Source organism: Sprattus sprattus, assembly GCF_963457725.1.
Source record: "Sprattus sprattus genome assembly, chromosome: 14".
NCBI classification, from domain to species: Eukaryota; Metazoa; Chordata; class Actinopteri; order Clupeiformes; family Clupeidae; genus Sprattus; species Sprattus sprattus.
Window position 1 is genome coordinate 14,652,810 of NC_137912.1, and position 72,089 is coordinate 14,724,898.

At 42.3% G+C, this 72,089-nt stretch overlaps 4 protein-coding genes and 1 long non-coding RNA gene across 5 annotated transcripts; 4 read left to right on the top strand and 1 right to left on the bottom strand.

Annotated features, from left to right (window-relative positions):
• Positions 1–17: 17 nt before the first annotated feature.
• On the top strand, positions 18–7,075 carry fam180a (family with sequence similarity 180 member A; the record flags this gene model as incomplete). The annotated part of the gene is made up of 3 exons (XM_080851693.1): positions 18–120; positions 5,246–5,343; positions 6,749–7,075. 3 exons carry the CDS (start codon positions 18–20, stop codon positions 7,073–7,075), a joined length of 528 nt encoding a protein of 175 aa, XP_080707819.1.
• A 5,301-nt stretch (positions 7,076–12,376) lies between these two features.
• Positions 12,377–15,499, top strand: LOC308375070 (toll-like receptor 12; the record flags this gene model as incomplete). The annotated part of the gene is made up of 1 exon (XM_080851112.1): positions 12,377–15,499. One exon carries the CDS (start codon positions 12,377–12,379, stop codon positions 15,497–15,499), a length of 3,123 nt encoding a protein of 1,040 aa, XP_080707238.1.
• A 5,334-nt stretch (positions 15,500–20,833) lies between these two features.
• Positions 20,834–23,893, top strand: LOC308375462 (uncharacterized protein; the record flags this gene model as incomplete). Its single annotated transcript, XM_080851619.1, has 1 exon — positions 20,834–23,893. The coding sequence occupies one exon, from the start codon at positions 20,834–20,836 to the stop codon at positions 23,891–23,893; it is 3,060 nt and encodes a 1,019-aa protein (XP_080707745.1).
• Positions 23,894–36,692: 12,799 nt separating this feature from the next.
• On the bottom strand, positions 36,693–39,405 carry rergla (RERG/RAS-like a; the record flags this gene model as incomplete). The annotated part of the gene is made up of 5 exons (XM_080851796.1): positions 36,693–36,978; positions 37,614–37,762; positions 38,534–38,607; positions 39,186–39,242; positions 39,354–39,405. The coding sequence occupies 5 exons, from the start codon at positions 39,403–39,405 to the stop codon at positions 36,693–36,695; spliced, it is 618 nt and encodes a 205-aa protein (XP_080707922.1).
• A 14,932-nt stretch (positions 39,406–54,337) lies between these two features.
• Positions 54,338–55,911, top strand: LOC308375459. The gene is made up of 2 exons (XR_013968895.1): positions 54,338–55,138; positions 55,301–55,911. It is a non-coding gene; the product is annotated as an uncharacterized lncRNA (long non-coding RNA).
• The last annotated feature ends 16,178 nt before the right edge of the window (positions 55,912–72,089 follow it).

The following is a 72,089-nucleotide window of genomic DNA, read 5'->3' on the forward strand; positions in this document are numbered from 1 at the left end:
GAGAGAGAGAGGGAGGAATGGAGGGGACCAGGCTGGTCAGTGTGGTGTTTGTCAGGTTTCTGGTCATCACTGTCTTTTACTGCAATCTCTACTTGACTGCTGCTTCGCACTGGAGCAAAGGTAAGACACCTGCCGGGCATGATGGTCTGCTAGAAGAGACGCACCTGAACACAACCATAGGGTGTCAAACACCAGAAGTTATTCACAGTTATGATGTTCACGAATTATTCAGGTTGCAAATCATGATATGTGTCAATTGACAAAACAGTATCGGTTGCAAATGTGTTCTATTAACAAAGAAACAGGTTTGTATACTGTTTTGGAGGGTTCGGGAATGTGTAGTAGCTAAGGTTTGGTACGGAACCCTTAACTTCTCCAGTAAAATCAATTCTCAGCAGACTTAGTGTTGTTGGAATCAGAGTTCTATGAAATGTAATTCTTTGCTATTGATCCGATGACAAAAGAATTCCCCTGAACTGTCTGTTTTACTAATTAGTTGTTATCTTGTCTGCATTTGCCTTTGTAAGTTGTGGAGGGCACTTTTTTGTGCTATTGGTAAAACATCTGTGGCTCAGAGATACTATGCCATATTGGTGTCTCAGAGAGCAGCCAAACAGCTTGCTGTATCCATAAAAGGCTTCCCAGTGAACCTGTGTAAAGTGGTTCGACTTTAGTGTGACTTTAGCATAGGTTAAAACTGTGGCTTTGGTGTAAATATTACCATCTTGACGAACATTGAGATCCGTGGAAGAAAAACATTTTCAAGTGGATCCAAATGGTGCCGAATCCCATAATAATTTACGATAACACGGGACATTTCACCCCTTGGGACATTAGGGTAAGTCCTGTTTGGGCCAAAAACGGCAAGAACCCATTCCTTTAGCAGATGGAATGTCATTTGATCCTGCTTAAAGCTGAATAATGTTTTAAGGCCTTTCTGTATAAAAGGACACCAGGGGCCTCAATTTGTATAAAGTTGGCAAGCAATGATTTCCCCTCAAAAAGAAAAACAAAACAGCAGCCATCTCCTAACCCACATAAACATTGGTGGGCCATAGCCTCGTGCTTTAAGGTGTGTAAAGCTACTTTGGCTAAAGTCTCAAGCAGCTTGCCTCTGGAGGGCTTCCAACACAACATGATATACTTACTTCAGTGATAAGTATACTTTGACGCATACCAGTTGGTGAAGTATGACTCTGCTGCGGTGATGAATAGAGGGAGCTGCTGCCTGTTTTGGGTGTGACGCCTGTAAAAATGTGATGGATGGGCATGTCGTCTGTTAATTAAGCCTCAGCCGTCACTCTCAGAGCGGGCGTCTCGAGTGAGCTCCAAAACAGCCTAACATCAAACACCTGCCCCTGCAATCTGCCATGCACAAGGCTGCAAATGAGCATCGTTAAGTTGTTTTGGATACATGAACTCATGGGCCCGAGAAAACTGCTTGCAGTCTCTCAGGAATGTGATAGGACATGTGGCATATTTCCCAATCCAGGGCTATTTTAGGTGTTTCCCTAGACCACGCATTCAGATGTTCGCTGCACAGATGGTGCTGCATGTGTTTGATGTGGGCTTTGTTTTAGACTAAGATATTAAACACCTCAGTGGCTGCATGACTTATAGAGAAAAGTTTGAGATGCTATCTTCTTCTTTTTTTGTGTGTATATCATTTACATTGTGTTCAAGTCTGCCCAGTGTACTCACAACACACTAGATAGTGCAAGCAAGTAGCAATGGCCATGGACTGGTGGGGTTTAAAGGCAAAGGGATTAAGGGGTTTGTGTGTGTGTGTGTGTGTGTGTGTGTGTGTGTGTGTGTGTGTGTGTGTGTGTGTGTGTGTGTGTGTGTGTGTGTGTGTGTGTGTGTGTGTGTGTGTGTCTGTGTCTGTGTATGTCTGTGTGTGTATGTGTGTGTGTGGTGTAACTTGCATGCATAATGCAGTTTCTTTAAGCCTTCTCTTAACTAAAAAACAGATCTTTAGTAGGTATATTGTCTATAGTATAGTATAGCAGGAAGCATGATCGTTAATAAGGTTAGCCTAAATATTTGTTTGTTAATGAGCTATAAAAATAAACTTGCTGGAGATTAACACTATTGCAGGCTAATATTTCAAAATAGAATAGGGCCTCCTTACATTTGCATATTTTTAAATGTTTCATACTGTAAGTTTGTCCTTGATACAGCACAGGTTTTTTTTTTTTACCCACAATTGTGTGAATGTTAGCCACTATAAATGGCATAGCCTTCCCTTCATCATGCCCAGTGTTTGCATATATTGTCTTATAGAGTGTGGTATGCTGAAAATGTATTAGCAATTAACCTGCTGGCAATGTGCCTCCAAAATATGAACTGCTGTCAGGAGGGAGGGGCTGTGCAACCCCCTCCTCTCACATGCATCAGACACAGAAGTTGTAGCCTACATTATAGTGATGTTATGTTCGCGAACAATCCGATTTTGTTCAATGGCACTTTGGTACGAATGAAGGGAACCTAGAGGTACTTGTGAGCTGTACTTATTATCATTTGCCCAAATTTCATTTTTTGCCCTAAATCCACTCAACTCCCCTTTACGGGAACAGTGAGAACCTGCCAGCCACAAGAGATATACATTGTCGAGTTTGCTTCCTTAAAGTAACATTATGTAACAACATAACATAACAGCTTCAATATAATTTTGGTGGTAAACCAGTAACCAAGCAAGAGGCCGATAAAGAGTCAGTGTCTGACTTGATTTTACTTGAAGTTAGAACTAAAAGTTAGAAAAGGATGCAAGTCAGATGCAGAGCTGGCTTTCTTTCTGTTGGACTAGTCAGTAATAACTTATTAGCTGTCTTTCTATGTTGCTTGCTATGTCATGTTGAAGCACCACTGAAAATATAATTCATTAAATATCAGTCATTAATCCACAGGGGAGCTGGTACCACCCGTTTTGTAAGTGCAATGGCGTGGTAGAAATGACAGATTATAGAGCGAAGACTATGCTACTGTTGGTCTTCGTAGTGTACAGATTGCAGGGCGAGAAAGTTACAAACATTAATTTCAACAGGATAGAAAGGGAGCACAGCACTGATCAGGAGGGACGTGTCGAAGATGGAGCTGTGTCAATAACTCAAGACCTAGGAGCAGAAGCAGTGCTAAAAAAATGGGTGGAATAAAGAAAATTTAAAAAAACTGAACCAGTGCAATTCAAATAAAGAAGATAGTGTCTGATCAATCACACTAAAAAATCACACTCTGAGGTGAGTCAAAGGAACAATTATTACAAAAACAAGTCACACATGAACAGTCTCTGATGTTTGGCATCAGCAACATCTATTTATCTATTAGTACATACATATTTATTTTCAGAACAAACAGATTAAAGTCATTAATGGCCAGGAATGTTGTTTTTGTTGGACTGTTCCATAATGGCTTCAAAATCAGGAGGATTTAATCCAGGCTTCATTCTAATTGATGACATATGTTGTGTTTATTAATTTTAACTACATTAACCACGTTAATCTCAAATACAAACGCAAAGACTATGTGAGGGACTGTAGGGATTGTAATCTGTCTGTGGAACTTTGTTAGTTTGCAAGAAAGATTCTAACAAGGGTACAGCCAGATAAAATAACAGTGACACTTGATCATTTTTTGACCATTTTGAGAGAGTATTACTGTACATCTCTGCTCTTCTCCATTTTGTTTAGCAGGAGCCAACTAAAGTCACGCTGTGTTCTTTAAATGAACTTTGCTGGCAGACACTGGTCCACACTCTGTTTAAATGATGAAGTGTTTGTTTGTTCCTTCTTCAAGCACGCATTCTTGGCATGTCCGGTTGTTTGAGGTTGACCGTGTTTGTGAATTGATTTTTGTGTGAGTGTGTGTGAATCAGAGGTGCTAGATAATTTGGTGGAATGTACAGAAGACATCATGGAGCCCTTGTATAATTTCGATACTGGAGTTGAGGAAACCTAGCCTGACGATGTCATACTCATGTTTCAACCGAACCAGGGGAAAAAAATGCCTCTTTGCTCAATTGGATATACCTACAACCGATCAGAGCAACGTAGTATAACCATCGGGGCCAGCTGATACATTATACTTTTACCGGATCCCGTAGGAAGGACGGCAAAGACATCTTTTCGATCGACAAATGCCTTGATCGCGTTTCTCTGTTCCTCTTTCAAAATGAATGCGCTGTCAAATAAAACTGACTTTAATCCCAAGCCATGTTTGTTGAAAACCAATTCAACCTAAGCGTTGGTGACGTAGTTGATTACGTTGCGGTTTATCATCTGTCCATCATCATATAAACCCCGCCCTGACCATTTGATTGGTGCGGCCGAATCTTAACTTCTGATCATTTCTCCCCAACGGAGCATTGCCAGACCGAACTTCAAGACCTCAATGTTGTGGGCGGGGCTAATTTCTGTCTGGTATCCAGGCTAGAGGAAACCCTGCTTGCAATTCAATATTTTTCTGTCATTGACATTTCTGATTACACCTGTTTTCCATAAGATTCCAGTGATCAGTCTGCAAAGTTCCCCCATCTATCCAACACAGAATTTTATTATTCGAGGGTCCACCTGCACAGGCATAGTTTAAAGGAGCCGCAGTTGACGTGGTTTAAATCATCTCATACCTCACAATTACTGTTCCCAGATGTGGCATATGTGTTCTTCTGTGTAGTGCTTCAGGTAAAGGACTATGGCCTTAGCATGCTTCACTGGCCACATGGTCAGGATGTGACGGGGAACTCATCACAGATGGCCAACCTGCAGCGCACATGCCTGGACACATTGGAATGTTGCCGCCCCAACCCCCCCCCCCCCACACACACACACACACACACACCCTGAAAACCTTTGAAAGTGTGGCCATAATGTCTGGGGGGGGGGGGGGGGGGGGGGCTCTCTTTCATCAGCTCTGCCCAAGGGGGGTCTTTCTGTATAACTACATCCTGTCACTCTCTCAAAAAAACGAAAGAAGCACAATTGTATGTTATGATACTTATGCAGATAGTGGTGGTTTCCTATTCTGCACTCAGGCAAGACACCAAACTTGGGGACTGGTTCAATGTGAACTCCTTGACCAATTACAGGTGATTTCACTGGTGTTGCATCGGGTCATCCAGCTAGCCAGCCGCATGAATCATCCATACTCCTGGCACCCTGTGGCAGGCGATAATTTAGAGTTAGGAGGGTAAATGATGAAGGTGCATTACATGTTCTTTACTGCATCTCTCTTCTCCCTCCCTATTTTTCAGCCCTCTACCCATCTGCATACAGAGTGAAGAGGGGAACGCCGGCTTTCATCAATCCCACCTTCCAAAAGTCTGTGAAAGACATCAACTTGCTCTACGAGGTGAGCCAAGCTTTAGGAGCAAAGAAGTAAAACATGAAAATAAATTAAATAAAAAAAAATTTGTTCTCACAGAATAAAAGCAACATGAACAAATGAAACATTATATGTTTGTTGTATGGAATTGTAAGGATACACAGGTTTATGTTGCCATCAGTACTTAAATATACATATTTATTGTGCTTCATTCTTGCTTATTAGTTAATTCAGATTGGCCTCTCTCACTCCCTCTTTCTCTCACTCCCTCTCTCTCTCACTCCCTATCTCTCTCGCTCCCTCTCTCTCTCACTCCCTCTCTCTGTTGTTTGTAATGCTCCATTAATGAAACAGTTACACAGGCACATCAAAACATTCTACATTTAGAAGTTCAGTGTTTAAAATGTCACAGGATGCTGCCACAGAGAGTAGCTTTGTGGTTCTTAAGAACTTTGAAGACCCAACATGCCAGGAAAACTACCCTTTTTAGCTTTTGCAAACTTTTGCCAACCTCCCTTCGCTTCTAAAGCGCTAAATCCCTAGCAGGCCCCGCTTTAAGTCCGTTGCCACAAGAATGCTCTGTAGTTGATGATGACGTTTTATGATTTCAACATCTATTGTGTTTCATGTGATTGAGGGGTGAGAACATAGAGTTACTTGGTGATCAAACAGACATAGTAGAACAACAAATGAAGCGTGTTAAAAAAGAGTTCTCCAAACCTTCTTCATTATTGCCAGTCAATCATCTGTTTTTAGCTAAAGTGTTTTGCAGAAGATGAAGCAGTTAAACATCTTGCTTTACAAAACAGTGTCACATATTTAAGGACAAGCCTTTATAGTTCGAAATTAGGAATTTTGGTGAGCAAACCAAAACAGCTGTCCAGTTAAAAAAGATTGGAAAGACATGCCAAGAATTGGAAAAGACATTCTTAAAACGATAAAAATAAAGCTGTTATTATAAAATCTTAACTACCTCTACCTGAAACATCAATGCAGATAACATTGTTGTGATTCTTAAGTTGTGTTCCTATGTCTGGGTTTACAAAATATTATCATTACATCATTTCATGATGTAGTGTTTCAGGTAATAGAATAAATGTATGTCATACATAAAGTATGTCTATTATTATAATACATTTTTTTAAGAAATGTCTACTAAGTGAATGTCAGTGGAATCTCTTCGTAGATCACTTAGGCATTCAATGAGTCTTTGAAAAAGACTCCCTAACTGCCATTTACTCTTCCTACATGCCACCACTGCACTTGCGTCAGGTGGTATCCCAGCAGAGCAATCTCATATCACTTCTGTAGCTTCTTCATGACCTACTGTTGCTACGATTACAATCTAAATTACTTGAATGATGACTTGGATGAATTCATCTTTTAAATTGAATATGATTTCTCAGCAACGATCTTTGACACCCCTCTTTAGATCCTGTTGTCCGGTCTTCATCTTGAGGAGGAGGATCATTTCAGTGAGGTGGATGAAGAGCTAGCTTCTCTGCGCCGTGTCCAGACGCTCGAGGTCATCTGCAAGGACGTGCTTCCCAGGAAGCTGTCAGATATCCGGCGCCTTATCGCTGAGCTGACTTGTCGCGGCGGATCTCTCCGCCGTGAGGACTTTGAACGCACTGTGCTGACCATGGTCTACATGGCGCAAAAGCTAACGCACACGCCACCAGGTTACCAGAGGCAACTGTGGGCGGAGGCACTGCTGGAACTACAGCAAGCTGTCAGACAGGACCTCACACTCATGTGAGGAGGTCTCTGGACAGGAGCTGTGTGGGCAGCAGGAAGCGGTCTGGACAACATGCGAGGGAAGTCCAGTCCCTGGGACTGTCTTTAGCACCCAAGAGCCTGGCCGAACTCATTGAACTTTCTCTGAGCCTGTGGCAGCAGAATTTCAGCAGGTTAAACAGGCCCAGGCGCCACAGTTCTACCAAATATCCTATGCCGACTGTAAATACCTAAGTCGCCTAAATACAAGGGTACTGTGACTAAACATGACCTAATTTCACACGCATAATGTGTTGCCTTAATAAAAATTGTGTTTAAATGATTTTTTAAATAGGGAGGTTTTGTACTGTATCTTAATAGCTGTAATAGAAAATACTGTGTTACACAGAAGTGGCATTGTTGTTTGCTGAAAAAGGGAAGGTATAATGCATATTAATAAGTGAATAAGCACATGCAAGGTTTAAAAATTAAATGATAATATTGTGCTAATCATTTGTAATCTGAGTTGGTCTGCATCAGGGGTCTCAAACTCAGGCCCTGGGGGCCAATTCAGCCCCCCAAGAGATTGTATCCGGCCCGCAAAGTTCCATTGATTTGAATAGAAAAATAGAAAAGTTTAATTGATTTACATGGGCCACCCAATGTTTACCTTAAAAATCTGGACCCCAATGACCAGACTGGACGCTTATCGGCCCCCGGGTAATTTGAGTTTCAGACCCCTGGTCTGCATGGTGTTTTATTGTACTCTTTTGCTGACCTCTAGTGGTAGTTTTTACTTTTTACTTTTACATTTTACTTTATTGTTATTGAATTCCAGTCAACATTTTACAGCTGAACATATAGTGTTTACAGTGTATTTCTGTCAGCTACAGTATGTTTTAAATAGAGGCATTCAACTAGAACATTTTCAATGTGTTTAGATCTGGAAAAATTGCATCACAAATGTCATACTCTAGCAAACATTACATATTTATTATGACATCTCTCCCTTTGCCTTTTGAATATTTCATCTGTAGTAATACTGTTACTTTTGTATACAGCCTTATAGAATATGATTGGAAAACTGTTTCTTTACTCCAGTGATACTATTCTTTGTTCTTGGCCTGTTCAACTGTCTATTTAAATCAATTTACAAAGAAGATTTTGCCAGGGCAATTTAACTGGCTTCTCCCATGAAGTCATGATACATTGATGTTATCAACACAGTGGGGTAACACAGATGAAAGCAATACTCCCTCTGCTCCTATTCTTCAGTGCGGTGATCAATGGCCCATCCAGGCCCATTTTAATGGCTTGTATAAATATATAGCTGCTCTTGGCAGCCTTGTGAGATCTATTCCCCAATTAAAATACAGCTGTTGGCTGATGAGTCAAAACAACAATGCACAATACTGCTTTCATACAATTATTACACGGCTCTTCTTAATGTTGTAGAATGCTCCATTCACTTGAATGGGGCTTCCCAACGTACTGTGGTCAATTCTTTTTCCATATTTGACCCTTGCTATGCATAATTGACCGCTGTCAAGGAAAGTGGCCTTTTTGCCTCGGATTCACGTCTTTCGTAGCACTCCACAAGTAGTCCGGTAACTTATCAACTCAGCTTAATGGAGATTCAGCTGACAGTTAAAGGCACCCAGTGCAACATTAGGGCATCAAAATGGAAATATTCTGGATAAGACAATCTTTATGATATTGATATTTAATTCACCATATTAGCACATTTGCATCATTATTTGATACTTTGGGCGTTAAAAAGAGTGTTAAAACTAGCCGCAAGAGCGTAGCCCTTTATTTATTGGTGCCACCAATAAATAAAGCAGGATTCCAGTCAATGGAAAAATGGCCTCTCCCCACCAGCGATTGTTGTTGTTTACGATTTTCTATCAGTTCTCACCACACAACGACGTGTTATCTTTGCTCCTTGAATGTCGATATGAAATGGTATGGAGTTATTGAAACTTACTACGTGTAAAAAAGACTCAAAATTGAATGTTTAGTTTTCGAGTCTCAAGCCTATAAAGTTGCACTGGGTGCCTTTAAACAGCTGTGTTCAACGTCTTTGAAGTTCAACGTCTTTGGCGAACTATTTCTCTGCTTTTTAACACTACGAATGGTAACAAATACATTTTCAAAAGAAAAAAAAAGAAGAAAAAAGTTATTTTTTAGTTTTGGCAAGTAGCCGTGTAATAAGCGGGATAATGTATAGAACGCTGGTAATTTCGCGTCGGGGTGCTGTCATGTTAAAAAGTATGTCGTTGGTATAGCAACTGTCGCTCAAGTGTCGTTCCAAAGTCAACATTATGTCACCCGGGCTCTTTTTTGACCCCGGTCACTTTTTAACATGACAGTGCTGTGTGCCCTGTCGGGGCCTTTTTCCCCCGATAATGACCGGTGTTCTATACATCAGTGGTTCTCAACCTTTTTTGCTCCATGACCCAAATTGTATGAAACATCAGGCCAATAATTTAACAATTGTATTATTATTATCATTACTGCCACTACTACTAGGCTTAATACTATACCACTGTTTTACATCGAAAATGATGAACCTACATGTTCAACTTCTTAAGTAGAATCCATGGACTTACATGTTCGCCTTTTTAGTCAGAGATGGACTTGTTTCACTTATCACAGGACTTATGTTCATTTTCTAAATGAGAAATCCTTAATTACATGCTCAACTTCTTAATGACGATTGAACTTACATGATCAAATAGTAAATGAGACCCCTGAATGTTCCCTATCACAGTGGACTGCGATGTAACAGATGGGACATGACTCTGTTATGGACCAATCGAAGCACTATATATTCACGGCGGAAGGCCAAAATGCAACGCATCACCGTCCTGAGCCCGCCCCCTCAGGTGCTTAAATAGGGGGTGATGACGTTGCTCTGTCTCTTTCGACTCTTTGCGTTTCAACGTTAAGACCTCGACACGTCTCTACGCTCAGTGTTGTTATTTCTTTGTGTGCTTTTATAGTCGGTTGAGTTGGTGAGTTGTCGGATTTAATTCCCTTACTAGTTCTGAGTGCTACAAGGATAATTTCAACGCCTAAGTAAAGTAACTGTCTTGGCTGGTTACCACGATTGTCTTTGACTAGCCGGCTAGCCATTGCTATTCAACATGCTACGTTGTGATAGTTCTCTTTATTGACTGTTGTTTCATTTCAGAGAATTTCCCGGCCTGCGAAGTTTGTGCTAACCTTATCTCATTACAGACACATCGAGACTGGCATGTCCTGACTCCAGCATGACTGGCGAGAGTTACCAAGTTAGCTTATTAGCTAGCTATTCTGCTACTACCCTGCTAACTGGGTTGCTGTCTAACGGCCATCAACTTTGGTAAGGTAAACAAGCTATGTCTTACAACCTTCACTGGCTTAGTGCCGCGAGTTAAGGCTTCTAGACTTAAAGTTCTAGTTAGCTACCTAGCTTGTTAGCTGTTAGCTTGATAGCGGGCTAGTCTACTGACTTCCCTGCAAACTAGCTTGTTACCCACGGCTATCACCGTTGGGAAAGTAAACAAACTCGGTCTGTACTCCCGTCACTAGCGTGAGTTCACGAGTTAACACTTAGGTTCGAGCTAGCTACCTAGCTTGTTAGCTTGTTAGCTGTCTAGTCCTCTGACTACACTGCTAGCTAGCTTACCGTCAACGGCTGTCACCGTTGGTGAGTTATCGAACAAGTTCTGTACTAATTTTTTCTCTCATTCCAGTGCTTCGGCAGACTGCATGCCTCGCATGCTTGGACTGCAGGGATGCTAGACAGCTGATGCCTGCTCAAACTGGAGAGACTCTCCCAGCTGAGCAGTGCACGCCGCCTGCAACAGCCGGGATGCGAGACAGCTGATGCCTACGTAGAGTGCACCGGGACGATCAGGCAATCTGATCAGCTGTTTGTGTGCTTTGGTGCAAGCGCAAGAGGCAAACCTCTAGCAAAGTCAAGCCTCCTCCGCTGGTTGGTGGAGGCTATTGCTTTGTCATTAGATCCCCCGGAGAAGCTGTGTGCGCACTCTACCCGTGGGGTTTCATCTTCCTGGGCCCTACTCAAGGGAGTTTCAGTTGATGATATTTGCAAAGCTGCGAGCTGGAGCTCTCGCCACACCTTCATTAAATAATATATTTTAGATGCCTGGTTTCCTGTTTTTAATTTCGCTTCTTCTTTTTCGCCTATGAGTGCAGTGCACATATCGATGGCAACTTCTGCAACCGTATGGGCGCTTTTGCTTTTTGCTTTCAGCTAGCCAGTAGGAGACCGGATGCACTCAGTGCCTGCTCCTGAACAGTGATGGCACGTTCAAATGTCTTTTGGGATGCCTCAAGGTTTTGGCTCATATTTTTTTTTAAATCCTTTCTTTATCCTTATAGTTGGTGTGCTTTGTTTCTTAATCGATATGCCATTTCGATTGAAATATCTTGGTCCTTAAGAAGACATATCTGAGCTGGTACTCGTTTTACACAAAAAAAAAAATCGGACTTGAATTGCAGACTTTGACCTTGGAAAATATCCTGACATTTTCAGCGGATGACACATATTATGGGACATGCATAGCCTACTAACAACAATGGAAGGGTAAAGTCTGATAGTTTACACATGGGACTCACGATAGGTTGCCTGTCTGACAATGACACTAAGTGTTGTAATGTCACTTTTTAGCCTGTAGGTGACCGTTATATGATATAAGTGAGAGCAAATATCATAGTGACTAGCCTATAGGAGGGAAATTGCCATACACAAAAAAACTAAACGAATGAAAAGGGGGAATTTCAGTGTCTGGTATACAAAATATAAATAACATAACATCACATAATGTCAAAATAAACATTATAATTGAATAATTTCCCCTTAGCATATTATTGAGCAGGCTGGTGTATTTGGTTAATGCAAAAAGCCAATTGAATGGTCTGTACTTATACGATGATATCCTCTTTATTGAGCTTTGCCAGCCATGGTCTGGATGAGATTTAAATGACTTAAAACTCAAATCTGCGCAGGGGAAGTGGAGGTGTTAGTATGGCGCCTACAAGCTGTGGTTAAAGGCATCAGTCTGCAAGTCTCCAGCGATCATGACCACCAAAGATATGTTTTAGTTTCCTGTGCAGTTTCCCTCAGAGTCATTCTCCATATATAGTATTAGTCTACAGAAGCATCCACTCACTTATTTCTTCAAGCTACAATGACTTCAATTGCACACGCCTTCTTTGTACAGAGCATGCATTTGTCTCCAGCACAGAAGCTTTTCTCACTGATCACAAGTTCAGTCGGAGAGGACTGCAGGTTCTTCAGGTGATCTAGTGTAGCTTTTGGAATTCACAGAAAATGGCATTTTTCTACTGTTTTCTAGTTGTGGCTGTCAATGTGTTCTGTGTCTTTGCCCGGATGTCTACGAAATGCCTCGTGCTGGAGGAAGCCTCACCATATCCAGTTTTCTCCATCCAAAAATCACACCTGTGCCCACGTAGTCTGCTTACAGCTGCCTGTCTGAATGTTTCTGACTTGGCATTGGAACTTTCCATAGTCCCAAGAGCCATCAACATTCTATGTGTGTGGGTAGGTTATGGATCCACACTTCAACCTAATGTTCTCACGAAATTTCACAGTCTCAGGAGCATGTATATCTACGGCTGTCTGTCTGCAATCCTCCCAGAAGCCTTCAGGGGACTCTCCAACCTACACCTGCTCTCCATGGCTTGCCCAGAACGCTGCAAAACATCGATCCCATCTGAGGTATTTAATGATCTGCACATTCTGGAGGAACTGAATCTTCAAAACTACACTTTATCAGAAATGGCATCAGATAATTTTGATGGACTGAGTCACATGAAAAGACTTGATGTTAAGGGCTATGACGACTTCTCAGAGCTTCTTTGTAAACTGTTGTATTTTTCAGCCTCCCTGCAATATTTAAGTATCGAAATGGATGCAGAGAGTTTAACGACTCCAGATTGCAAATATGACTCGAGTAAGTTTCTTTCTCTGAGGAATGTCATGTTTTCATTTCCTCATGTCAAGAAAATAGAAAAAAATGCTTTCAGATACATAGACAAGATATCATTTCTAAACATGCCAATGAATGATGTGCTCCAGACTCAACTCCTACACTCTGGGATCCAACAACTTGATCAGATGCAGTTCAGTCAGAAGGAAATAAACATCAAATCTATGTGTGAAATTGTATTTGCCCTCTCTGTCACTCATATCAGCTTGCATGTCAATGCGTTACAAGAGTCCTCCGAGTCATCATGGGAGAAATGTTACAAGCTGGAAGAAATCACACTTGAAGGGCAGAATTTAACAAACGTTGATCTCAGCTTCATATCCACCTTAAAAAATCTCAGGATCTTTTGCTTTAAAACATATGGTCAGGCCAACACTCGTAAAGAAGACAAATCTCTGGTTACTCTCTGTAAAAATCATGTTTCTCTGTCGTCACTAAGGGATTTCCGTTTCAGAACTGGACAGGGCCTGATACTCAGAACCAACCAGTTTATCTGCCTAAGTCACCTAGAAAACCTGGATCTGTATGGGAGGTATATTCAGCTGGAAGACTTGGCATTTGAAGGGCTTTTTAATTTGCAGAACCTTAGCCTACAGGCTTTCAAATCAGGCCCCCCTGAGATGAAAGCACGGTACCTCACATCTGGACAAGGCCTGATGAATCTAACTAGCCTGAATTTATCCTTTGGTCGTAATTCAACAATTGAAGATTTTGCTTTTAAGAGACTGACTGGGCTACTTACTCTACGTGTTGATGCAAATGTATTTGTTATAAAACCTGAACTATTTTCAGGTCTTGAAAACGTGGAAGAACTACTCCTCGAAAGGTGCTTTATTCAAACCATCAAAGACTTTGCTTTTACAAACCTGAGCAAGTTGAGGCACATGGACCTTACAGGGAATCAGATTTCTGCAATAACTACAAACACCTTTTTTGGACTTCAGAACCTGGAGATCTTTATAATTGAAAATAATCCACTGAGGCACTTTGAAGTATCTTCCTTCGCTCATTTCCCCTCCCTCAGGGTTCTCCACCTTGGAAATCTGATGTTTTCCACCTCTGAGCACTCTGGCATTCATGTCCTCAACCTGAGCCTCATCTTTGGGGGCTTCCCTCACCAGCTGTCTGAACTCACCATCAAGTCTGCTGTGCGCCCAATGACTTTGGTCATCGCTGATGACAGCGTCCCAGACGTGGGCTTGAGTCTCTCGCTCTCAGGCCAGAAGATTGTTTTATGGGGTTGTGAGAAACGTTTTCTAAAGTCTGTTACCAAACTACAAGTTGAAGCTGAGTTCTTCCTTTGTGCACCTGATTATACTGTTGCTATCAGTCACTTCACGTCTGTGGTCTTTTTATTATTTTCCCAGTGGCATGTGAGCACCGTCCAAAACCTCTCTGGTTTGAACAGATTGCTGCACTTAAGGCGTCTAGACCTCATCAATGTCAACTTTGTCAATCAGCCAGATATGAGTCTCATGTTTCACAACTTGACCAAACTAGAGAGCTTAAGTCTGTATCGGTGCTGGTTGGATTCTTTGGAGGGAGACCTCAGTGTGGATATGACCTCTCTGAAGTATTTCTTCCTAGTTCAAGAAGCAGAGATCAGTTTGACCAAAGATTTCTTTGAGCACCTTACCAGCCTGAAGTTTGCTATCATCTATCAAGCACAACTCCGCTGCACCTGTGACGATGCCTGGTTCCTCCGCTGGGCAAGGAATCAGCAACAAGCAGAAGTGTTTATGTTCTCCAATGAAAAGGACCCACTTAGGTGCATATCAGAGGGTGGGCTTCAAAACCTGGACAGCTTTGGCCAGGCCCACTGCAGTCTGGATGTGGGGTTTGTGTTCTTTGTCAGCACATCATGCTTCCTCCTGTTGTTTATGTTGGTTGTGCTGCTGCATCAGCTGGCCAGAGACTACCTGCTGGCCTTCTACTACATCACTCACGGCTGGTTTAATGAGGCACTACGTCACCAGAACACCAGAGGGCGCTACCTGTACGATGCCTTTGTATCTTACAGTGGCAGAGATGAACGCTGGGTGATGGAGCAACTCCTGCCCAAACTGGAGCAGAGAGGACCCCCATTCCTGCGCCTTTGCCTGCACAGCAGGGACTTCCAGCTGGGAAAGGATATTGTGGAGAATATAACCGACAGTCTCTACAAAAGCCGCCGCACCCTCTGCCTGGTCAGCCGCCACTTCCTGCGGAGCAACTGGTGCTCACTGGAGATGCGACTCGGCACCTACAGGCTGCAGGTGGAGCACAGGGATGTGCTGATCCTGGTGTTTCTGGAGAAGATCCCTTCTAACCTGCTCTCTGCCCACCACAGGCTGGCACGACTGGTCAAGACCAGGACTTACATAGACTGGCCTCAAGACCCTGCCCAGCAGGAGGCCTTCTGGGACAGACTCTGGAACAAACTAGTGACAGACAAGGTGTTATGAGTTGCCATGCACCATTCTTTGTAATCCTTAACTGAACTCTTTTGATGCAGCCTGCATGTAAGACGATGCAGAGCACAAATGTAAAAATTGCTTTCTGATATAGATATAGAACACTTTATTTTGAAGAAATTGGTATGATAAAAAGACACCACTTTTGATTGTTAAATTAAGAGTGATCTCTGATAGTTAATGTTACCCATGTGAGCAAATACTTTTTTTATGAACCACAAGATGCATTAAGTTTGAATAGATAATTTTGAAGTAGATCCAGAGAGTGGATGTGGCCTGGGACAGTTCTAAAATAGTGTTTGAAGACAAAGTGAATTTTACGAAGACTCAACTGATTCTTTTTCAGAGTTGTGTGGCAGAGCTGTAAATATGTGTGTACACTTGGTTGTGAATCAGATGTCAATGTATTCTGGATTAAGTAAAAACCCTGTAAAATGTGTCACATAAAATATGTTCACAGTGTACTATAATGTTCAGGGAATGCTCCTTAGCAACATTTTGTAGTTTTTACTGTGTTTCTTTAGGCATGTTTTGGTAGGTAGCTAGTTTGTATAACAGCCTCAGATACATTTTGATGATACAATGTCATGTGAAGGGGAAATAAACACACTTGTTGTTTCCAGTAATCTCCCAGTCTATTCAATATGAAGTTTTGTGGTCTGTGCATGTGACTCCTCAAGAACAGCTTTAATAGGCTGTGCGATTAAATAATCTCTAAAACAACTTTTACACATGAATTTAATTCAGTTTAGCTGATTAAAGGAAACTTGAGAGCATTCATTCTCTGCATCTTCTGGGCAAGGGATGAGATCCTGATATTCTGCAGATTGAATGCAAACAACAACAATGCATATACATGATCTTGAGAAGGTCATCCACGCCTTCATATCCTCTAGGCTAGCCTACTGCAATTCCTTGTATACGGGAATAAGCCATTCGTCCCTGTCACGCCTACAACTAGTCCAAAACGCAGCTGCAAGGCTCCTGACCAGTACCCGGAAAAGATACCATATAACCGGGTTTTTCTAGAAAAAAATAGTAGCAGGGAGCAGACCCCCCTTCCACGGTGCGAAGCCTTTGAAAAATTAATGATTAAATGGTACATTCTGAGGCTATCTTAGAGAGAAATTCTAGCTCTTGTGGTCATCCTGAAAAACTAAAATACTATCAACTTTTGGTAGACTTTGGTAGACCTTAAAATCTGGTAGATTTTTTTGGAAAATAACCTTTTAAATAGTGTCCTCTGGTGGGTTTTAGGAAGAGAAATTAACAAATTTAGATTTAAAATATGGCACAAATATAAACATATTGAAGACATCTGCTGGGATTTTGTTTTGGATGTGTGTGAAGCAGGAGCGCCCTGACCTGAGAGAGAAAGCTTAGGAGCAGCTACTACCCTTTTCCTCCACATATTTAAGTGAGGCCTCATTCTCTGCAATGACTGTGATCAAAACAAAGCATTGGAACAGAATGTGCCTCCAGAAGAGCTTTATCACAGCAGTTGCTTCCCCTTTTTTGAAAATAACCTTTTAAATAGTGTCCTCTAGTGCAGGGGTCCCCAACCTTTTTTGCACCACGGACCGGTTTAATGTAGGAATTTTTTTTCACGGACCGGCTTCAAGGTGTCATTTTACACGTCATCCATGATGTGAATCATTCAATTGCACCCGTGAAGCAACCGCGAATTTGATAGAATGAAGCCCGGTCTGCTCATACACAAAAGCTAACATTAACGCTTAATTAATTTGCTGCCAACACCATTGTATTACAAACGTTAAGTGCATGAAAAATACAACTCACCAAAACTCTGAATCAGTTGCTTGGTCTCCATGTGCCGAAGCAGTTTTAAAGGCTTCATTGGTGCTAGCTTGTCGCCACATATTAAACAGAGCGGAATTGGTGCGTGAGAATCACCTGTTGCGATAAACCCGTATTTTAAGTTTGACTCCTGGTATTGTCTGTTGAAAGAAGATTTCTTTTTTTGAGGTCGTAGGCTCCTCTTATGGCTCCTTAGTTGGCCTTTTCACCTTTGCAAAGAAGCTCTCCAAAGATGTTTTTTTTTTTTTTTAATACATTTTCGCTAGTTTGTGGGTTTATGTGAGTGACGTATCACTTGAACGAGAAGCGTCTTGACGTGCCAAAAGGCGCGAATGTGACGTCCGGGAAAATCCGGTCGTTTTTCAAAATAAAACACCTTTCAGACGCTAATAGTTAATACAGCGGAATTGATATAAATTATTTATTCTTTCCGTGCGGCCCGGTAACAAATGCCTCACGGACCGGTACCGGGCCGCGGCCCGGTGGTTGGGGACCACTGCTCTAGTGGGTTGTAGGAAGATCAATTAACGAATGTAGATTAAAAATATGGCACAAAAATAAACATATTAAAGACATCTGTTGAATTATAGTTAATGTCAGATATCCTCTGCTCAATTTTCAAACTCTCCCTCACTATATTACTTTTTTGCTCGAGCAATATTCCGTCACACCTGATACGATGCCAACGTGACCGTTTAAGAGTAGCCTACTTCAGAGTACATTTCCAAAAAAAAGAGTCTGTTTCTCTGACTGACGTTTCAAAGTATGTACCTTGTGCCTGCCCAGCTCTGTGCCTTTAGGAACTCCAGGGCTATGTTAGCATTGTGTGTGGAGAGACGGAGCTCCAAGTTTGAGGCTTTAAAATGCGACAGTGACGTCTGGCATATTTAGCAGAGGGGTTTTCCATTTCGCTCCGCAAATAATTCCTCCCATTCAGGCAAGAACGTATCTTCATATTTTCGTTTAGCTTTACGCTTTGCTGGATCCATGGCATTCTATCAGTAGATACTGCTAGTCTGGCTAGTAACTTTCTGAGACGGTGCACACATTAGAATGTTTAATGTTTGGAACATTAACGTTACTTGAAGACATCTCTCAAGATCGCGTGAAGACAAAATATACATGAATAAATACCCCATTCAAATCAGGCAGCTTTTTGTCTGTATTTCCAAATATATTGCGTGCAAAATATGCATTTTAGATGTTTGTTTTACAATATGAAAATTCTGTACACCAAGAGAAAAGTGAGTGAGCACTCGAGCTGCAGCCGAGCCGCACGTCAGCCGGCAAAGCTGCTAATAACTTTAACGTTAGCATGTCAACATGTCGACTCGGTCTGGGAAACTCCAATTCGGATCGGAATATTTTTGGAGTAATTATAAGTTATTTGAGGATCAGACACATTGTCAGGTGATGGTGTTGGGATATTTTTGCGGAGAAAAGATCGTTTTGAGAAATAGTGTATGTTGTACAGCAGCATGTAAGTACAGATCCAAGTCTGACAGGTTCAGTCGGCATTTCGGTAGGAGGGCGCACGCCGGGAGTATCGGGGCGCAGTGCCCCTGTTCCCTTGTTTAGAAAAAACCCTACCACTCTCCACAGGCTTCCAGTGCGGTTCAGGGTTGATTTTAAGGTGCTCCTGTTTGTTTTTAAAGCCCTTAGTGGGCAGGCTCCATCTTATATCACAAACCTCTTAACCTCCTATTCTACCACCAGGCCCCTCAGGTCGTCCAACTTCAGGCTCCTGGCAGTCCCCCAATCTAAACTTAAATCCAGGGGTGACCGCGCTTTTGCTATTGCAGCCCCTAGACTGTGGAACAGCATCCCCCTGTCTATAAGATCAGCCCCCTTCTATTGACTCCTTCACGTCCAGGCTCAAAACCTACTTTTATTCCTTAACATTTGGATCCCCCTGATTTTAGGTGCTATGCACACGAAGTCTAGGGCCTCCGAATCGGATTTACTTTTCACACCAATCGAATCTTTTAATTCCGTAAATACGGAGGCTGGCAACGAGAGATTTGCGTAAACACGGAGGCAGCAGATTGTGGTGAACCGACTGTAGTACATACCTCACGCCTGTGGGTGGCGCTTTAGCGCTTTATTTACACAACTGAAAAAACGTGAAAAACCTAGAAGAAGGTACTTCACAGCACGAGGATAAACACATTACACAAGACATTCAAGCTCCAATTAACAACATTACATTATGATAGTTAATATCAGTGGTCAGACTAAAGGATATGCGAAAATGAATTCTTTTTTCTATTGATAATAAAGAGTTTGGAACAGTAACATGACATGTCTGTCATCCCATTTCCCATGATGCATTGCTCCGAGCATTTTACATACATTTATGAATAAAAAAGCAATTAAATCGCTGGCCAATTTATATTTGTGGTCATGAAAGTTATGTTACGTCTGAATAAGAAGAATTAGATCAAGATAGGAGGCTAATCAAAAATCAGTAGGCTGGGTTAATGAGAGTGAATTCGAGGCCCACCACGAGTGAGATTTTGAGGGAGAACAAGGAATATAAATAGTGGTTGGAGATCGCAAATTGATCACGTGGGGCAATGACGTCATCAGGTTGCGTTAAGCCGTGCAGACGAACACCAGCCCCCGTACCGATTCAAATCTACTCACTTTCTACCCCGGACTGCGATCGTTGCGGAAACAAGGTGCGGATAGAGAGTGTTCGTATGTATGATAGGGCTATCTGTATTAGCTATCCGTATCAGATTGACAAACTAGGCTCCATGTAAACGACCTCTTAGTTGATCATTTGTATAATTGCTTTTATGTGAGAGGTGTTTCTGTTCTTTTGATGTGTATAAAGATGCTTAGTTGAGTGTGTTGCTTCTGTTTTTCTATTTGATTTAAAAAAAAAAAAATTGTTATCTTATTGTTTTGTTTCTGTTTTGATCTTCTTAATTGTATTGTGTTTTTAAATGTGGTATATAAATAAATATGACTTGACTTGACTTGATGACATAATGCAGCAGCAGTTGTTAACACAAAGCCAAGATCAGTCATTTTATTATGATTAATGTACATGTTCCAAGCTAATGTTAGATGTGCACTGGACCAGTTAGTTCAAACGCTGAACTAGGTGATATTATTTAGTAGTTCAATGTTTAGAGAGACTCCTGCTTCACACTGCAGTGACATACAGATGGAGGAAAACAAAGCTTTAGTCTGATGAGCAAGGGGGAGACTGAACAAAGAGCCTGCAGTCTTATCATTGAAAACCGGCTCGTACAGAGATGCACATGAGGTGTGATTGAGGAAGTAGATTTACAAGCATCAGACCATGTTTGCATCGAAACAGGCGTTTTCACACACTGCACTAAAAATACCCTTGTTTGCACATGATATGAATCATGAAAAAGTTGCTTGTCGGTCTCACTGAAGCCCATGCTGAACACCCCTGAGAAAAGCTTTCAGTCACAGCGGTGTCTTCAGAAGGTCGGTGTGTCCTAGAGTGGCTTCAGCATTTGTGCAAGGATGATTTCCCTCCACATTTTTTTACTTGTATCTGTGCAAGTGTTTTGCATCTGGGCCTGGCTGTCACAAAAATGCCAGTTGTTCTATGAAGATGGTTCATACTCAGATAAAAACATGGTTTTCTTTGGTGCATGCCCACGCAGCAACGCCACAGCTGTCTGCAGGGATGTAACTGACATGGAGCTAGAACTATCAGCAATCATGTCTGATATTGAGATTCTGTGTCTTTGGGTAAACCGTGGGTCATCGCTTCAGCCAGCAATCTTCTCCAAATTTCACAGTCTCAGGAGCATGTATATCTATGGCTGTCTATCTGCAATAGTCCCAGAAGCCTTCAGGGGACTCTCCAACCTACACCTGCTCTCCATGGCTTGCCCAGAACGCTGCAATGCATCGCTCCCATCTAAGGTATTTAATGATCTGCTCATTTTGGAGGAACTGAAACTTCGAAACTACACTCTTTCGGAAATGGCAGAAGATGTTTTTGATGGACTGAGTCACATGAAAAGACTTGATGTTAAGGGCAATGACGACTTCTCAGAGCTTCTTTGTAAACTGTCATATTTTTCAGCCTCCCTGAAATATTTAAGTATCAAAATGGATGCAGAGAGTATAACGACTCCAGATTGCAAATATGGCTTAAGTAAGTTTCCTTCTCTGAGGGGTGTCAGGTTTTCATTTCCTCATGTCAAGAAAATACAAAGAAATGCTTTCAGATACTTTGACAAGATATCATTTTTAAACATGCCAATGAATGATGTGCTCCAGACTCAACTCCTACACTCTGGGATCCAACAACTTGATCAGATGCAGTTCAGTCAGAAGGAAATAAACATCAAATCTATGTGTGAAATTGTATTTGCCCTCTCTGTCACTCATATCAGCTTGCATGTCAATGCGTTACAAGAGTCCTCCGAGTCATCATGGGAGAAATGTTACAAGCTGGAAGAAATCACACTTGAAGGGCAGAATTTAACAAACGTTGATCTCAGCTTCATATCCACCTTAAAATATCTCAGGATCTTTTGCTTTAAAACATATGGTCAGGCCAACACTCGTAAAGAAGACAAATCTCTGGTTACTCTCTGTAAAAATCATGTTTCTCTGTCGTCACTAAGGGATTTCCGTTTCAGAACTGGACAGGGCCTGACACTCAGAACCAACCAGTTTATCTGCCTAAGTCACCTAGAAAACCTGGATCTGTATGGGAGGTATATTCAGCTGGAAGACTTGGCATTTGAAGGGCTTTTTAATTTGCAGAACCTTAGCCTACAGGCTTTCAAATCAGGCCCCCCTGAGATGAAAGCACGGTACCTCACATCTGGACAAGGCCTGATGAATCTAACTAGCCTGAATTTATCCTTTGGTTGTAATTCAACAATTAAAGATTTTGCTTTTGAGGGATTGAGTGGGCTGCATACTCTACATGTTAGAGCAAATTTGTTTGTTACAAAATCGGAATTATTTTCAGGTCTTGTAATTGTTGAACAATTAGACCTCAGTTGGTGCCATATTCAAACCATCAAAGACTTTGCTTTTACAAACCTAAGCCAGTTGAGGCACATGGATCTTACAGGGAATAAGATTTCTACAATAACAACAAACACCTTTTTTGGACTTCAGAACCTGGAGAGTTTGATAATTGAAGATAATCCACTGAGGCACTTTGAAGTATCTTCCTTCGCTCATTTCCCCTCCCTCAGGGTTCTCCACCTTGGGAATCTGATGTTTTCTAACTCTGAGCACTCTGGCATTCATGTCCTCAACCTGAGCCTCATCTTTGGGGGCTTCCCTCACAAGCTGTCTGAACTCACCATCACGTCTGCTATGCGCCCCATGACTCTGGTCATCGCTGATGACAGCGCCCCAGACGTGGGCCTGAGTCTCTCACTCTCAGGCAAGAAGATTGTTTTATGGGGTTGTGAAAGACGTTTTCTAAAATCTGTCATCAAACTTGACATCATGGCGGATTACTTCTTGTGTGCGCCTTACCTCACTGTTGCCCTACAGCACTTCACCTCTGTGGTCGATTTGCTTTTTAGCCAGTGGTATACTAGCACAATTCAAGATCTTTCTGGCTTGAGCAGACTTGTGCATTTAAAAAGACTCAAACTCTCATATATTGATTTCTACAATCAACCTGGTTTCAATGTCATGTTTAATGGCTTGACCAAACTTGAGAGTCTGAGTCTGTACAATTGCTTAGTGCATTCCTTTGACAGGGTCATCAGTGTGGACATGAAGTCTCTGAAATATTTGTACCTTCATATTTCATCTGAGACCACTGTATACAAACAGTTCTTTGAGCCCTTGAACCGCCTAAGATCTGTTGTCCTATTTGATCCACGACTCTTCTGCAATTGTGAAAACTCCTGGTTCATTAGCTGGGCAAAGCAAGAGAGCCAAGTGGGGGTGTTTCCTGTCACGAAGCAGCGCAGAACACTGCAGTGCCTAAATGGGTACAGGCTCCAGGACTTGGACAGGTACGGCCTGTCCCACTGCAGGCCGGAGGAGGGGTTTGAGCTTTTCCTCAGCACCACTGGCCTCCTTGTGTTCTTCATCCTGGCTGTACTCATGTACCAGCTGCACAGCAACACTAGAGGGCGCTACCGCTATGATGTCTTTGTGTCCCACAGTGGTGAAAATGAGAGCTGGGTGGTGGAGAGGCTCCTGCCCAGTCTGGAGCAGAGAGGGCCTCCATTTTTGCGCCTCTGCCTTTCTAGGAAGGAGTTCCAGCTGGGGAAGGACACTGTGGAGAATATAACCGACAGTCTCTACAGAAGCCGCCGCACCCTCTGCCTGGTCAACCGCCACTACCTGTGGAGCAACCTGTGCTCACTGGAGATGCGACTAGGCACCTACAGGCTGCAGGTGGAGCACAGGGATGTGCTGATCCTGGTGTTTCTGGAGAAGATCCCTTCTAACCTGCTCTCTGCCCACCACAGGCTGGCCCGACTGGTCAAGACCAGGACTTACATAGAATGGCCTCAAGACCCTGCCCAGCAGGAGGCCTTCTGGGACAGACTCTGGAACAAACTAGTGACAGACAAGGCGTTATGAGTTGACATGCACCCTTCTTTGTAATCCTTAACTGTTTTTTTTATAAAACCTGAATGCAACATAAAGTTGAGCACAAATGTAAACATTGCTTTCTGATATAGATATCACATTATTTTGAAGAAATTGTTAGGATAAACAAACACCACTTTCGATGGATAAATTATGAGAGATCTCTGATGGTTAATGCTGCTCATGTGTCCAAATATTATTTCATGAACCACAAGATGCATTAAGTTTGAACGGATCATTTTGAAAGTAATCCAGAGAGTGGATGTGGCCTGGGACAGTTCTAAAATGGTGCATTATACGAAGACTCAACTGATTATTTTTCAGAGTTGTGTTGCAGAGCTGTAATTATGTGTGTACACTTGGTTGTGAATCAGATTTCAATGAATTCTGGATTTAGTTATACCTGTACAATTTGTCACATAAAATATGTTCATAGTGTACTATAATGTTCACAGAAGGCTCCTTATAGCAACATTTTGTAGTTTTTACTGTTTCTTTAAGTATGTTTTGGTAGGTAGCTAGTGTGTATAACAGTCTCAAATACTTTTTGATGATACAATGTCATGTGAAGGGTAAATAAACACACTTCTTTGTTTCCCGTAATCACCCAGTCTATTCAATATGTAGTTTTGTGGTCTGTGCATGCAACTCCTCAAAAACAGCTTTGGCTGTGCAATTTACATTTAGTCATTTAGCAGACGCTTTTATCCAAAGCAATGTACAAGGAAATTGCATTTATACATCAGGAGCAGTTTGAGGGGTTCATTGTCTTGCTCAAGGACACTTACACACTTGGTAAGGAGGAATGGGGAATCGAACTAACAACCTTCCAATTACTAAATTACTCCTCTACCCCTCGTACCACTGTCACCCCCCCCCCCCCCCAATTAAGTAATCTCTAAAACAACTTTTATACATGAATCCATTTCAGATAATCTGATTAAAAGAGACTTGAGAGCATTCATGCTCTGCATCTTCTAGGCAAGTGATGAGATCCTGATATTCTGCAGATTGAATGCAAACAACAACGATGCATATAAATTACATAATGCAACAGCAGTTGTAAACGCAAAGCCAAGATCAGTCATTATATCATCTTAAATGTATTGCATGTTAATGTGCACTGGACCCGTTAGCTCAAACGCTGAAGTGGTTCAATGTTACGAGAGACTACTGATTCACACTGCAGTGACATACAGATGGAAGAAAAAAAAGCTTCAGTCTGATGAGTAAGGGGGGAAACGGAACAAACTGCCCTCAGTCTTATCATTGAAACCCAGCCCGTACAGAGAGGCCCACGTAAGGTGTGAATGAGGAAGTTTGAGTAGATTTACAGGAATCAGACCATGTTTGCATCGAGACAAGCGTTTTTCACACATTGGACTAAAAATATTCTTGTTTGTGATGCTAGAGTTGCACTTCCCCAAAAAATTAAAAGTTTGATGCTCAACAGTATCAGATAATTGCCCAGCAAATGACAGATTATACAGACCCAATGCTGATTATTATAATCATGAGCATACAGTACTCTTTAAGATTAATACAACAGTATTCAAAATGACTTGACAGACATTTATTCTATTCTTTTATCTCTGATAAAGCCAGATTTGTCTACCTAGTCTGGCAGAGTGAGTTCCTACATAAAAGTTGGCAGTATCTATGGCAACACATCTAATGTCGGCTAACATGAGCTAACTAGCTAGCTGGCTATTGACTACATTAGGGTGACCAGACGTCCCAGGTTTCCGGGTACAGTCCCTGTTTTTTGTTTACAAAGATACAAATATTACACAGTTTTAGAGGTGTTTACGTGTCTGAACTGAAAATGTCCCTGGATTTTATCTCAGAAATGTTTTACTGTTTTCTGACAGAGTTGAAGCATAAGCAGCATTACACAAATAATGTACCACAATATACCTCACCAGACTGTCATGTAGCTTAACTTAAGACCTACCTTTCATTTCAATAATTACGATTTAAATGTAACAAAACTAGTGAACTTGTCTAATTTGTAGAACAGTCAAACTGCCTTTAAATTCTCTGCCTGCCTGTCTGCCTGCACTTTTCTCATCCAGGTCAAAAGGGCAGGTGTTTGAGCACCACTAGGGGTCACGTGCACGTGCCTGCATGTCATAGTGTTTCACAGTCTTTAGTCACCCGGTCTTTATTATTTTTATAAGTGGTTCACTGTCTATCATTCCAAAGCACTATGTTGAAAAAACAGTGTCTCCCTCTATGCTCGTGGCATGTCCCCAGAGATTAGCGCTGCCGCTGGCGAGGAACTATACTTACCACCTGTGATATTTGGTTAATGTCATCCAGTGAATAAGTAAACTGGCACAATTTGAAATACACATACACAAACAAACAACTATCTGCGGTCTCTCTGATTAAGATGTGGTGAGAGTTAATAAAGAGTTAGATGACAAGTTAGGTAGCTACTTACTACAATAAATAGTGTATTGGTGAGTGTGTTGAAAGGCTACCTACTAATTGTGTGTCAATTATGTATGTACAAAGATTTATACAGATAAAATGTAATAAAACCAAGTGGTTATCCAAATTAGACCAAATTCAAGTGTCTACGACCTTCAGAAGCAGATACAGATGCGCTGGACGCGTGCTAAAAGGGCGTGGCAAAATCTCGATGTTGCTCGGGTTACAGTTAACGACAGCGCCCTAGTTTTGTTCCCCATGGTCAAATTAGCCAAAAACCATTGAAAAACTTGTGTCGCTCATAATCCATACTCAACCTTTAGCCTGCTACTCCAGCAGAAGGCCGACAATCCGCCTCCAGGAAGTAATTCTAAGTAATGGTTGGTTAAGAGGCCTCTGAAGGGACCCCACAGAGTAAGAGGATCCCCTCACCTGGATAAGGAAGACAGGAATAAAGGGAGCAAAAACACATACAGAGAGTGATCAGACTGACACATACACACACTGACTCATAACCAGCCGTGAAACAAAGTACCAAGGGTTATAGCCTATAGGTATGCAATGATACAGCAAAGGATAGTTATGGTCCTGTGACCATAAATGGTCTAACTTTAAACAAGTTGAAATAAAACACCTCAGATGACATAAAAACACATTTGGTACCGCAAAACAATGTTGCTACTCAAAGGTCATGAAAGAAAGCCAGGGATTAGCTAATTTCATGAGGGTAGGTCATTCACTAAAGGTTGAAATCAAATGTTAAGCTTGCAGTGATTATGAGGGATACCCACACCGATTGCAGGTGTTCCAGCAGTGAAAGCCTGGCCTTGACAGCAGAACAGAGCGAGGCATGAAAGCATAGCATCCCCTCTCTTCCAGAGAGCGAATCTTTTAGGCAGCACTCAGGTTTGGGCTGCTGGAGCATATCTATCTCTTCTGACATTCTTTTTTTTAAACACAGACACGCACACACGCACGCACACACACACATACACACACACACACACACATCAGAGGTGTTCTTTGTCTCATCCATCACCCAAACAGATCGACTCTGGCAGTCTGCCATAATAGGAAATGCTAAGAAATATGTCTGTTGATGAAGTAATCTCGTGGTGAAGGAAATAAAAGAACAGCACTCAAGATGAATTTAAATTGTTGCATTTATTCCAAAGTTGAAATGTATTCAAAGTGTCTGTTGAGCTGTAGTATGCACTTTGAAGTGCAAGCAAAGGCTAGGTTTGATAATGATTTTGAGCGACGACTACGTCGAAGGCATTTGTAATTGGAGAACTTTTCATATCCCTCGAAACTTAATGCCTTGTGTATTTACACTATCTTAGGTGGTGGCCTCTTCGAGCAAAGCCATAATTACGGCATCTACAGTGTCAAATGCTGAACTTGTTAAACAAAGAGAGCAAGTACTTGAAGTTGTTTTGTAGGCGGTGTTTGTTAGTGATGACTTCATTCGGATTGCGAGTAGACATGGAGAGCGAGGGAACAGTGACCGCATTGTAGCCCTCAGCATGGAGAGTGGGAATGGTACTGATTGGTCCTGGCAGCTTTGGAGGGAGATGAACTGATTGTACATTGCACTTGCAGCACTGTATGCTTTTTTAGGTCAACATGGGTTTAGATTGAACCATGAAGCAATGTGATTTATTTGGTAAGGGAATATGAAGGACATTCATCAGTCATTTTTTGAGACAGATTTGAATCCAACTCAAGAAAATTAAGCTCAGAAGTAATGTTTGGAAATTATGTTGAGTCAGTAAAGTTTATAAAAATGCTGGCTTGTGGCTATTTATGGTTACTAGTGCTGGGGACTGCTCTGGAGCCTTAAAGTTGATGTTGAGAATGGGATGCTGCACAATCTGCTCAACATTATGGACAACACTTCACATCCCCTACACGACCTACTGGTCTGCATAGTGTTTTCAAACAGAGGCTCCTGAAGGTCCGCTGTAATAAAGAACCCTACAGGAAATCATTCCAGCCCTCCGCAATAACAATATATAATGACTCCTCTCTGTGGCGGGAGAGAAGACTTCTCCCAATATATAATGACTCCTCTCTGTGGCGGGAGAGAAGACTTCTCCCAATATATAATGACTCCTCTCTGTGCCGGGAGAGAAGACTTCTCCCCTGAGTGGCATTGTGCACACTCTACATTTAAATCAAACCGTTAGAGCCATATCTTAAATTATATCTGTATTAAAAAAATCTAGTAGTATAGTAGTTTGTATACAGTACATCAATATATATTTGGAAATAGAGCGTCTTTTTACCTAACCTATTGTGTGTTTTTGTATATGTTTTGTGAATTACTGCTGCAACACTGCAATTTCCCAATGAAATAATCTATCTATCAGTCTATCTATATCTATCTACCTAATCATTATTCCGTATAATTTGCTTGCTTATGTGCAACAAGAAAGGCTAAAGAACCTAAATATATACAGTATATAACAAAGGCTTTTAAACACAGTGAGGCAACTGAAAAGGTACCTAAATCCATTAGATGACATTACATCTGATACCATTTGATATCATTTCGATACAATTCTATGAACAACTTTCACTCAGATTGATATTAATTAATTTATGAGTGGAAGTAAGATATTTAAACAAAGAGAGAAGTTGTAAAGCAAAGAGCAATTTATCACACTAAGTGACATTTTTGAACAGTGCCAGGAGAACACTTCGGCTGTAGTGCCAAACCTGCAGTATTGACAGCTAACCATACACACACGCACACAAACACACACACACACACACACACACACACACACACACACACACACACACACACACCCACACACTGTTCTACTGCTGCCACGGGATTATGCCATCAAACCCTTTCATTTTGCAAAGTAGAACATAAGATGAATGTCAGTTTCACTAACCTTCAATTAATCAGCAATGTGTCTCTGTAGTTATCATGCCCATATTTTTAAAAGGCCAATGGGATACAAAGTTAAATAGTGATAAGAGCTTTATCGAAACTTGAGCTCTATAATCAGTAGTAGGCTTGGCCATTGGAAAGTGGTAAGGTTTTGGCTCATGCTGATTGTCCCTTGATGCATTGACAAACCGCAATGTTGTGTGCTCCAGTATAAAATCACATCTCATTTCTTGAACATCAGTGGAAAAAATTCTCTTACAACGTGCCACTTGAGTATAATCATTCTGTTCCAAATATTTCAATGTAACTGAGCCTTGTGCGAAATTGGAAACTGGAGCTATTGTCAGTGTTTGATTATAAGTCACTGTTTGATTATTCTGGCAAAGACCACCATCTTGAGAAGCCATTCTCTTTTCCTTCGTCAAATCTGAGGGAGGGAAACAGGCCGTGGGGAGAGAAGAGCTGAAGATAAACCTTGATGAACAGGCTGGGAACACAGTCAAAGCACAGCCTCCCCCAACACTGCTCTCCTGAGACCCTGTCACATTGGGAAGGAGCCGTTGGGTGAGTCTTGAGCAGCAGCTCCAGACTGCGTGGAGCCCATGCCATACTGGGAGGGGACTGAAGCCCTCAGATCCTCAGCAGTTCACTTCATTTGGTGTCCACAACCATTTGGATGTTGAACTACAACTGGAGAACGCAGCGCTACAGTCAAACCCCTCAGGAGATCACAGACATTATCAAGCCAGTAATGTGCCTAATGGAGCAATATCCCCGTCAGCATAAAGCCTTACGCTGATTATCTCATAAAAAAAATCAATATTAGAGACTCTATTCCAATATTCAGTCCAGTGCTGACTTGCTTCTATGTTTGTCTGCTCAAAATAAAGGAGGGAAAAACGCTGAATATTTTCTCCCAGATAGGGAGTCATAATCAGAACACGAAGGAACTGGGAAGAATACGATTCTGCTCGCAGTCTCTCCCGAAAAGTAAACTTTGTCTTTCAAGGGGGTTCTGGCAGCAGAGACAGAAATTGATATGGCTAAGATTGTCCCACACACATTACATAACCTGGGTTTGATTACAGTACTCCCTATGCTATTTTCCCCTTGCTGATACATGATCACTGGTGGTTTGAAACCCAAGAAAGGGTATATAATAGGGCCCAGCGCAAGAAAAAGTCACTCTTGCTTTTCGATATCTAACAGCTAGGATGGATGAGGTCAACTCGACTCTACGCTGACTGGTCCAATTTTATTAGGTGAGATAGATTTCTCAGTGAGAGTCCGAATCCTTCATCTCAAAATAGACATGAGCCCAGACATACAGCTGAGAGGGAGAGTGGGCAAGACAAATTATTTTGTCTGTGTGGTTATAGGTAATATTGGGCTACCATTGGAGGAGGCCAGGTGGTAACAATTAGCCTCCTAAAAAGGGTACGTTGGGGTCCCTACAATAGCTTATTACATGCAATGTTCATGCTCCTTGGACAACATGCAGTGATTACTGGCTTGTGACCTGTTTCAAAAGCAGCCTGTATTATGGGATGTCATATTTAGGGGACATGTCTTTGAGAGTGAGAGTTTGGGTTATTGTGACATATTTTGTAATCATGTGACACCTCATAGGGTCAGGCCCATTATTGTATCTGTTACCACCCAACTCTTTTTGAACATGTTCTCCTTATGTGTATGTGATTTGTGTATGTGTGTTTGTGAGTTGTATAAGCTACTGGATGTGCCAAATTTCCCTCGGAATAAATGAAGTATCCATCTATCTATCTATAACCTAAACAGGATGCTGTCAGCGCCTTATGGAGCCTTAAATCCTGACCATATTGTGGCAATTCTGAGGGCAAAAGGGGAGAAGAAGGAAGAGGGGCCTATCAAGGTGGCTGATCAACAGATACATCAGATAAGGCTGATAAAGTCTCCACGTTAAAGTTGAACCAACACCCAAGGGGGTTGCCTACATATAGGATTAAATGCTCAATCGATGAGGTGTTGACAACGAGGCTGCCTGTGTACGTAATGCACTGGGAAGACACGCACTTCTGGCTGACGCATCTGTACATTTCTAACAACATCATATCTTCCTATGCCTCACAGGTGTTTAAAGAATGGCTGTTGGTGGCCCCCCGTTTTAAGCCCTAGATTTGTGGGTGTTCTTTTTCGGTGCGTTCTCTTCCTCTCGCTACGCTACACTCTTCATTCCGTTGCCAACCCAATACATTCCCGGCATACCTGAGCCGAGCTATCCATGCCATAACGCAGGGGAATGAAAAGACAAACGGAGCGTGTCACGACCAACGGGGTCCTTATCGCCTGAAAAATACCTGCCTATCTAAGCTGGTATGCTGGGCCTGTGCAGAGCAAGGCGGCATGAATGGCAGTGCTGTTATCTTTCCCATCGTGGAGCTGGTTCCCGTTAGTGGAACACCCTTCGCATGCCAAGGGCAAAAGATCATACAGGTGGCACACTTTTCTACAGAGGGGGGGGGGGGGGAGTAGGTGGTCACAGCAACAAAGCATAAGAACGTTTGCCTGGATGTTGTTGATAGTGATGAGGTGTATGATGTGTCTGAATTTTCATCCACCGTGCCGAGTGTTTGCCCACATTTCAACAGCAAAACATTTAAAGTTGAATATATGGGTACTGTTATACGGTCTCAGAGGCTCTCTTCAAATTGATTTGAAACTTGAATTTCTCTGTCTTCTAGCCATGAATCTCTCTCTGTATTACCCTAGTTAAAGTACCACACTAAATGATTAAGTGAATGAATGGCACTAGTTGAACAGAAGAGTAGACGCTATTTGAATTACTCTCCAACTGTAATCTGACAGTGCCTAGAAAGTAGGTTCTTTTCTGTGGCCAGCGCTGGATTTAAAGTCAAGAGCAGTTCTTCAGTCACATTCCTGTGTAGTGCTCTAAGTGTTGCTCTAACTCTTAAGCCAGCTGACGCCAGAGTCCCTCTGATTGTTGTGTGGACGGGTTGCCTTGATGGGCCTACATTGTAACGTACACAGGGAATAATAAAATAAGGCTGAAAAAGTCCTCTCACTTATTTATCTTCTGCTTCATCTTTTATCAGTTTTGAGCTCATGTGTGGGTCAATGAATGTACTAAATTAACCACTGAAACATGAGCATCCTCGTCTTTTCCTTCATGACATTCTTGGGCTAATAAAAATACCCTTTAGAAAGTCCATTTTACCAGCCTGTACAATAACCTGTCAAAAAGGTGATAGCAAAAAGCGGGATATGAATAACAGACCCATTTTTTTATAACTCTGCTAAACAAGAACGATCTGTAATGAATGGGACGGATTTAGCCATAACGTACCATGAAGATGAATGATAACGTCACTGTCATAACAAAAGACTTGGGCAGTAGGCCGCGAGTTAGGGCCAAGCAGCCCCTTGGCTCACTCTTAATCGGGCCCAGATGCAAGGCCACTCACACTGCGGGCGTCTTCAAAGGGATTCCAGCTGCTCGCTGCAGGCGTAGACCCCCTGACCTTATTATAAATCCAGTTAGGGGTATTATGGTCTGTGGCGTATGGCACCTTCGACGCTTCTCCTGGGCTGACATCGCGTAAGTGTCATGGCTCCGCTAGAATTATCCACAAAGTGAGTCAAGAGATCGGCATTGTGATGGTTTGTGTTACTCAATTAATTTTTTTTGAAGGCCTGTACCACTGCAACGGACCTAACATCCAGCCTGGATTGGGATGGTTTATCGTCATGAGAGTTTCCACAGAATTTAAATAAGATCTCATTTACATCTATGTTAAACTGAGTTACTGAACCAAATTAGTGGAGCCTCTCTGCATACAGATGACTCAATGTGAATAAATGTCCGCGAATTTCATCTAGCCTTGTCTCATGCCAAATGTATATTTGGGACAGGATTGCATAATGACTGCAGCCATTAATTGCCGGCCTCGAAAAAGAACAGAACATTAAATCTCAGGAAGGGTTGAATGTTCTGTGATAATCTTCAAAGCACAATCAGCGTAATACAGTAAATAGATGTCAGCAGCGCTCAACTTAATCCAACTTCAATGCACAGATGGTGAAAGCTCAGTTAAAAGCCAGCCGTATGACAATATTAAACATCAAAACTGAAGTGAAAGCCAATAGTTCAATCTGACCGTGACGTGTGAATGAGCGCTGACTTCACCATTCACTTCACACCTTAACACAAAAACAGCTAGTTATCACAGACCCACAATCTGAATCAAAAGGGGCGACTTTTCAACACTGCATCCTCATCACACCTGGCCTACCAGTATCTTCCAGCCCTGTGGCACCTGATAACAGACACCACTCTGAAGCGCAGTGTAAACATGTCATGCTCTGGATGTTGTTTTATCCAAGTGAGGGAGAGGACGGACTGTGCCCTACCAGCATGATTTCTCAAGTGCAAGAGCTTGCCATGCAAGGCTAAAGCGATCTCGTCTGGGTTTAATTCTGCCTCAGACGACACACCTCGCTCTCACTCTTTCTTTTTCTCTGTCTCTCTGTTTTCTTTTCCCCCGTCTCTTTCCTCAAATCTTTTTTTTTTTGGGCTATTCATCATTGACTTTTTGCCTTTCATCTTGAATGCTGTGCCTCTTTTCATTTTTTTCTCCCTCTGTCTTCATATTGCTTTCTCGATCTCTAATAGCTTTTCATTTTCTTGCCCCCGCTGGACTTTCTGAATCTCTCCCGTTTGTTATCCCCTCTAATCTCTCTTTCTCTCCAACACTCGAATCTGTCTCCCGCCTCGCCTTTCTTTGCACAATCTAATTCCCCTGTAACATTTTCAAATTACACCATGGAGGTGGTGGTAAACAATATTATTCATGCTTGCCATGGATTAGTGAAGGGTTTATGGGCATCTGATGACTGGCCTTGGGCATGAAAGACTGTCTGGTATCTCCTGAAAGCCCACAGTTTTAAGCTACCAATGTTTTTCCAAGTCTGCCTTTGGCAAAAACACACCTGCTGTGTGGAAAACAAATCCAAGGTGGTGAAAATGACCTAACAATTTAAGCCAACTGCGAGGGCCTATGTTACAATGTTCCATGATGATATTGTGGTCCTATAATTGTATTCATTTATTTTTAGTTGCTTTCCCACGATAAGAGGTTGCAGATTTAGTTATTTTCCAGTAGGCTTGTATCACAGTCCTGTTTAATCACAGACGCTCTTAAGATCAAAATATGTTAACCTTTAAATTCTGCAGTTGTCAAAGCCATGTACTCCTCCCTGAGAGAGAGATGGAACTTTGTGAAGTATAGTGCTTTGTCAGAACACAAAGTTCCCTACAAGAATCTTTGACACACTCATCCAACATAATAGCAAAACCAACTCCAACAACAACAATAGCATTTTAACTTGAAAGAGTCTGGAGACGGACACATGTGACAAAGGTGCTCAGGCCAACACAACAGAATCCTTTGAACTCCAGACTAAATAAAAAACATAAAGCCCTGGAGAGGGTGAGAAAAGCTCTTCTGGAGAACCAGGTGATTATAGAAAGGAGCTCTGTTTACCAGTTGTGTTATCTCTCGTGTGAAGAATGCTGACAAAACCCCTATGCAGCAAGAGAGGCTTATCTAGCATCTTATGACACATCAGAGCACCTGCCAACACCACCCCACACTTTCTTGGCCTGTATATGGTCTGACTGTTCTTCTTGACCCATCTCTGTGCATGTAACACAGCTGGAGCAATCTCCAGCTAAGTTAGTCCGTCCATTATAGCCTTCATTGAGACTGTGCCTGAAATTAACTGCTGTACTCATGCAAAGGTCTCTATGGTCCTTAGTTCCATTATGCCTTATTCTTATGTTCCTGAAGGAAAAACACTATTCAGGTGCCATAGCTGACGCTCTGTCGTATATTGTGGACCCTTAAGTCTCGCCCTGAGGTAATTTTGTCCTTTTTTTATTTACCCTTTTTTTTTACATTAAGAAGAGTCTAAAGGCCCTTGCATGCTTCTAAAGGGAGCATGAATTGCTAGGTGCTTACGCGTTGCGTTGGGGGTGTTGCCAAGCATTTCACACCCAGAACAATAGGCTTGCGTAAAATGGCGCAAGTCTAGAAAAAGGGGCCGACGCACGCAAGACGTAAAAAGTTGCGCAAGGGTCGCGCAAGGGGCTTGCGCGGCCTCTTGCGCTTGCGCTTATGCTTACGTAACTGAGCATAAATCGGCCTTTAGCTGTGTTCACACAGGTTAAACAAAACATGACAACATGCTCTTTATTGGTCTCACACCAGTTTGAGAGGTTACACGTTGGCCACCTTGACAGCATAGGCATCAATACTGATAAACAAAAACCATGGTTACGTATCAATACACAAAGCATGTCTACACGAGTTCCACCACAAGCTTTTTTCCATTTACACAGCAATCACTACCATCATGACCGAAGGGCATCGCTTCCATTACATAACAAATAATGTGATACAGAGAACTAGATTACATGGGTAGAAAAGCTATTATTTCATTCAGACTTAAGTGGAGTTTTCTACTGGATTTAATGACACCTCTAAGCCGACACATTAAGCATTATGTTATACAAACCGTGTATGCCTACAAAGAGAACTCCTGAAATCAATTTTTTAATCACGTCTCATATAACATGAGACGTGTGATGTCTGTAAGATAAAATGGGGGAATGGGGCTTTTCTTGCCTTTTTGATTGAAAATGCTTTATTTCGGTTATGTTGGTCTAGAGATGCCTTTGAAAGCAGGTCACCATCTCTGCATTCTGGTCCTCATTTCACACTCGAACACTTGAGGAAATGTGGAAAATTGAAGAGGGGGGATAACTCTTAATTGCCTGCAGTGCTTACGCAACCATGCGACGAGAGGGAGATTGTTCTAGTTAATGTGCTCTCTAAATGCAGTCCCCTGCCCTTTCCACTAACCTACCTCTGCAATCACATACTGTGTGAGTCTAACACATACCTTTACCATTGAGAATGCACAACCTTTTCCAATGCAGAGTACATAAACGGTCCCTTTAAGTGCAATCAAAGTAGTTATTTACTCAAGATTATATAACTCCTTAATCCCTACTTGAAAAGGAATGCCTTTATGCTGTAAAGGATCTCTGACTTCCTCTTGCTGCTACTGGGTAAATCACATTCTTTGCGCCATTTTCCTAGAACAACAAATATGGAATGTTTTCCTACACCAATGTTTTTCTTCCAAGCTCTATGAAAAGGCCCTTGTTACAGCATCCGAGTTCTATCAATATAGATTAGATTATGTGTTCCTGTAATAGAGCCTGCATTATTAGGCTTCAGAAATGAGAAACAAACAGTCCATGGTACTACATGTCCATCTGATGTGGTGCATCCAATGTGACTTTCCAGACAACTAATCACTACGATCGATTTAACAACAGTGTGGGTGCTGGTTGCATCTGTCTCTGTTTGCTGGCGGTCCGACCTCTCACACAGATTTCCGCCGCTTTCCAAACACGTTATTGATGAGCTTGGCCATGGACTTGGAGCCGCTGGGGCGCCGCCTACGCTCCTTCGCCTTGCTGTTCAGGCTAGTGTTGCGCACCATCTTGGAGAACATGAGCGCCACCTCCTGGCAGTGCTCGGCGGCAGACAGCTCATAGAACAGGCAGCGCATCTCGCCCGCCAGCTGCTGGCCCTCCTCCCTGCCCACCTCACGCATATGGCACAGGTCCTGCTTGTTGCCCACCAGGAACACCACTGAATCCGCCTCCCTGAAAACACCACAGACGTAGAGGTCAGTCTGAGCTTACCATAGACGTAGAGGTCAGTCTGAGCTTAGCATAGACATAGAGGTCAGTCTGAGCTTAGCATAGACATAGAGGTCAGTCTGAGATTAGCATCACACATTTATAATTACATGCACACGTTGGTCTAAGAAATGCAGTAATCATGAATACCACATCGAAAAGGGTGCATACAGCCTACATTTGCCGCATAACATCAATTACCTCAATTCCTTTATGTACATAAGCCAGAAAAGGTCCAGTAGGGCTACCCAAGAGGACATCAGTAGGCTACACCTTAATCGTTTTTTTCATCCACTGATTCTAACGTTTTAATTCCAGATTCTCAAAGCTGAATCGCTAACACATGAGTAGGCACAGTAATTACATGGTCAATGATGGCTGTGAGCATCCACTCACACCACCCCCAGCGCACACATTCTGTTGGACATGTAAACAAAAGGCTGGACCTGAATCATGCTGGGCAGAGAGGAGAACACCCACACGTCAACACGTCGCAACAAAACTGTGAATGAGGTATCAGAAATAGCCTGCGCAATTCTGCACATCGTGTGCCAGTGGGTGGGTGGAGAGCAGTGGCAGCCTCGTGTTTGGATGCATACCTTTTGGTGGCTCCAAAGTTAAGCTCCCTGATTAGGTGCAGGATAGCTTTGGCCGTGAGGAAAGAGGATCGGTCGCTGATGTCGTAGACCACCACGAAACCGTCTGCCCAGTGCATTTGCTCGCTGAGAGTGGATTTTCCCTCGCAAGGCTTGAGACACCAATTGAACACAGATGATACAACTTAGTGAAGAAAACTTATGACACTTACTTTCAAAAAAGACACAAAAGATACACAGAAACAGAGATAGGATACTTGTGGGGTTTTATTTTTACTTTCAATTCCTTCATTATAATCACAATGGTATAACTGAAGTCAATGGATGACATTTCCGGAATGTTTTAGTCAGAAGGTCTTAGTGAAGCTTGTTTATATACAACGCTGAAATTAAACCTAAGAATAGCGTGGAGGTTAATGGAATACTGTCAAAGCTCCTGTCTGGTTTGAGGCCGTTGGCCGCCCTGCTGTTTGTGTTTCCCTAGCCATGTGCCCTTTTGTCAATCTAATCATGTGCTTTTGTTTACACTGTCTCTGTCAAGCCTGCTCTATGTGCTCTGTTATGTATCTTCTTTTGTAAGAAAAGCTAATTTTTTTCTGTTACATTTGCTCTTCGTGTCATGCAATCAGGTCCTCTCCTGTGTATCCTGACACGCTAACCCATAGAGGGGGAAGGATAGTTGAAAAAATGCAGTCATTGTGGCTATACTTTTGATTGTATAATGGCAAGCAGAGAGGCAGCCAGCCAGGCTAAATACACTAAGTGAGACAGATTACACATGCTTTCGGCTTTGGCCATTTGACCACTTTATAAACAGGATGTTTAAGCAGTCTCTGCATTTGATGTATGCTGCTGTCAATGGAAACTGTAAGTTTCTAACTGTACAACTGTAAGAGCCTCGTTATCAGCCGGTCCCTACATACCTGAGTACAAGGGTCATATAGCTCCAGATTCTGCTGTCTTCCTTCAACGGATAGGCGTTTTCTGTATATGCACTCTGAAATAGATAGGATAGATTTGAGTTAGGTTGAACATATTTGGCACTGTGCAAATCTGATTAACTAATGGATACTGTCTCTCCTGCTTTTGTGGTTGTCACTTTTGAAATGTTTGTTAGCAGAGAACCTGACCTGTTTACCTTATACCACAGATGTGGTAATCTCTCAGGTAAACACACCATGAGCAAAGTGGTCAAATGTGCTGTCACTATGTGAACTGGAGATGCTATGCCATAAACATGATCAGGTCATTTTTTAATTGAAAAGGAATTTAACTGGTGAAAAGTCATCCTTTGTGCCACATTTTCATATTCTACAGCCTCAGCGTTCTGGTTAAATGCTTGCAGCCAGCTGGAAGGAATTACTCCATCCCAATTTTTTTCCGATTCTTTTTAGTAATTTTCCAGGGAAAGTTCTGATTGAACTGCAGCAACAGCATCAATTCCAATGGTGGTTACATCATTTAGGTTTACACGAAGGGACAAACAGGGATTAAGTTTAATGCAAAGCAATTTAATGCAAAGCAAGAACATGTGGAAATAGCTGTTTATCAGACAAATTATGATGATGAACTCACCTGATGTCGACGCATATTCGCCAATAAATCGCTTAGTCAGAAATCTGACAATGAGAGCTGTTGTGGGAACAAGTTTTGCTTTGGGTTACAAAGAAATGTTCTCCATAATTTGAATGCAGCGTATATGATGTAGTTAATCATAAAAGACAGTACAAGACAATAACCAACCTGATTTCCCGACACCTTCACTCCCTAGAACAGCAACTTTAATGTCATTCATCTTCGCAGCCTTCACCGTACTCATGTATACAATATAGAAGACGCGGTTCTTCGTGGTTACTTAGACCTCATTTTTCGATTCTATCCGATGGTAGAAAAGAACGCGAGTTGATACTGACGATAAAAATCTACCTCGGAAAATTCCCGTGGGTGCTGCTTGTGCTGCGCTTTTTCTAGTCAGCGAGGAAGAGAACAGTCCGCTGGTCTGAGGGTGGGTTTATGAGCTGAGAGAAGCTGACTAATGTCGTCACTGTGACGAGGTGGCAGTGCCAGGGCTTTGCGCGTTCCGTGTTTTAAGTGTTTTTCCCTCAGCCTGTGTTCCTGTGCTTTGCTATTTGTATTGAAGGCTCAGCTTGTTCACTTCATATGTAACATTACACTAGCTGTTCATGAATACTTTTGTTATAAGCCTACTCATTATCAACATAGTCTGTTATGATTCTATTAATGGGATACACTTAAAATGGCCAATTAAATCATTTCTTTATACCTCCAAACCACAACGAATGGAGGAAATAATCATAATAAAACTTTATTTATATAGCACCTTTCATGCAAAATAATGCAGCTCAAAGTGCTTTAAATAGGCATATAGCCTAACTCTGTTTTAGAAGTAATTTATTTTGAATATGTTGATGTTTGTGAAATGGCATTACCAATACATTGCCCCATTCAAAGTGTAAAGGTGCTTGGAAAGATTTCCCTCTTCTATTTCATGTATTCATCTGAGGATGCTGTAGGGAACTCTTTGCTTCCACAGTATTTAGCTTAATGACTGTAAAGCTATTTTCTTCCATCAGATACAAGCACCCAGTAATTTTGCAGTCAAAATATAACACATGGATGCAAAAGATGTAAACTGCTTGTGCCTGGGCCAGAGTTGTTTGTTGTGTGCATGACAGAGGCATGCATACAGCTTGATCTTCGTCCAGGTCATTATGAAAATCTGATCGCCACTTCATTGTAATCTCCTGCTCCTGTTATAGTCTGCTATTTTTGGAAGGCAGTATAATTATGATGGGAAACAGTAAATGTTTTTTTTTTTTTTTTTTTGTTATAGATCAAAAACAAAACCGTGCACATGTGTTTCTCCTCGCCCTTTAAGGTAAAAATTACCCCTTAATGATGAGGGGAGAGCAATTGTTCCCACGAAACATAAAAGATTTTAGATTAGTACAAGGCCCTAAACAGCCCAGATATACCCTTCATTTGAATACAGTAACTTTCTCTGATAGCAATATATTATTTTACAATATATAGTTATTACCGCAGCCTATGTTTGTTAGCGGTTTGACAGACATGATTCCTAGTTGTTGTATATGGCTGATAATACATTTGTCCATTTACTGAACACAGTGTACAACTGAAGTAAATGTGTGACTCCACCCCCCACCCACACACCCCTGTTCTCCTCCATCTTTGGAACCATGGAGTACACTAACATATAAATCTTCTCTAATTGGCTTGAGGCTATAAACATATATTTTCCTTCTGTCTGTTACATAACCTCTACAGGTGTCGAAGCTCTACATACCCCCCAACTTTGGACAGTTGAGCTGGATTGATCCGTTTTTAATTGCAAGATCAGGAAAGAGTTACAGGTTTGGAAGAGGATTTTCTGTAAGTCTACTTTTGCTCCCCATCAGGTGCTGGTGCAGCACCCTCTCCACCTCTCTTGTGCGGCACCCTCCACCCCCTCCACCCTCTCCACCCTCTCCACCTCTCTTGTGCAGGTGATATCAATCACACCATCTCTCCTTCACTCCTTTCCCATTATTTCCCAAGAGCATTTGCGCTTTTCGTTCCATCTGGCCCCATATGTGGACTGGTACTCAGTGTGCATTGCTTTCATTCCCCATTGCCTGCAGTATTAATCAACATGCGTGAGCCACATGTGGTACAGTTTATTTCTCTGTTGCACCTGAAAATGTGAACTTGACTTATGAACAATCAGTAGGACAACAAGACCAGTGCAGGGAGCAGAGGTGGACTGCAGCCGCTTCCCAGAAACTCACCCATTTTTATAAGATTTCTGGTTGTCTTTAGTGATGTTTAATATCATGTAAAAAAAACATGCCTTTTAATCTCACATCAAATACTGGCACGGTGGATCAGGACAGTCACCCAAATAGCTCACAGAAGGGCTTTTCATTTTGAGATCAAATAGACGTTAGATTTCAGAGTTCAAACGCTGCTTTTTTTGGGGCATGAGAGGCCACAGATTAGCCACCTCATTTGCGATCAATAAACCTAATTGGTCTCTGTGCTAAGAGGAAAGGACCGGGCTGATGAACGGCACAGACAGGCTGGATGCTCTCTGGTTTCAGGCTCTCCCTGTCATCCGAGGTCAGCATATGAGGACTGTTTGTCTGCCTCACAACATCAGATGATACTGGATGTTCCCAAATTAAATCTTTCTTCGGCGGAGAGGATTATTGCAAACAAGGTGTAGTGACTGCTATTAGTAGAGGCTCAGGGTTGTTTAACAGGAAAACAAACTCAGCTGTAAAGGATAAGTGTTGTGGAAACAAAATATAGCAGCAGATGAGCCACTTGATCAGGCAGGCGTGCATTGACTGGGCAAGCAGGCCAATGTAACTGCAAAATATCACATTTGAACCTATACTGAACTGCCTCCTCCTCTTTGAAACCATTCATCAACCATACATTACACTCACCTTAAAAAACTGCAGTGATAAATCATATGACATACTTGCTATATTCAGCAACTTTCATCCTCAGGTGAACAATTTGGACTTTGGCATAGTTACAGAATCCATCAGGTAGGACACCCATGAAATAATTTCCTTCAGGAATGTCCTACGCAGCTTTCTGCTTTCAGTTAAATATGATTTGATCCACATTGCCTCTAATGAAACAGATTCAATTATGGGCATTTCTGCTAACCTCTTTGATTGCAACAAAACTGTTCTTTTGAAAATTAACACTTTACACACCTCTACATACCTTCTTGATTTGCCCCAAAACCGAGCACCAGTGTTCTGCACCAAATTTCTGAGTATTTTCAGACAAAAAGCCCAGAGAAACTGAGCTAAAATATTGTCTGGCTGCACCAGTTAGACATATTCTATGATTAGCAGACCGCCCACTGAGGTCATCCAATAAGGCTCTCTAATGTATCTTTTGAAGCTTACTTGCCTGCTTACTTACTCAAATGCTTGCTCACTGCCATTCTTTATTTGTTTCTGAAATAGGTTTTAAAGATTTTCATAGCATATGCCGTGGCAGCTGACAGTACTTATGCAATGGCAATTAGAGAGAGACAAGTTAGTTCTCTATGAGGGAGAACTATATAATAACTTCTCATTTGCCTTGGACATTGCCCTTGAAGTTAGACCAATCGGGACCAAATGTAACTCTGTTTCTTTACTACAGTCATTTCCTTACATACTGGAATTGTCTCTCTTCAAATAAATATTTTGACAAAACCATTCAGTTTATGACAATGTTTGGAGGACAGTCTAACATACTAACCTACTTTTAGGTGATAAGACAGAGACAAAAGACACACTCCTGTTGGAGCAAGCAAATCTATTTTTCCTCTAATCCAGGAAAAATGGTGGTGGACATATTTAACATAAACAAATCTAAATCCTTACACAGAAAGTCAAAACCTGCTAAGAATATCAGAAAACAATGCACATCTGGAGCACAGACACTCATTCTAAATCGGGCTCTCTCTATTGGAAACCATACAATTAATGAAAAAGTGATCTTTTTTTGTTTTTGTGCTAGGTTAAAAATTAAAGAACAACATTTGCGTTGTTAAAGTTAATCAAGGAAGCAGCTTTGTCCTTGTTTAGACAGGCAACAGAGCACAGAACAAGCTCCTTTGTCTTTCCCCTGGTGAATTCTCTAGGGCTGCGTTGCTCGTAGCAATCACACAATTTGCCATAAATGGTGCATATTATCCCATAAAATCGATGAGTAAGTTACTGTCTATAGAGGTCATGTTTGCAAGCCTGCCTCGATACAAGTCCATTGGATATCTACTGTGGCTCATGTCATCTGCATAAATATTTATGGCATAATATCAACCAAAATTTAGCAGACACATACTGAGAGGAGACATGTTGTAAGCACAAATCTTTTAATACATTTATTTTGAATTGTTTGCCTTTTTATCACCGTTTACAATAAGACATTTCTGAAATATCAGGAAAACGACTAATATAGTTCTGCATGGAGTACTATAAGACACAAAATGGATTTCATAAATCTATCCTGATAATTACAGTATTCCACTATGGAGGAATTGAAGACCTTTCCTCTGAAAGCTTCTAGTCTGCAACCAAATCACTATCTCTGTTTTCTAAGTGTCCTGCAATATCTTGGTTTATCCTAATTTCACATGGCTCAGACCAATTACTATGGGAAGTAGGATTAGGGACCATTTTCTTGCCACTTTGTGTACGTGTACGTGTAAGTGCACGTGGACGTGCATGTGCATGTGCATGTGCATGTGCATGTGCATGTGCTTGTGTTTGTGTTTTGCTTGTGTTTGTGTTTGTCCGATGCCTAGGATTGCGCCTCACAATGGGCAGCATGACAATCCACCTGGGTGACATTTGGGCTAATCATTACACGAACGAGCAGCGGTGGAGTGGGGAGCACATGGGCACTAACAACAGCAGCCAGCAGGTCGCTTTTCAGAGAGTTTTTGCTAAAGGACTCTGCTTGAAAACACTTAAAGCCATCTCACTACAATGTCAGGCTTTGTCCCTCTGTCTGCACAGGTTTCATTCCAGGGGGGAAATTGCTTGATTTATATTTCTGAAAAGTAGGTGAATTATTTAGGAAGCACATAATAACACTAGCCCAGCGGTTGAGTATTTGGATGTTATTGAGTCTGGATTGATATATTTTTGATAGGCCAAGCTTTAAAACTACCACTGGCAATATTGCCAGCATACTCAGAGTATACAGAATAAAATCATCTGAAAGTATGATTATTCTTACAGATAAATGATGCAGTTTTACTTTACTGTATAGTTGTCTTCTTGTATTCCTTTGTCCAAAATGTTGGTTAGCTGCTTGTGAGTGAGTTCTCAATGTATAATTATATACACAGTGCTGTTTTGGTTTGGTGTTGCTAGACATTGGTCACTGTCAAACCTGAGTTTATGAGCACACTTCGAAAAATAAAGAGTGACCTAGTTTGTCTTTGCATTCTGGACTGGTGGTAAGGTGAAATTACTTAGGTGTTTTGCACAACTTGTTTTCCATGTAAAGAATTGCCATGTATTATCTTAAAATAGCACTCTGTTTCACCCCTTGGACTCCATTTGACATCATTGCACGTAGTCTGTAATTTGTTTCTAGACAAGTGTTTGTGGTTATCTAAGGTTACCCTTCTCTGTCCTTAAGACTAGGCACTTAAAACTGACAAGTTGATATGGAAGAGCATTCAACTAAAAAGATGTATCCTGGCACCATCTGTAAGTGTTTGGGCTAGACTAGCTAATAAGACAAATTGCCCAGCTACCCTTTTATACATTTCTCTGTCTTCCATCTAAAGAAAGAACCTATGCAGACACGAAATTACTCAAGCTAGAAGCAAATATCTACGTCAGCACTTTACAACGACTGAATTGCTGAGAACAAAACCGTAATATCCATTGAGAGATGACTGGCATGCTAGTCCCTTTAATTTAGACAAAAGGCCACCAGTAATATAGGTGCGCGCTGTCTCCCCAAAGTGCCCCAGTTGTGTTTATTGGAACAGTATGGAGAGGTTGGCCCACTTACATTGACCTTCTTTCATGTGTATCCCCAGGAAAGGTTATACCAACAGAGACAGGGGTAAGCGAGACTCTGCCAGAATCCGAGGCTGAAACACAGAGCAGAGCGGCATGAAGACAGGCCGTCATCTTCTCCCCAGCTGACTCTGCATCCCTACCGGGCCGGCGATCCCTCAAAAAAAAACCTGGCCACAGCTGACAGCGAGGTCTACTTTTAAGGGAGATTTATCAAGCCAGTGTCCAAACAAGACTCCCAACTTTCCCCCACTCCCCACTCTCTACCCACCCAAGGACTGATTTCTAGACTATTAATCCCTAATGCATAGATCTCACACAGGCATGTGTTGCTTCTCTCTCTCTTCTCCTATTCTCCGTCCAACAGGGATTATGTAGGCTTCAAAATGTTTCTACTACATTTCCATGGGAACTGAGCCCCATTTTCCAGAATATTAAATCTTCAAAATGCTCCTGAGCCACACAAAGCCATATTTATGTTTTGCCCTTTGGACAAGTTTAATATCGCTATAACTCCACGTGAAAGAAAATAAATGTCAAACAGTAAAGTGAATAATTCATAGACTGCACAAGTCTTTCTCGCAGAGTAGATGGTTTCTATGGTAACACTTGCTATGTGTAAAGGGCTATACATGAATAGTCCCATGTTAATCTGTAAGAGAAGGTTAGAAATATTACCAACATATTATGTCTAAATAAAAAATCTCAATGCAAATATTTTTATTTGAATATAACCCCCACGCACAGAGTCCAATATATAATATGCCCTGACCCAGGTCTGTCTTCAATATACAATATAGTTGCTCGTCCCTGTCCCAGTTAAATGAAAAGAGACATCACTCTTGTCCTGGAGTTTGTTTATTGAGGGCTGTCACTTGTAGATATGGGACAAAAATGGGCCACAGAAAAAAATAGACAGCATTTGATCTTCCAGAAGCTGCTTGATGGTGGTCTCACAGTGTGTAGTTTATGACAGACTCGCGTCACTACTGCCCTTGGCTAAAAGGTCAGCTGGCTAGGGGCGCCATGGGTGGTGAGCCAGTGTTTACGCTAGCAGGTGACACGAAGCAAAAACACACACCAGAGTTGTCATAGACAGACACACAAGAACAATACTACTGCGTGGGGTTTCTGCACATCACAATTTCACATGCAGGGGGATGATATTATAATGACACCTTGCTGTATGATCAATTAAGAAATTCTATGTATTCAGCTCTTTTTTTGAGCACATGGCAAAAATGGCTCCTCTCTGGAGCAAGTTCCTCCAGCTGTCACATTCAAATATCATCATAATATGTGAAGAGGTAGAGCAGTGCGCAAATCAAAAGTAGATGGGTAAAGGTGCTGAACATGCAAAGGGAACTCACAGTGAGACAAAAGGCAAAAACTCAGCACTGAATCCTAGCTGTTTTTCACCTCCCCAATCTAGAAGAGCTGAGAAAATAACATGAAATAAAATAAACGTCAGCTGTCTTCATAAAACACAAATAAGAAAATTACACATTTTCAAATTGCTTTACTGGACAGAGTCCAACCGAGAAAAAGGAATTAATAGACACACAGTAACACTGATGGCCATACATTTTGTCCTGATGTTTGATATTTCAGTATATAGCCATAGCACTTAGTCACTAATGTCCTAAGTATTTTTAGGTCAATCGGCTGCTGGGAAAGTTTGTTTCATAACACTCCTGTTTGCTGTGGTGCTTAAGCATTCCTTAGATGGGGGCTGATTTTCAGGGCTTCAGCGCTGTATCCGCAGAAGATGGATAGAGCCCCCGCAGGCAATGGATGTAGCTCAACTCTGATTGATGGTCACCTTTCCAAGACTGTACATCGTTCACCATTTTCGAAGTGTTTGGAATGGAATCGCCCAGTGTTTCGGATACAGAGTGTTCCTTGAACACCACTCAATATAACTAATTCGATACGTGAGGCAGGAGGAGACCTGTTCATGAGTGGTTGTGTTACTAACAAGAGGCAAGGCGTAGAAGGGGGGAAAAACAGCGTCAAACATCTGAGCAGACAGAGAAGGGGTTAATTGGAGTCGCCAAACAAGAGCAAGAACATGAGGGCGTGTAGGGGCCAAAGAACTCAAGGAAGTACATGCACAAGAACATGCGATTGCAACACAAGGAACATGCATGAGATAGTGAAATAAATATAAACCAGATATTAGGTAGCAGAGTTTGGTTCGGTTTGGTTCATTTTGTTCCTCTGGTTTAATTCCTGTTAGTAAAGCAGAAGTATGTTACCACCATCAATTTTGAACGCTGGTTTTTAGTAAAGTATATGTGTAAATGTGATGTATTTGGGCATCCTAGTCATAATTGTGAGGTGAACCACTTGCAGAAAAGATCTTATGTTGTACGGCAGATAAGTTCTAATTCAGGCTTGTGAGAGACGGCTTATCTATTTAATTAATGACAAATGCATCTCTCTTAAGGGGTTTTAAGAGGTATTATATCCCAAATTGTAACAGCAAACCCTCCTCTCCAAGATTTCACTTTGACAATCTGCTCATAAGTGTAATAAAAGCCACCAACTGCATGGGGATTTATTCACAGCAGGGTAGATAAGATAACCGTTGACACGGCTAACTCGTATCATGTGACCATTTTCTCTGAACCTAGTTTCTTGATTCTATTTTACCACTTCATCAGTGACCTTTCTTGCCACACTTGTAGGTACGTTAGGTCAGATATGAGGAATGGCATGTCTGTATCTACTAGACTCAAACAGGTTTACCCTTTACATCGGTAAACAGATATTCTGCCTCCCACCTCTCTTGAAAACCTCTGTTTCCAAAGTCCACCTATCGTTTGGCCATTTTTGGGGGGTAGAGAGACAGGCCGCAAGCTAAACTTTGACTTCAGGTGATGAGGCTGCAGACAGTGGGGCAAGGGCTCGGGCCCCCGGGCCTTGAGTTTGACACATGGGTACTAGAGAGATGGTGGTGACCAGAGAATGAGTCTCTTATCCAAGAATCAGACAGGATTTTGCCTAGAGCTTAGAATTTAAAACCACAGTTTCCCAATTCTTTTCTTATTTTAATTTTCACGCATGTGGGTGGGTGGCAGAGGGCAAAGCCCATGAAATTGAATTGCAAATATGCTAACACTTAAGGCATCAATTAGGTGTATCTTGTGTGCCAAGAAGCGGCTGGATTTTCTGGAACAACATGCCATGTTGTTTTATCTCAGCCCTGTGCATTAATGTTGATATGCCTGGTTTAATATCTGTGTTGATTCATTTCAAAGGCTGAACTTCACTGAACTTTAACACAGAAAGGTGCCCCAAGAGCTTTTCCTGCCAGCTATTAATTTCCATTCATACCGTATCAGCTGACAGCAAGGCATAATGTGCTCTACGATCTGAACACATGTACGGCCCATTCAAAATGGGTAAAAAGACTGTCTTACTGGGTATAGAGACAAAGCAGCATGTAAACGGCACTCTTACACCCATTTGGTCGAGTCCTTTGGTTCTGGAGAAAGTCGGATCACAGCTGCTGTCACTCAGTACGTTTACATGATGGCATAAACCCGATTTCGGCTAAAGCCCGGCTTCTCTATCCAAGGGGGGCTAACTGCATTATCTCACAGTACATGGCAGTGACAAATCCAGATCTTGGCCGCGTCAGTTCAAATCAAATGTGGAATGTTTACAAGCGGGCATCTGCTACCGTTGATTATACAGTAAATAAGTTGTGAAATGAAACAAAAACACATCACAGTAAAAGTTGTATTAGTATTGATTGATTCTCATCGATATGAATGGATTACATGACTAACAAGTGGTGGAAAAGTAATATGAAAATATTTGTTCAGTGAATTCGAGAATTCTGTCCAAAACAGTCGCAGTCAACGTTTCGTTTCAGTATTTCAAAGTGAATGAGATGTGGGAGCACAAGAACAGTAAACGTATAGCAGCAATTATCATATCATAGACATATATGATGCATGTATATATGTCTATGGACGGGATCTCAAGCATGCGAAAAGACGTCATCTCCAGTTGTTATCTAGTTTCGAAAGTTACAAGCGCACGTTGTCTGATTTCCAACGTAATTCAGTAAATCACTTATCTGGGGGTGTAAATCTGATTTCAGTCGGACACAGGAAATCTAGATTTGGGTAGTTACATGAAATGGATCTTCGATTGAAACCCGACAACGCTCGAAAACTGGACACATGTAACCGCACTGTCTAACTCTGGGTCACATCCAGACAAGCACAGTTGATAGAATTTGTAGACTTCACACGGATCTCCATCAGAGAGGGAATGATGAATACTATTTAAAACTGCTGGGATGATTCAACAGCCATTGTCTCAGAAATGGAGACTTGATCTGGACCCTGAAAAGAAATACATGTTTCCAAATGATAGCGTTGAATCCGCAAAAATATTTTGTGGTATACTATCCACTGGTTGCTTCAGTTACCTGTATGGTATTGCATTTAGTTCTGTGATGCAATTTCATGCCATCTTATGTAATACACAAATTATTTATTGGACATAATGCTCTTCTGTGTAGTTTTCAAAAAATAGAATGGAGGCTGTATTTCACAAACACACCATACATACACCCTATGAATCAGAATCAGAATCAGAATCAGAAACAGATTTATTGTGAAGTAGGTATACGCCTACCTGAAATTTGCTCTGGTGCTGCTGCATGGGTGCATACAGTAAACATTAAACATAAAAACATAAAAACATAAAGAAACACAAACATACACTCACAATAAGTACTTCACATATTATAAAACATAGAAACACACTAAGTACTACACATAACATAAGTACTACAGACACATTAAGGAAACAGATGTATATATAAAAAGAGTGAATATGAAGAAGTAAAGTGAGAGGTAAAATGCAAAAAAGCTGTTGCTTAATGAGTGCATTACAGCAACCTATTGTTTGAACCTTTATCACAAACATCTTATCACATTGCTTGAAAACAGCAATGCTACGAATGCTTCCTCAACACTCTTTCCCAATGATTAGGTGGTTGATGGATGGTGCTCAAACTCAGTGAGTTTTATACTCAGCAAGGCAGGAGCAAAGATTGCCTGTCCTGTTATCAACAGCATGATTGATGAGTTCATTTAGGACAAATAGATGGAGACTCATCTTGTCATGATATTAACCTCAGTAGCAGCATTGCAGAGATTCAGAAAAGACAGCATACAGGAGCAGCAAGCCATGTCTTTTCTGCCGCCAAACCAAACTAAATCCAATGATTTGAGGTTTTTGCTGGGGTCGTCATAGCTGTCATCAACTCATGCAGTTCCAAATCTAAATCATATTTTGCCCCACTTTTCGGACTAATTTCTGAAACTGTAACACACAAAACATTATATGGGAAAGTTATAAATGAATATCATATGCAGATTTAATAACTTGTGATGGTTTTAGGACCTCTTGCCACCATAAATCCTTGTAAATCCTTACACTTGGCTGTGTGCGTGCCACACAATTTATTGAGTGCTGACCGATGGGCTCTCAAATCCAGACGCTAGTTGTGTAAAAAGTTGTGTCTGTGTTCCTGTGTGGGATTTATGGGGATAGCCTGGAAATCCTGGAAGACGGAAGCTCCCATGTCTGCTCAGGCTCACAGGATGTCGGGAGGTACACCAGAGACGGGATGTGAGATTTACTTCCTGGGCCAGTTTCTCCTGTTAGCACTTGACTTGATCTGTCTTTCTTTGCGGACTGCAGGAATAGCTGCTAAATCTTGAAAACATTAGCAGTCTTAAAATATTCACTCTATTTCTTTGTCTGTATAAACACAAAATGACCCACTGAATGTCCTAGTCGTTGACATAGTTACCCAACAAGCAATTTTTTATTCAAAGGATTATCATCTAAAGTCTATGCAACACCATGATGAAATGGCCAATCAGCACTTATGTAACTGCTTCGGCTGTGAAACAAATGTTTGCTGTTATTGAAGGCAATGGGCCTTAACATAGCATTCACACACCAGCATCATTCATGTCATATGACATGAGAAATGTATCCCATGTGGTTGAAAAGCTTTGTGCAATGACCAAACAAGGACATATATGATAGGCATTGAAACTGCTATCTTTGCATTGCCTTTGCTGTTGCAAAACATTGCATAACTCACATTATCATCTTGATGATGTGTTCTTTCATGTATTGAAGCATTACAAAACATGTTAAGAGGGTCCATATATAAAGAAGGAACAACCCACAACCCATGCATTACCAGCAACATGTACCAAAACCTTCTAGTTTCTAAACCTCGTGTTTTGGCCTTTAGGACTGTTGAATAACTGAGGATGTAACTCACTGCATTCAGAGAGAGTGCGCAGCTCCATGTTCTGATAAGAGGCAGTGATTTGTCATGCCGGAGAAAGGGTGGGGGGCAAAAGGGAATGGATAAATGCCCCTCACGACTGGGTTTCATAAACGCCTGAGCCAGGCACCTCTTTTTTCTCTTCACGCTGGTTATGAAACTCGTCAATAAAAACGGACAACTTCATAGGAAAACACAAGGTGACACTTGAAAATGTCCTAGAAGACTTCCATTTCTTACTTCTTCTGGGCAGAGGCTGTAGATCCAAAAAAGCGTTAGGCCAATGGATACAGCAGAAGGTTCAACGACAGTTCAAGTTCCATGACCCGAAAGGAACAGTAAAACAAACTGTTTTTGTTAGGCATGCAGATACAATGTAAAGACTGTATCTACGTGACAACAGTGTCAACGAAACAGACCAATAATAATAATTATAGTAAACTTTCCAATGATACTAAACTTCAGCCCAATGACTCAGATGTGGGGCTAGAAATACAGACCAAGGAATAGTTGGAGAAGCAAGTAATACGCACAAGAATCCAAAGGTCTTTTACTGCAGCCAGTTGAAGACTAGTGGCTGCAAATTACCACAAGAAGGATCATCAGTCACTGGGAGGACGTGGGAGTGTTTTATACTGTTCTATTTCTGGGAGATTAGCAGGGACATCATGTAAAGTGTGGGTTATTGCATTTTATGGATTCTTATTTGCAAAAGAGGAACACCAGCGACAGGATTACTAAAGATGACTCAAAATAAAATAACATAACATCGATTCGTCTTTCATGTCACCAGGTATGTATTTTCAAGCAAAGCCCATATGAAATGCCATACACGATGTGCATTATTTACACAGCAGACAACGTAAGTATATGTCAGGCTTTATGACTGGAGGCTACCTGATGTTACACGAAGCAGCATTGCATTGTCAATATATTGCTTCATTATCATGCAGACCAGTCCCTTTACATCACCCTGGGGGAGCACAAGGGAGATTATTAGACTTGTGACTCAGACTGATACCACACAGGGGTCATAGGGCAAATTAAAATCCAGACACTCTGTGCAGGACATGCATGCAAAACATGCAGCTGTTGCCAAAACAAGAATTAATCATCTCTAGGCTATGTACAGACAGAAACAGAGAAAGGAAAAAAAGAAAGAGAGTGATAGAGAGAAAGAGAGAGACAGAACAAATGACTGAACATTATGTGTGACCGGTCAAATAAATAAGGCCAGTCTGAATTTGAGACTGGAGGATTTAAAATAGATTAAAGAAGATTTTTAAAAAGTAAACTTTGATTTGACATGTTTTAACCTTTGTCATGTACGATGCGTCTTTTGTTCTCTTTTCTTTGTTCTCTGTCTCTCTCTATCTCTATCTCTCTCTCTCTCTCTCTCTCTCTCTCTCTCTCTCTCTCTCTTTCTCTCTCTCCCTGCAACAATTAAAGTTAAATTACAGCCAGCACAATTGACTATTCTGCAGCCAAGCTAAAGCAATGGTGAAGCGAAATAATTCGAGTCTACTGTACAAATATTCCACTGCTGCCACTTAGTGGAGATCTTCAGTATTTGTAAGCACCACACAAAGAAGATTCCATAACTGGTTTGACACACCATACATTTACAAAAAGTTCAATTTAGAGTTAATTATGAAACCGTTTATAATCGTTACGGTATATAGTAGCTATCAAATAAGAAACAATTATGGTAAATAAACCTAGAATTTCAATTAGATAATATTTTAACCTTGTGTGTGACAATCTAGTGTTACAAGTTTACATGGTGTTCAGATTACCTTTACACCAGCACATACCAGTTTAACTGGACAACATGTTAAAAAAGGGTTAAGTTATTAGTCTGTTACAGTTATCCAACCAACTACTATGCAATCGAATGCATTAAGTTGGCAGACAGTTTTTATCCATGTGATGTAGAAGTGCTTAACAAAATACAGTCATTTTGGAAACCTTGTGAGAGTAAGGATAACAAAAGGAAATCAAGTAAGACTGAAGGGAGAGAATGGGTGTTGGGTGCAATGTCATGGAATGCATGTGGTTTTTCAAAGTTTAGCAAGAGTGTCTTCTTGTAAAGACGTGGGTGACAGGCTGGGTTTGCCTGCTGTGTTGAGAAGGGTTAGAATAAAATGGGGCCATTTACACCTTTGGAAGACAAAAGGTTGGGCAGTGGAGTGGTGGTAGCTGCGGGGGTGAAATTACACAGAAGGTTTATTGTCCTGAAAGATCTATCCAGACTTTCAAGGCCCCTCCCAAACATATAGGAAGTCGTGCTTATAAGACCCACACCTCCAAGTATGAATATAACTCTATTCTTCCCATTTCTGCTGCTCTGGTTCCATCTAACAAATGTAATACTTTTGAAAACAATTGTAAGAAACAACTCAACAAATATGCAGAGTCAATACACTGCTCTAGAGTTTGTTATGTTAACAGTGAGACATGTCATGACATACTTCTTTTTTATTTTCTTTCTTTTGTTTGGTCTTAAGTTAGGCTACTCTGTCCACTCTCGTTTTTTTTCTCAGTTTGTTTGTTGGCGCCTTAGTCTACTTGCAGGGAGCCATAGTAGGTAATAAGTGACATAATTGTGTCTTTGTTTGTGTGCATTCGTTACAAAGAAAGCTCTTTTCATGCCAGATAGCAACAAGACCGGACTAGTCCATTCAGCAGAAACTCTATTTGCGCATACCTACCACCATGGTGTAAAAATGCTATTGGTTGGTTCTCTTGGCATTCGTGACGTACTTCCGTTAGTGTGGCTACATTTGTCGATGATTTGCAACGATTGTTACACGTTGGTTACTTGGAGCTATTGAGAGCACGCTAGAGAGAAGGTAGTCGTTGTTTCGAAACACCACATTTCATTTTTTAAGTTTGTTTCTAGATTTTGTCAAGTGATTTGTAGTTGAAGTTTGTAAATCCGAGACATCAGCAACGCTTTCACTGTACCATAAGTAGTTTCGAAGTGAAATGTGTAAAGACGATATGGAATATAGAAAGGAGAAAAGCATGCTCGGTCATTCTTCGATAAAAGAGATTTGTCTGAAATCAAACAAGAACGTTTTTCGGGCAAGGTTTAATGTGAAGACTGTTCGCAGCTACCTCGGTGAAAAAAAAGGGAATACTCATCCATACAAGAAGTTGGGACGACGATTGAACGATGGCGTGAAAAGGCAGTTAGGCCCAAAACATGTAGGCCTACCCTGTCCAGTCGGTTTGAAGGATATGGCCAAGGCAACTGAAGTTTCAGGACAGATGGCACCAAGAAATACGACACAGTACATCATGGATCGCGTGTATGAAGATATGTGTGACGATTGGTCAAAGCAGGAGAATTCATCGTCTGAATCATATTTCACAGAGCGCTACTTTCGTTTGGACGACGGAACACACGTTCCGTTTCATGCGCAATCACCACAGCCTGCCTTCGAAACGACTCTAGACTTTCTACAGAGAGATTTCGACAACGTTGTATTTTGGAACGAAATCTGATACCCGATGCTGACGTTCTGCCAAGAGTGCTGAACAGGCCCGACCTGGACGTGTAGGCCTTCTCGGCCGGCTGGCGTTGACAGTGAGCACTGGCCAAAGACAGAAAGTGCAATGTTAGTATCATGTTCCTACATTCTATGTAGAGGGTTGAAATGTATTTGCTATCTGTTGAAGAGCGAAGAACTTAAGGCCTTTGGCCTCCGTGCCTATATGTTGAAGTATATGACACGTTTTTTTTGCCATGTGATTTCATTGTCGGGTTTTCCTATTCCCAGTGATGCACCGACGCTGTCCAAACGTAAGGGGGAGCTATCCGCTTTACCCTACAGTAACAGCTGCGCACTTGGGAGCCTGACCTGAGCTCTGCCATGGCCACCGCCCGTGGTCACCAGGTAAACCTGTCTTTTCGTGAGGTATACGTGGCATGTTCTAACAACGATTCGTGTCCATATAAGCCTATGGTCATATCTTTGTAACATTGTGTCAACATAGTTACCAAGGGTGTTAAATGACTGTCTTGTTTCATGTTGCGGAGAGTTCGCTGTGGTTGCAACTGTTGTGAGAGACTCTTTCAGGTCACCCGCTCCGCCGACCACGGCTGATTCACAGCAGCGCAATCCGAGCCTCATCACGACCCGACATGTTGGTAATTCACCCTCCATTTCCAGCGTTATTTCGGAAGCCGTTATTAGTAAATAATGTAGGCCTTACTGGAGGCATTTACTATATTGGCTACTATGACGGTGTGTGGATTTAAATATTACGAATGTCATCTTTATACAGATTTAGAACTATACCGTTGAAAACACTGCAAATGTGTGTGTTGGTTGAATGTGTGATGCCTACCGATTGATGAATGGAAAATAAAAATATATTATACGTTGAATCTGTGTCATTTTATGGATAACTTGGTGTGAATTTTGTCAATTTTATTGGTTTTCGTGAAACGTAAGAGTATGAGAACTGCTTAATCACTCACTAGTAACGTCTACAAGGTTTCCCTGAGAACAATTTGATTGGCCAGAGTCAAAAAGACAATATATACAATGTACATTTCCCCACGCTGTAATACATTTGAGCAGTTTATGCGTGGAAATTAATACCAGCAGGAAAGAGTCGACTAGGCTACCAAAGACATATTTCAACATATCTATATGGCTAGGCTACTGCCACACGCAGACGTCGCTTGGTGGAGCTAACGAACAAAGAATCGGTAGGCTACAGTGTTGTTGGAGAAAAGGTAAACATAGATATAGCCTACATGCATATATGTTTATGGTGGTAAGGACTTAAGTGGGTAGTTCAGGCTGACTTATCTTAAAGGCTTAAACGTTTCTTTTGTAGAAATAAGACACGATGAAAGCACTCCTCACAATAAGGTTATATACATTCGACTCGACTGAGTCCTCAATTCCGGAGGTAGAAGATAACTTTGGTATACTAATTGTTATTCTATGTACCTGTATAGAAGATGTTAAGTCCTAACGAACACAGTATTTATCATGCACGTAGGCCTACATATTTAATGCCGGTTACGCACGCATTTCTGCAATGAATCCTGCATGGGCTCCTGGCCCTAGTATCGAGAACCTTATTTGGCCAAATAAGACCAGCCGGTCGTTTAATTTTAAGTACAAATTCACATACACCCTATAGCTCTGCCCCACGAGGTTAATCAGAATAACAAAGGACCTTGTTGAATTCACCACATGGTTTCTGTCTCGGAGAAACGGAGACACGGAGACACCACCTTTTCACACATCCTAAAGAGAAGGTGTGGTCTCAAATGTTTACCCTTTTATGACGGTAAAGCGTTTTCACAGGTTGCTGTCTGCAGTTATTTTAATCGTTACGTGGGAGTGAGGTGGTAGGCGAATATAATTAACCTGGAATTTGTCACTCTGACAGGATCTTACGGTGTATGGTCTGTAGAAAACCAAGTTTGTTTCGAATCACTATGTATCATTTGTGACGGCATGTCAGATGTGAAGTGCTATCACTATACTAGCTTTAGTCATCTCACAATGGACACAATGGTCTGGGAAAAAGTATTTTGGCATTTCCTTTAAATTGTGTGAGTCTCAAATCGTATACCAAATATGTATTCAGGTTGTGGAAACAATCCTTACATTTCCGAAAATAAACATGACTATTGATATATGCCTATGGATGGAGCTCCCCTTTATCTGCCCAAGTGGAAGCATAGTCCCGTAATTTATTTTTGGTCTGTTGATGTATGCAAACCTCTTAGTAGCACACATCAAATTTGTTATCTTAAAATGTCTTTACTTTTGTGTCTGTGTGCCCATAGTGATAGCAATCCTGTCATAGCCTACTATGCAAAGTTATAATCTTACACGATCAGCTGCATGAAGGAAGAGGTTGCAAAGAAGAGATAAAGACCAAAAAAGGTTTATGTAATGGGGATTTCACATCTCTCCCTAATCTGTCACTCTGTCATTGTCCAGGTATGAAAGTCAAACAAACACTCCTCCAGAATGATTTCCCTTCTATTCCATGAATGCAGAGGATTTTGCACAAGTCTTAATTGGTGTCTTAATCCAATACTAATAACACAGTAAGATGGTCACAATTGTCTAGGGCAAATGTATAGACGACAAAGTCCACCCCTCTCATCTCGTCAATAGATTAAAAACAAATAGACAAAATAGATAGACAAAAATTTCACGTACTCCGCTTATTTGATTGTCTTTTTTGTTGTGAGAAAATCTGTCAGTTTTTGCCACTTGGCGGCGCTGCTGTGTCACATTTCTCCTGCCTGATCCGTAACAGTGAGCTTTTTTGGTCTTCAGGTCACCATGAGAAATGAGGGCTATGAGGTGTTGATTATCCAAGAGCTACATTTAGATTGTAGCATCTGTCTGAGAGGGACACACAGGGTTTATAAAGCAAGACTAAAGGGGCAGGCTACTCACATTACACAAACAATTAGTCCAGAGAGTAGGCTCCGAACAGAGAGCGACCGCAAGATAGCACACTAGGTTACTTGTCCTTGCAATTTGCAGCTTTCCAGATTCTTTTTTTAATCATTTGGTGTTGCTGCTGAAATTAGCAGCAGTCTTGGCAGTGGCAGTGACTGACACATCCATCTCTTGACTTTATTACAGCTGGCCTGTGGTTCACTCATACCAATCTTCCCTGACAACTGTTGCCTCCAGGCTTGTGTGCCAATAATAAAAGATACGACTATTTGCCCAGGGTCCTTCCATCACATGGAAAAATGAATGACAGAAAATATGGGCTCAGGAAAGTGGATTATCATGTAAAATATTGGACGTAGAATAGGTCTCCCTCTCTGAGCACACCCATAAACGTTTGGATTTTTTGAAAGTTTGGCTGGAAGACCCATCTTCTCCTTAATCTCATGGCAGAGGTCCAAATGGCTGATTAGCGCCTCTGCTCTCCAAGGAACTGGACGTGACTCCTTTTTAATTAGGGTTGATAAGAACTTTGCTTGTGTGTCTGCACCAACAAAAGTGAGAGCAAATTGCAGGAATCGGCTTAAGCTAAGCTTTGCCTGTTGGGCGGATGAGGGTAATCTCTTTAAACACATTGGCAGGGTGTAGTTTATGTTGACAAACTTGTACAAGGGAAGGTGCTTAACATCTTGTGATAAGACAATAAGCTAAACGCAAAGTTTTTCTTGCAAAAACAAACAAAAGAAGAAAAAAGTGAACAGGGTATTTTTAGGTGGAGGTGGGGATGCTGTGGAAAGTAATTATTATTTTATTTGTTCTTTCATTTCCTCTTCATTGTCAGAAGGGCAACGTTTGGGTTTTCATCATCAAAAGTTTGTGACGAAAAAGGAAGTGCTTGTTGCTTTTTCCATGCTAGAACTAAGTGAGCGGCTGAGTCGGGTTAAAGATGCCAGTGGAACCCAAAATTAGCAGACTGCAGTGTATAGCAGCTCCTCTCAAACTGCCAATCAAATACACAATATACTGACACAATACAGTATGAACAAATCACCCTATTACGCTGTGGGGAGTTAATAGAATGATATTGGGCTTTTGAGTACTATTTAACGGGGCACAGTAATGGGTCCTGGCATTTCATTCAGTTTGTAGAAGCAGGAGAGTTATTTACAGTAAATCTCAATATTTCTAGGGTGTGTCTGGTGATGATAGTATGAAGGTACTACAAAAGAAGGATTTCATGATATATCTTTAGTACTAAAGGACTGATGCCAGCTGAAGTATGTGCTAATAAATTAAGCATCTAATCTGAGATCTAAAATGTTTTTTCTTAGGAAATATCTAAATAACAAATACGTTGGCAAAGAGGGGAAACCTGAAATGGCATGGATTTGTTTTTCATCTTATATCATGAAAGAACGGCTCTACTTTTTTCTGAAAACCAAGCGTTTACGCCTCAGGTGATTTCTTGCACACACCAGGAATCTGCTGGGGGGGCATCATCATGCAGCTGAGTAGAATCTGTTGGCATACAGGAGAGGGGTAAGCTATGGGCTTTTAGACGTCACAGTGATCGAGAGTGGTGACTGTTTTTGGAGGTGCTGGTGGTGGTGGGGGGTTAAAGTGAGAATATGTGCGCAAGTGAGAAAGAAGATATGTAATAAACCTCCATTGTGCTTGTAATGCTCTAACCTTCATATGGACAGGATGAGCCGAGCCAAGACCCTGGTGGCAACGGAGGTGGACATTTAGGTTCAAGTGAAAGGTCGCACAAAGGTTACATGTTCACATGCGTTTGATCGTATCCAATATAAAAGAAAATAACTACAGTCCCACCTGGATGGCTCCCTCCTTTGGTCGGAGCTCGACACCCTCACTCCCACCCCCACACCCCTTCTCCGTCACAGGCCCCCGGGTTCGCTCTAGTTACTTCAAACCCGAGTAATTACACATGTACATCAGTCAGCCAGCATGACAGCTCTGCTCCCCGGCGTCACCACAGCTCTCGCAGCTATTGATCCTCATCAGGACCGCGTGCTTGTGCGACGGAGCACTGGAACTTGGAATGCGTTTGACAAAGACCAATTCAGGTGCGGTGGTGGGGATGGATGTTTGGTCGGAATATTTTTACAGCAACCTAATTGAAACCTTGCGGCTCGTCAGGTCCGGACGCTTTAATGACTCTATGGGTTGGAAGTAGGACATGGGCAAGGAGGATGGGGGCCAGTGACGCCATCCCACACACCTTCGGGAATGCCCCCCCCCCCCACCCACCGAGCCTCGTCTGCCCTGCCCCTCCCCCCCTCATTAGTCTATCCAGACAGCACATTAGAACCTGCGTGTGCACACATCTATTTCTGTCCATCTCTCCCTCCCCTCCCCTCCCCTCCCCCTTTTCAAAGAGCTCCAATCCTCAGTCCTCCCCCTCCCATCCCCTCCCCTCCCTTTCCTCACAACGACCCCTCCGCCCAATCAGCAGAGGCGAGTGGTAGACAGCCAAGCATCACCAGGGAGGCGAGGCAGGTAAAGAGCGATCTGACGCTGGAGCCTGCAATTGGTGCCACTCTGCCCTAACTGTGTCAAGGACACTCAAGCTGAGGCTGACACACCTCAACTCTGAGGGATCCTGGATGAGCCGACCCCTGAGAGGAGACAGGACTCTAGGACTCCATGCTTAGATGAGGCCACACACATCATCTCAGTCCTATAAATGCTAACAGAGAAAGGGAAAAGGAGACATGTAGGTGAAACCACCACCATATCTAAGGCCTGTGTCTGATGTACACGTTTTAACACTCGTGTAAGCAAAAGCCAATGTGACTTACACACAAAGCATCTAGATCTTATTCTAAAAGGAGAGGCCTTGAAAACCATTTGACGGAACTCGCCTTATTTCTTCGAGCACATCTCATTGTGCCTGTTACAGTTTATTACTGAACTGCCTAATGAGTGTGTCGCCACCAACAGTATTTACTTGAGGACAATGTCTTAGCAGGCAAGTTCCCAAGCTGGCTGAATGCTCAGTGTTGCTGAACGCTTTTTGTAGCTCCAAACACACCTGGCAAAGAGCAGAATGGTAAAAGTGAGTGTCGCTCCTCTTAATGCAGGGTGAGGTCCGTGCTGTGTACGCACCATATCTCCAGATGAAAAGATCCGGCAGCGTGTCCACAATCAGCCCCCTGCACTCCTGCCATTCAGCCAGGCAGAGATGTGTTAAGATGACCTTTATAAAAATCTTTCCATGCTCTCCTGCTCTCTCTCTCTCTCTATGTCTCTCTCTATGTCTCTCTATGTCTCTGACTCTGTGTGGGTGTATGTGTGCACATGTGTTCAATCAATCAATCTCACCACAATATAATAATTATGGAGTGTGAAGGACCGTTAATACAGAAACAATGGTGTTCCCTTCTACAATATAACACTGTGGAAATAACCTCTTTAATCACAAAAAATGAAACAAATGAGCCAGTGCTGGGGCTAGTGGGAGAAAAATGTAAATGGCAACAGGAAAAGAGAATGGCAGAGGCAGTGAATCTACACACCTGGCTAGAGCTGCAGGTAAGAGAACGCTCAGCGCCAGGAACACTGCGACCCTGTCAGACACTTCCCTCAGACACTGCATTACAGGCGGTGGCGTGCTCTAATCAGAAAGGCCATCAGAAAAGGTCTAAAAATGGCACAAAATGTTTGAGTGACGCCCCTAATCCAAGGAGACCACTGGAGCTGTTACTATGGCTTAGCTTGCAGCGTGACAGATGAAGGGGATTGAGACTTTTTTTGCTCTTTTTCTTTAGCATTTCACACTGTTCATAAAGGATTGATGTTTTTCCCACCCTTAGGGTTATAATAGTGACGTATAGGAGCTCTGATGGTGTCTTCATTTTTTTCCCCCAGGTGCTACTGAATAGGCAGCAGAAGAAACTCATTCAGAGCACAAATGTTTCCTGTTTAATAAAGCCGTTCTCTTTCAAAAGCAAAGTCCTTGACTGTGACAATGAATATAGTGTGTGCAGTCATTGCATGCGTGTGTGCGTGTGTGCGTGCGTGCAAGTTTTAATTCAGGCTTGCATACAGTATATGCGGCTAAACATACACCAGGGGGGGAAAAAATCACCTGCAAAATGAAACCCTGTAAATTTCCAGTGACACGGTGCAGAAAACCTAATCACATACTCCTGCTCCTCTCCGTAAGCAATCGTGACCTTGCAGTGACAGGCAACCCACTCCATCCCTGCCTACTCCTCCTGACGGACCGAGCCGTGACAGACGCCGCCAGATGCCCTCCCCCTGCCAAGGATGGATGGATGATTAGAGCTGTCCACTCCAGCCCTCCCACTCTGTTCCCTCTAAAATAGGCTGGCCAACCAGGGGAGCCAGGAGGACACGGCGACAGCACTCCAACTTCAAACAGCTCATGACACTTGTCAGGTCATCCGTCATTTTGATTGTCGCCTGGGTGTGTCAGCAGTGTGCATGATGCGATATGAACTGATGGGGAAATTGGTGAGTTTTAGACGCCCTGCTTGCAGTAATTACAGGTCATCACAAAATGGCGCGGTAACAGAAACAAAAACATATTTAAAAAAAGGTGTATGCCAACAGTGCAAGCTGAGAGCTTGTCGCTGACCCCTCATGTTTTCCTTTCTTTGAGGTTCTTCGCAGAGTGTCTGCAGGTGAGCTGAAATGCTCACGCCATCAACTCAAGCAGTGTGGGGGGGGTATGAAATTTGTTGGCATTCCCCGCAATGCCACACCATCTTGGCGGCGGGCGCTTGCAAGTAAACAACAGATGAGAGGTCCGCACCCCTCTGGCTCCCTCATTCGGCTGCCTCCACAGCATCTGTCCTGCTGTCAGTGTGCATCTCCTGATGAACCGCTCATAATAATTAAAGACACGATAAGGACAAAACATTGCATTTAATTACCTCTCTCTAGCACATGGTTCTCAGCCAGCGTAAAAAAAAAAACTCTGAACTACTACGCAGCTGTACAATTATGCCTGATACTTTTTATCTGGAAAAATGGCACTGACATAAACCCCAGCTTCCTCAGTCTCTCGGCTTTTCGGGCAATGTGACTAATTTCTTGTAAGAGGAGTAAGACTTGTTAGCCTTGCTTTTAATTACGCTCTGCAGTAGCCCTGACCAGGGACTGAGACCTAAGACTTCAGTGGTCAGTGAGCCTCAGCCTGGCCTGACAAATAATCCAAATATGGCATCTGAGAAGAGCCAAATATCCTCCCTCAGCATGGACAGGACCTGTGGTTACACTTATGTTTACCCAGTACACCCGCTGACACAAGGCCAATGTGTGTGTGTGTGTGTGTTTGTGTCCGTGTGCGTGCTCTGACTCACACCCAAGGCTGGATGGTGAGGTGTGGTCCCACCTCGGCTCCCATCCAGAGTTAGCTCTGCCGATGGCTTAAACACTCTCAAGAACTGGGGCAGCATCACCAGTAAAGTTTATTCTGTTCACTCACTTCTGTTGAGGTTTGTCTTGGTGCATATTTAATTTTTTCTCTCTCTCTCTCTCTCTCTCTCTCTCTCTCTCTCTCTCTCTCTCTCTCTCTTTCTCTCTCTCTCTCTTTCTCTCTCGCTCGTTTTTTCCACCTTCTTTGTCTTTCTTTCCATTCTGTGACGATGCTGAGCCTTGGGAATGGTTGCTATAGCAACGTTAACGGCAGCCAGTGTAACAGCTGAGGCAGTTTCTGAGGGAGCGGCTGGGACCAGAGCCTCCAGAGGGAGTGGGGTTGCTGTGCTCTGAAGCTCTCATCACAGCTTGCCTTAAGAGAACAGAGGTTGTCTACTCTGCCTACTCATGGTCAAGTGGTCTGTGACATTAAAACAATATACAATCAATATACAATGTACTGTAAATTACATCCTTCATCAGATTTTATTATCAATTAGGAGTGCTTGCGGTATTTCCACTAAATATGTAAATGACATTTATGATTCCGCCTTAGTAGAGACGGACATGGGGCGTTAATACATGTATTTCTATGCTATGTCAAGTCCATGTATGGCTGATTGTGTTACTCTGAGGCTTCAAGTAGTTCATGTACACTGTTATTTCAGAGATTTGTATTTGTTTCACAGCCAAGGCTCAAAAGCACACTTCTGACTTATTACCAATATAAGGGCATGGTTCAATCAAACCATAAGGGTAGTCCTTGGTATATGTTATTAATTTCCCTTGTGTCAGCTAAACATACCTTGAAAAATTATTTCTTTACCCACTGGTGAACAGCCTTTTTAAACCTCACTGGTGTAATAAGATTGGTGTTGTGTTCCAAGTTGCTAGGACACACAATGCAAACATCCAACTAGCTAGCTGGAGTAAGGTTATACAGTAAAACAATTCATTTGTGTGTCAATGGTGTGAATGTTCTTTAACTTCAATATGGCAAATCCGATTTGTTCCCGTATGTAAAATGTATACTATGATGTTTGGGCATATTTTGTGTCCTGACAATTGAGCACTTCACCATGATCCTGTCACCATTATACAGAATGGGGCTAAAAAGCTCTGTTAATTGTCCCACAGTCAGACATGATAGGGTACCATGCTGGTTGTCCATGCCATTGACTCCTCACCCCAAGCTGTGTCCATACCTGCCTCAGTGGCTCCAAGGAAGTTATATGACACCCAAAACATTGTTCACACAAATACATATAGGCTAGGCTATGTACCTCTATGTCGCTGCTGGTTTCAGCTCCTAGGCTCCTAGTCTTACAATCCATATCAGGTCTCCAAGGAGGATTAAGTTCACTGAGAAGGCAGCAAACCAGCTGTAGCGGGACAAGGGTAGTGTGTGTCCCCCCCCCCCCCCCCCCTCTTTACAGATCTACAACATATTTATAGATCTACACAGTATTTACAGATCTACACAGGCACTAAGACCTAAGGTCTGCCTTTCATGATAGAGTGTCCTTAAGTGCCACTGTGACAGTGGGGGGTGGGGGTTGGGGTCATCCCAGGTAAGGCTCATATGCAATAAGCAGCACTCCGATGAGTGCAGATCAATGTATTATGATGTGTGTGGGGGGGGGACGCCTCCGCTGCCAAGGATTTTATTTCAGCACTTTGGGTTTATTTTCTGTCTCTGAGGAGGCCCACGGCAAGTAATTGGCTCCTGTCAATATCTACCTGTGAGTTTTGGTGGCAGCTAAACAAGACACAGAGGTATTGATTCCAGCGGCAGGCGCCAGGGACAGATTGTCCAGCTCCCCCCCCCCCCCCCCATCTCTTCCCTGCGGGTCTGGAAGGCTCTCCCAGCAAGCTATTTCTCACTACTGACAGCCAATGGCCCACTTCAGTAGGTGCAGTAACACATGTCACACTGCCACATTGCATCTCACCCACTTCACCAATTACTCTGACTGGATGTACTCTTTCTCTCTCTCTCTCTCTCTCTCTCTCTCACGCCTTTCTCTCTCTCTCTCTCTCTCTCTCTCTGTCTGCATCTCACTCTCTTTAACAGTACCACTCGCTCACACTGACTTTGATGAACACACGCACACATTCTCATAAAGACATTTTCTTTTCTCTCTTGTGTGTGTCAATCTCTCTCTCCCTCTCACACACACACACACACACACACACACATGCAGAAAAAAAATGAGACACACAGGACAGTTGGGGCATCTGATCAATATTTCTTTTTAAATCTGGGGGGTGGGGGGGTGTATTGAATTGATTTGTAAGAATTCTGTGAGGAGGACGATGAGTCATATTCCGACACAGTGAAAAACAAGGTGCAAACCAAATGTGTGAATCAAATCAAATTACACACTGAGGGCGGCCAGCTTGACGCAGAATTCATGAGGTCAAACGGCTTGGGGCGTATCAGAACCACCCTGAGGACTAGTGTCCACTGAAATATCAATTCATCTCCTTCAAAGGCCTTTCTAGACATGTAACACTCACTGTTTCACGCAAGAACTGTCAAATAAACAAGGTGGATTGTGTTACCTGTGGCTGTGTTTTTTTTCCCAAAACTAACAAATTCGATAAAGTGTCTTCAGTGTTTTTTTGCTAATTATCAGAGCCGCCTCTGTGAGAAGGAGATGGGGCAGAGATAGGGATATGGAGAGAGAGAGATAACGTGGAGTGGTTCATCACTCTCAGCCCGTCACAAAGCCTCAGCAGCTTGTTGATCCCAGCAGCTACTGCCCACTCAGCAAGGCCTCTGCCCGGACAGAGAGAAAAAGTAATTAAGGTGACTTGTCATTTTGTCATCTCCGATTTGTCAACAAACATTGACTGATGACTCACAATGCATTGTTGTGTCAGTAACACTGGCTGGAGCTCAGCACCGAGGGTTTCAAGGTTAGCATACAGACTAGCAGTGGCTTGGGAGGATTGGTCTTGCATCCCGGCTGGGCAGCCACAGAGACCCTGAGAGTTGGCAGGCTTGTTTTAAAGCCCCATTATGCAACAATTATATTTCAGGATTAGGGTTAGGATAAGCACTTTAACCTTAAAACAACAGCTTAAAAAAATGTAATATGGAGAATCGCCTCCGTGCCATTGCCATACCAGGGTCCATAGGCATATAACTGCGTTCTGTAGTTTTGCCTGCCGCAGCCCGCCGGCCTGACTTGTTTACTTTCTGCCGATCTAGTTAGTAGCTTATTTGCCGTCTTGCTTTGTCTTGTGTTGCACTTGCTTGATGTTTGACTGTGTAAGGACAGTCGTTGAGTAAGTAGTTTGTCATAATGTCAAAGTCAGCACATTTCAAGAGATTTCGTTAGTTTTAGCTGCTAGCATGCCGTTAGCGAATAGCTAATCCGTTGTGCTGCTTTAAAGGCACCCAGTGCAACTTTCGAGGCTTAAAAATAAACATTCAATTTCTAGTCTTTTTTAAACGTAGTAAGTTTCAATAACTCCATACCATTCCATATCGACATTCAAGGAGCAAAGATGAGACGTCGTTGTGTGGTGAGAACTGATAGAAAATCGATAACAACAACAATCGCCGCCATTTTCTTTATTTTTTGTAACCTACAATAAATACAGCAGGCTTCCAGTCAATGGAAAAATGGCCTCTCCCCCCCGGCGATTGTTGTTGTTTACGATTTTCTATCAGTTCTCACCACACAATGACGTCTCATCTTTGCTCCTTGAATGACGATATGTAATGGTATGGAGTTATTGAAACTTACTACGTGTAAAAAAAACTAGAAATTGAATGTTTATTTTTCATTGAATGTTTACATAAAGTTGCACTGGGTGCCTTTAACTGATGGCTCTAGCTTCTCCGTAAGCTAGCTGCTATAACTAGCTGGACTCTTCTGAGGATAGAGTGAACAGGATGTATACTGACTGCTCCCTGCCTCCCCACTGACTGAAGATCCTCAATGAGACTCTAGGATCTTCTTTGTGTGGCATGTCAGCATGGTTATGGACTTGATGCACTATCTTCATCTATGAGTTATATCCACAGCATGTTAAAAGCACAGAAAAACAGAATGGTGCATAGGCTACTGGTAATTAATTCAAGACAGCATGACACCATGGCTCCTTGTCACTTCCACTCACTGTGCTTTGTGATTGACTCAAATAATGATTGGAATTATAGTTGTGGGCAACTCTTCAGAACACTTATAGAGTCGAGCTATTTCAGACATCTCTTACATACTCTCTCAATTAAAGGTATGCGAGACAGCTAGAATGTTCTTTTCATGCAAAGTTCAGACAGAAAGTTTTTGGTTTCCCATGGCGAGAACAGTCTCTGTTTGCTCTCGGAGCTGCTACTCCATCTTTAATTATGTTAATATGTTTTAGGCGAGAACCACAGCGTGCACTTAAATAATGCATTTCCAGGGGATTCGAGGGGGTGGTCAAAACAGTTCACAGTCAGTGCATCTGGAGTGCCTCAAGATTATTGTTCAAAATACAGGTACCAATTGAATTGAATTTAGTGACTCATTCGTTTCTCTCTTTATTTTCTTTCCACAAGTCTAGACAAAAGAAAGCAAACGGCACTGTGCCAGCATGAAAATGTAATTTTTCGTTTCAATTTGACGCACAATTGAAAACCAATTGAAAGGACACATAACTGTAAAATGTTTCTTTGGAATGTATTTATCAAGTGGCATATGGCTGCAGGCTTTGGAATGATGGTTACGCATGTAACTGCATAATCATTTCTACGTCTCTAGTGCACAGTGGCAGCTCCTACAGCATAAACAAATCGAACGTGGATTTCCCTTTATGGTGTTGTATAAGCCACAAACCATACCATAGTCAGACCTCCACATGGGTATACAGACCATTTAAAGCTGTATGGAAGGAGGTATGTGTACATGCCGCATTGACAAATGTGCCTCTGAAATCATTCAGTCCAGGTCCAAGAAATCAGAGATCCGCAGAGCCTTGGCTTACATGTATATCTCCTGCACAAATGTGCCACAGCTGAGGGTCTCGCATGCCACTCATCAATGATGTAGCATTTCCTGATCGTCATTCAGTCATTAAGGTATGGAGGAGTACTAACTGAGTGGGATAATATTTTGGGTCCCTGCTTCCCTTGTTGGACAGAACAAAGGTTTAGTCAGTACAGATGTGTGTTTGTGTGTGTGTGTGTGTGTGTGTGTGTGTGTGTGTGTGTGTGTGTGTGTGTGTGTGTGTGTGTGTGTGTGTGTGTGTGTGTGTGTGTGTGTGTGTGTGTGTGTGTGTGTGTGTGTGTGTGTGTGTGTGTGTGTGTGTGTGTGTGTGTGTGTGTGTGTGTGTGTGTGTGTGTGTTACTTCCCTCATCCAACAATGGCTCTTTATGACAATCTCTTGGTTCCATATGGGCAGGAGCATCTTCCAACAGTAGTGCATGGCTCTTTGCGTGTGGTACTTGCCAAAGGGTGATGAAACAGGGTCATTTTGCTTTCTAGAAGCAAAGAAACAGGAAATTAGCACACAAGGTAAGACCAAGAAAATGGAATACGTTGCTGAAATAGCTCCCATCAGATGAGCCTACAAAGGACACAAACACATCACGTTATGAATGTTTGAAGCGGCGAGCCATTTTCATGAATAAGAAAGCATAATGTTTGCTCTCAGCTGAAGGCACAGTCGTCTGTTCACTGACAACTGCATGGTTCTGACACAGCGAACCAGACACATAATCATATTTAGAAACAAGCAAGTAGTGACTGGTGCCTGTCTCCTCTCTATTATCATATTCTGTATTTTGTGGCTGTGGTATGTCAAGGGACTTCCACTGTGACTGGAGTCTATCACGTTTACTTCTCCGTCTGACGTGCCTCATGCTCAAATAATTGCCTTTTGTGTGACTTTTTTTATGTCATGATAAGTTCCTTTATTTTTCGGAGAGCTTGCACAGTCAGACTCATTTTTTCCAGTAATAGCACATTTAAGCCCCGCAAAGACTCAGTGGCGCTTCTGCAAAGGAGGTCTGTCTCTCTCCCTCTCACTCTCTATCTCTCTCTCTCTTGCTCTCTGTCACGCTCCCAGTTTCCCTGGACTGCCTAACTGGCTCTCTCTCATTTCCCTTTCTTGTATTTGTCATTTCTACCGTTTTGCCTGTTTTCTTTCTCTGATTTTGAAGGCACATAATAGCCTCTACTAGGAGTGTTTCAGTTTTAGTTACCTCCTCTCCATCACACCCCCCCAACCCCCCCCGCCCTCCCCCTCCCCCTCCATACCCTAAAAATACAATACCCCTGTTGCGTGAGGCGCTCAGGAAGATGTCGGAGCCCGGGAGAGCACATCCAGTGTCATTTCCACTCGGCTGATTTGCCCTGCCCTGCTCTCCTGAACAACTAAGATGCATATTGCACCTAGCACTTACCAGAGACACTGTGTTTCTCTCTAGCTCCTTCTCTCTCTTTCTCTCTCTCTCCTGCCTCTCTCCGTCTCTGTCCATGTTCTCTCGCCTCCCAGCAGTGCGAACAGTGACGTTGTTGCTCCATTTTGAGTGCTGCCAATCATTACATTTGTATTATAAACACGCACACACTACAAACCGCACAGAATGTCCAAGGACCTGCACGTATTCCTTGATGCTTCTATACATTTAACATTTAACACCAAAACACTATATGCACAAATCCTATTAGCGACACTGAGCAGTAGCCAGGGCAACATGCGCCTCACGTGTTGCATAACGACAAGAAAGATTTCCCAAGGTGACTGACGCCATGACACAGGAGGAGGGGTAGAGGGTGGACTGAATGAGTGAGGCTTGTTTTAGCTCGGCCATGCTCTTCAGATTTGGAACAAGAGTGATTGAGAAAATAGGGATGCGTAGCTACGTGGATGAATCCGTGCTGCTGTTCCGCCAATCCCCCCTCAGCCCAGCACTCTTCCTCCCCAGAGTCTGCCAGCTCCCACAGGGGGGTAGATGCCCTCCTCTTCCCCCTGGATGGCGTGATATAATTCATAATTATGGAAGAGAACACACACTTCCCCCCTGGAGGAGGCTGAATGCCTTATTTTCGTGTCACACCAGAAGCCTCACATCACCTTTTAAGACAACACAAGAGTGACCTGAGCTGGGAAAAGTGATTTCTGGGTACTTTCGGTTACTAACAGGAGGAATAGTGTGTGCGTGAACAGTGTGTGTGTGTGTGTGTGTTTGTGTGTGTGAACCGTGTGTGTGAACAGTGTGTGTATGAACAGTGTGTCTGTCCGTTGGGCTTGGATTTTGAATAATTATGTTATCACAATAGCACCAGTAAGTTTGGACTGAGAGCGCTCCACAGCTGCTTTGAAATGTTAACAAAAATACTGTATCAGAACTAATGACAACCACGATATAAACAATTGAATCCTTGATCAGGTCTCTTTGCATTATGTGCTGTTTGTGTCACATAAAATATGCTGCCAAATGTGCCCACATGTATTTCAGTGTACAATGAGGTTGTGCCATGAGGTTTGTGCCATGTCCTCTCTTCCACTTTTAGTCTGTCTTCTCTTGCCTCCAGCTAATCATCACAACCGTTCCTCCACATACACACACATACAGACACACACAGACAGACAGACAGAGAGAGAGAGAGAGAGAGAGAGAGAGAGCATTTCAAATCAAAATGGGATTTTCTCACTGATGCTGCACAAACACACACTGGCTGGAGTGTGTGTGTGTGTGTGTGTGTGTGTGTGTGTGTGTGTGTGTGTGTGTGTGTGTGTTGTGTGTGTGTGTGTGTGTGTGTGTGTGTGTGTGTGTGTATGTGTGTGTGTGTGTGTGTGTGTGTGTGTGTGTGTGTGTGTCTCTGTGTGTGTGTGTGTGTGTGTGTGTGTGTAAGCTCGTTGGGACTAGTCTGACCAATTTCACCGAAAAAACTTCTCTGCCCACCCTTACACACTCCACAAACACGCACTGCCTTCCATGAAATATGGTGCACACTCACACCCAGGCACACAATCACCGGTCAGAGATGCTCTAATCCTCTGGATCATGTTCCTCCAGGGACAATGAAAACTCATCATTAGTTTTATGACATGCGATGAACTGCGAAAAAGCTCTCAGTTGAGGTGGAGTGATTGGCAGGCAGAGGGCAGACTCTAAGTAAGTGCCGCCGGACAATTTTAACTGGAGGCAGAGAGGCAGAGACTATAATTGGTCAGGTACAAGGAAGAGGAGCATGTGTTAAGACCTGCGTTGACCCAAGAAAAAGAGGCAGAATACTTTATTTGTCTGTCTATAGTATGTCTATGTAATTGTAAAAACAGTACACACGGCGTATCAACATGTGCTCTTGTAGTATGTAGCTGTTAAGGTATGCACTGCACACCTGTCCGTAATGCAGACACATACTGTATGCTTTGCAGTGTTCCTGTAACTAGGTAGATCAAGGTGCTAACAGTATTGAGCTCATTTGCAATTGAAAATAAACACAACCTGCACAGAAGGACACTCTGGAGAGAAGAGTATGCTCCGTGACTACATGTAAATATTTATGTGTCCGACTTTTGTTGCATGTATGAATGAATGTATGTACGACCGATCCTTAAGTGTGCAAGCGATGGTGATGCATGCATTAACGTATGTACATACTGTGTGGTGTGTACACATGTGTCTACAGTACTCATATATCACCAGGAGCCCTGTATAAAAGACCCCAGGGGTTTTGTTGAATGGATGTCGAGGATACAGGTTGCTGGAGGA